Raw genomic sequence first — 72,089 nt, 5'->3', positions numbered from 1 at the left:
CTTCTCTGCACTCCTCACCATAACTATGTTTTTGTGACAGTTAATTCTTGATATGCACTTTACTGTTGAAATTGCACGCTATGCGGGGTATCCATCTCGCCACATCCATCAGATAGCATCAGCTATCACTGCTCGTGCCATCCGGACCTTCTCTGCTAGGGGCATAAACCCTCAAAGGTACTCTTCATTTTTTCCTTTACCTACCATTCCTTGTCCTCATCTGTATTGTGTTCTTGGATTTTAACACCGATCACTTTTCATGATAAATTATTAGTGCACTTCCTGAGGATGAATGGTTTGTGGAAACTGCAAAGTCAGCAATACACAAGTTCCTGCTTGGGGCATCAGGATCGGAAGCATCAGACACTGATGAAGATCATATCATTGTTCATGATGAACTTGTCTCCGACTCTGATACTGTTTCATCCCTATCTTCTAGGGATTCAACCGAGTCTTTTGCTTCTGCTAGCATGGCCGAACTTGACAGCCCCTCCAACTTGTCTGATCCAGATAATTGATTTTTTTTCTAAACTATTATTTAAAATAGAGTAGGTTTGTATTTTGAGAAAGGTGATGTCATATGAAGTTTTTAGCATCAAATGTGTTGTAGGACATGTTCATAAACCTTGCTTAGGGGATATAGCCAATGCCTTGGATTTAAGTTAAGACGAGTTGAGTTAGAGACTAATCGTGATTCATATCACTGTATATTTTAAAGCATGGGTTTCTATTCCCATTTTTTCTGTTAGTTGATAATTTTTAGTAAACCATATTTTGATGTCTCTTTCTTTTTGCATTTTCGTTTTTTCTTAACACCTATTTGTTTTTTTATATATTCTAAAAAATAGCTCTTCCCTCTATTATGTGAAAAAACAAATAAATCTAATTGTAGGAATATTATTGTATCCAAAGAAGTGAACAGAAACATTGAATAGAAACACGGAACCTAAGTTAAGAAAGGTCTCAATAATTGTATTGAATATTGATCAAGAATTACAAGGAATTAGGATTGTCAAAAGACTAACTCCCAGTGGCAATTTGATTGTCATTATATCCAACTTCTACTAACATAATTAACTAGTCAAATTATTTTATATCAATGCTCTGCTCTTGTCCAATTTATGAGCTACTTCTCCAATACGGTCAATGATCTTGTAAGGACTGAAAAATATGTCGGGCTCATCTTGGCAGAGCTTCATCAGGCTGCTGAAATTTGCCGATAAGGATGGAGCTTCACATATACAGGATCACCAATCCGCTACTTATCTGTTCTGTGTTCCAGTCAACCAATTGCTTCATTCTTTCTCGAGCTCTTAACTGGAATTTGATTAATTTCATCATCTCTTCTCTTTTACTCAAGCTTCTCAACCAAACTCCAGCTTAGACTACCCTATAGGTAAGGAAGGTTGATGAGAGATGGTTGGCCGTGCATGATTTCATGAAGGGTTGCATTGGTAGTTGTATGATATGTGGTGTAATGCCACCATTCCACCATTCCCGTCGCGAATCTACATACTTGCATCTAAGATAGGTTTTCTAGCACCTATTCACCACTTTTGACTGGCTGTTTTGTTTGAGGGTGATAACTAGTTGAAAGCTGGTTTTAAACTCCTTGGAAGCTCAAACTCCTGTCAAAACTGACTTACAAGAACTTTGTCACTGGTAATGGAATTATAAAATCCATGTAGCTTGATAATATTATCCATAAATGCTTGAGCCACTTCTCTCGAGCTGTATGGGTGTGCCAATGCTATGAAATGGGCAACTTTACTCAATCTATCCACCACCACCACAAAGATAACTAAGATAATTTGCTTGCCAAATGAATTAGGTGAGCTCTCTATAAAATTCATTGTAACGTGCTGCCAAATTTGTCCAGGTATTGCCAATGGTTGTGACACAATCTGAACAGCAAAAACATGATATTTGCATTGCTGACGCACAACACACGGTTGACTTGGGGTGAACAAATATATAAATTTTCAGATCCAATCTCATCCATTTAGATTTAGATGGGATAATTTTTTGGATTTTGAAAATCCAAATTTCAATCCATGTAATTGGATTTGGATTTTCAAAATCTAAATCTCAATCCATTTAATTGGATATAGATTAGATTTAGATTGAATCAATTTGTTGGATTTTAAAAATCCAAAATCAAGATATGTTTGAGGTTCCTACTTAGGGTCAAGTCGAATCGTCTCCATCTAAAGGTCGATCCTAGTCTTTCTTATCTAGAGGTTGGCCTAAGTCATCACTGACCAAAATTCGTCCAAGTAGGTCCTGAAAAAATTAGTTCAAGTTGGCTTTAACTGAAAGTCGACTGATTGAAATTCAATCAAGTTAGGCCCTACTAAAATTTAGCCAAGTTGGGCTCGACTAAAATTCGGCCAAGCTGGATCAGACTGAAATTTGATTGAGTTAAGCCTAGTCGAAATTCAGTAGAATTGGTTTCCTACTGAAATTCATTTGAGTCAAGCTTGACATAAATTTGGTTGAGTTGGCCCGACCAAAATTCGGCTTAGTTGACTCTGATTGAAATTCGATTGAGTTGGCCTTGACAAAAATTTGGTCGAGTCGGCCTCAGTCAAAATTCGACCAAGTTGGCCCCTACCAAAATTCAACTCACTTATGCCCAGCTAAAATTTGACTACATCGACCTAAAAATGAAATTTAGCCAAGTTGGATCTAGCCGAAACATGACCACATTAGCCCATATCAAAATTTGATCGAGTCAGCCTCGACTGATATTTGGTTGAGTTTGCCTTGGTCAAAATTTGGCCGAGTTGGCCTCAGTCGAAAATCGACTAGTTATCCCGATCGAAATTTTGTTGAACGAGTCAACCTTAGCCAAAGGTCGATCGAGTGTTTCCTATGCAAAATTCGACCAGTCGACCCCGATCGAAGGTCGAGCCGTGTCAACTAAGACCTAAGATTCTCCTGCCTAAGATTCACCAGGGCAAGAGTTATCAGATGATACGATTCGTCTCATTGTAAATTGAATGTCAAACAACGAGCGAGTTGAACCACGTCAAAACTTCTCCTTTGAGGGAGAGGGAAAAAGCTCTACACCACACTAGGTCGCTTGTGGTAAAAAGCCATTTGATTCACAAACTTCCTCATATGCTCGTCTGGATCAGTTGATTTATTGTACTTTTCAAAGGTCGGGGAGAATGAAGGCATGAAAGTCTCCATGATGGTCGATGTGAAAAGCAGTGGACCAGCCGTGTTGACCATATGCACGAATGAGTTTTCTTTGTTGGCTCTTGTTCTGCCCTCGTGGATTGTCCTACACGAGTCTTCTCTAGGCCTGGTTGGGGTAGGTTGGTTTTTTTGGGTTGTGTTGGTGCACGAGGCATCGATTGCGGAGCACTTTGCTTGTGGTGTTTGGCCACATTCTCAACCTTGAGGGCCATCAACTCCTCTTCATATCTTCATTGTATTTCCTCCATCTGCCTTTGCATGTTCCTAACCATTTGCAACTGGTTGGGTTGATTCTCTGATTTTTCTACCGCGATGTTGCTCGTCATGTTTCTTGCAGTCACTATAGGGTTTGTTGATTGTTGAATACTCAACGCCACAATAGACGCCCAAATGTTTCGAGGTGTAGGGTCGAGGTCAACACTCCAAAGTTTGGTGAGTCGTCTAAGGTCCAAAATTGTCCTGAAGTCTAAGTTCTCTCACAACCACTCATCCAAATCGTTTGGAGGATACTTGTATAAGTCACCCTGATGCCAAAGTCTGCTCAACGTTAGTGATTCAAATATTAATAGCATAATAAATACATATCACCAACCTCCTTACTTGTATTAATAGGTTTTGGAGTGAGTTTTTATTAACACTAGCCAAGAAATCCGATATTTCTTTTGTAGAATTGTAATCAGCAAATTGAACATCGATTGCAGGCACAAAAATATTGCAGAACAAAGGTCGACAAATATGGTTGTTGTTTCTTCTTGAGCTTTGATTGGCTTAATGAAATCTTCAGTAACAATAGGCCAAAGTTTGTGCCTTATAAGGAAGTTTTGGGTGTTTCATCCTGCACCTGTAAGGACTTCACCTTGTACCCCCAATTTCCACAAATGCCCTGTAATTAATGAGATAATTATGCATTAAAATTTTTTTGTTGAGGAATTTTGGGCATTGATTGAATGAAGCGTTAAATATGCGTTGAATATATATTATAAACCCTTGCACTCCTATTTCATCTATTCTTTTGTTTCGTTGAGTGTGGTCCTCTACACCCCATTTCATTTGAGAGGGATTTTTGTTTAGGTTGTTCATGTTGGAGGCAACTTGGAGATGTTCGAGCTTGGAGGTGGTGGTTCGAAGTAGCTGATGGTGGTGCTGTGTTGTTGGTGGCATTGCAGGAGTGATTTTTTTAAAGATTCTACTTGCTTCTAGTGCATGAATTTATATTATTAAATTTGGATATACAATATGTCCACATCCGAAGAAAAATAAATCTTCAAAAAATAGTCAAATATGAAAATTAAAAAATCACAACAATGGATATTGATAATATAGGAAGAATCGGATTTCTACATGGCATATTCTCATGTGTACATATCCTATTTATACGTTTTGTGTTTAGATTGAAATCCAATGCTCTTTGCTTTAACTTATAACTTCTTTGCTTTGCTTTAATTTTCATATTTGATGCATTGATTTCTCATCTTCTTAAAGACATATTTAAGAAAATTTAAAAGAGTTTGACAGAATTAAATAAAATCAGCATCTGAACTTAATTTTTGTAATTATATAATTTTGTTAATATAAAAAATGCCTTTTAAATGTTTAATTTTTATAATATAAAAAATGAATTTTTATAACTATATAAATTATTTTTTAGTTTATTAGATTATTTAGAAATGTTTTATTTATTTATTAGTTTATGATTTTATAATTTTAAATAAATATTAAATAATTACAAACTAATATTTTATTAAAAAATAACAAAATATCTTCAAATTATAAAAACTAAAAAATTATAAAACATAAAACATTAAATAATTCAAAACAAAAACATTTAATCAATTAGATTAATCCATTAATAAGTTATTATAAATAAAACACTATAAATTCTATAAAATTAAGAAAAGTATTAAATATTTATAAACTAAATTATTTCATTCAAAATAAATATAATTAATTTAAATATTTATATAAATAAATAATTAATTAAAACATAACAGTTTAATTAAAATAGAAATGAAAAAAATATAAAACAAAAAAATACGTAACAAAACTCAAAAGATCAAAACTTAATCAAAATATAAATAATGAAATTATTTAAATAATTAATTAATTATAATAAATATATGTGTCAAATATAAACAATAAAATTAATTATACTGATAAAAAATTAAAAAATGCGAAAAATTTAAATATAATATAACACTAAATCATTAAAAAAATAGCTGACTCGTTTTCCATATCGATATCAAAATTCGATGAATATTGAATCAATTTTTGATATCTGAGCTTGTTGCCTTTTTTTCTTGAAGAACTTCTTTTGGTCTCTTTCTTCATTCTTATTTGAGTTTGGACAATCTGTCTTCATGTGTCCATTTTTAAATCTTCTTTTGCCATTGAACTTCATAAACTTGTTAAATTTCTTAATGAAGAGATCCATATTTTCTTCATTTTCTTCAGAGTCTTCTTCTTCACTAAGATGTTTACTTTTACAATCTCAGATTTAAACGTCATAGTCTTTTTCTTTCCTTTCTCTTTCATCCTTGTTCAATCTCCCTGAGATCCAGTTCATATTCTCTCAACTTACCAAACAATGCAGCCATTGACATAATGTAGAGATTTTGTGACTTACTAATGGCAGTCACCTTTGGTTGTCAAGTCCTGTCCAAAGATTTAAGCATTTTTATATTTTATTCATCATTATCAAAGGACTTACCTAACCCAATGAGATGATTCACTATATGCGTGAAGGGCTTCTGAACATCTACAATTGTTTCCCCTTGCTTCATGCGGGACATCTTATACTCTTGGATGAAAGTATTTCTTCTAGCTCTTCTAACATCATCAATTTCTTCATTGGTGACTCTCAGCATCTTCCACATCTCTTGAGTAGTCTTACAGGTTGAGATCTTGTAAAATTCATCAACAGTTAAAGCAAATGATATTATGTTACGAGCCTTTACGTCCTGTTGGGATCTTATTCTATCATCAGGATTCCATTGTTATCGCGGTTTAGATTCCTGCAAATTGTTAATAAACACAATAGGAACCAGAGGACCATTTGTGATAGTTTCCCAAATCTCACTATTAATAGATTCCATGAAAATTTGCATTCTCACTTTCCAAAAAGCATAATTTTCTCCAGTAAACAATGAAGGTCTATTGATAGAGGCACCCTCAAGCAAAGGTTTGATGTTGCCCCATCATTTTGAATTACTATCAAAGCAAGCTCTGATACAAATTGTCAGAGCGGTGCAACGGAATGGTTAAAGCATCCAACAAACCAAAAGGGGGGTGAATTGGTTTCTTATCGCAAATCGTTCTTTTAATAATTTTCGCACGTAAATATAAATTTCTTAAAACAATTTAAACAAATTAAAAGACTAAAGAAGAAAGAAAATTGCACAGGTAATTTTTATCCTGGTTCAGATCAAACAGATCCTACACCCAATTGTTAATCTCAACTGAGAATTAATTCTTCACTAGCACAAACCAACAAACTGTTACAATCACAAAAAAAAAAACAAGTTGAAGGTTAGAACACCTCTCTTGTTACCACAAGAGATGAAACTCACCTCCCCTATAACCCATAAGGGATGAGTACCTCCTATGAATCTTCACAAAGGATGAACACCTCTTCCGAATGCTTCACGAAGGATGACAAGCTTTAAACTCAACAACAACAACAACACTCAATCACACTCCTTGTGAAAGTTCTCGCTCTATGCCAACATGCCAAGTTCTCAAAGCCACAATACAAGGGTTCAGCAAACCCTAAAACACTTATCACCGCAACTTACAAATAAGAATTTCGAAAATACACTTTTTGTATGTTTCGTAGTTTTGTATTTTAGAATGAGAATTTCAATCTAATTTATAAAGATCTCACTGAAGGATACCTCCAAAAATCCGTCGTCAACTAATTAACGTGTGATAATCAATTATCCAATTATGGTAATTGATTATACATTTAATGAATGCACAATGGCAAAAAAATTTGCTTAAAAATTCTCATAATTGCTCGTGATAATCAATTATGATAATTTGATAATCGATTATATTGAGTATAAAATGAGGTTTTCTGATTCAAAACGAATTTTAATGCAATCTAAGGTAAACAATACATAGAATCAAAGATAAACCACATCCTATACATAAATCTATTAAATTACAAAAACTTTAACACAAGACAAGTATTCATGAAGATCTTCTTACAACAAGAGTATTTAAGACTTGACTTTGAGACATCGTCAAGCTTTATGCTAACACATAGTATCTCCATGGGTTCTAAACGCTATATTGTACATGTAAGAGGGTTCCATTCTCACTTCGTCGTATCTCGACCACTACTACATCTGCAGAAGATTGTAGAACCTTGTAATTCATCCGATAAATCATCTACAAAGAGAATCAAAATTTATTCTTCACCTACTCTTGTTTAATTCCCTATAATCTATACATTACTCAAACAATTTAACTTCAATTATCCTGATTACATGACATTATTTCATATCAATGTCTTCTTCTAACTCCTCTTCCCTCTCCTACATCCTTGCATGGTAACCCTGGGCGTGCAACTCTCAATAGGAAAGTGAAAAAGGTTCAAATGATAAAACATCAAACTATAATTATATACTAACTCAAATACTTTTGTGATAATTTAAATGAATTGGCTTCATATCCAAATCCACCTTTTATTTTAAATCATATATGGATATTTGTTTCGATTAAGAAAAACCAAAATTATTGTGCATTGTAAGATTTATAATTTGTCATATTGATCACAGTCATGGTGTTGTCAATTAGACTTCAAATAAAATTAAAGTTACAAAAGAATTTACACTCCTTTCTAAATTGAAAAAAAGAGCCTATGATTTACTTGAGATCTATTTAACTTTACTTTGTATTGTTGGAGGCTGGCAATGGTTTAAGGTATCTCTTTCGTCCTTTTATTTATAATTTCGTACCATTCCTTTCTGAAAACAATATCATTATATTGGAAGGTTCTTGGAAAAAAAATGAGATAAACCAAGAACAAAGTAAATCCCAATCTCGCTAGCTAATATTAATCTTATGGTACCCATCTCTTGCAAACTTATTTATAATTACGTATCTTTCCTTCGCTGACATGAGAAAAACATCATAAATGGAAGGTTCTTGGAAAAACATGAAGAAAAATACTGCAAATTAAGAACAATAAAATCCTAATCTAATCAAAGGAATAAGTATTATTATTAATCTTATGGCAGCTGTCACTATTTCTTTTTAATGTCTTCTTCTTGATGTTGACATTTTCTGTAACCTCATATGTATTGTATGAAATAAAATACCTTAATTTGATGCATTTGTCATTGTAATCTTGGCGTTTATAATCTTTGAAGGATCGATAATTCAGTTTGCTAAAAGCATCCACATCCTGGTGTTGTATATGCTTCGTATATTCCAAAGTATTAGATAATTCCTTTTTAAAAACTGGCTGTGACTTAGGTTATAATTTACTACTGGTTTGCCTTAATCGGCATTTTAAATCTTTTGAATTAATGTTTTAATAGTTATAACTTATTGAGTTAATTAACAATTTGATCTCCAGACTATGATTTACTTTGGTCTTTATGTTTTTTTTATTATTTATTTGAGTACATATATTTGTTAAATAGACTTAATTTAGTCTTTTCCATTAAATTTAAAATGCAGAAAACCATTAGAAATGGATTTAAATAATTTTTTTAATTTTTTCGTAAATCAACGCTTGATAACTATTGTAGGGATTAGACTGTCTATAATAATTGTTAGACGTGTGTATTCTTAATGAAGCTTTTAGGAAAACATTTTAAACAAGAAAAACAATAACATAAGTATTTTTATACTAGTTCACTCAATCTGAGCTACGTTAGATTGAGCTACGTTTAATCTTCCTTGAGACCTCTTAAGGGGTTTCACTAATATTTTACAAAAATTACAATGAGTACAAACCACTCATAATATACAAGTATTATCAATCACTTCTGGTTCTCCTAGTCAATTTGACGAGTCTGAGTTTAACTACTCTTGGTATCAACCCTAAATAACCTCTCTAGATCATTTAGACGATGTAAGCTTGGAAAGTAGTAGAGTAAGAATTCAATGATAGATCTCTTGTAATAAATATTCTCTCTTGTCTTCTCTTCTGCGAGTCTTCTTTATATAGCCTTCCAGAGAGATGATCGTTGGACATAGAGTTGACTTTCAGATAGACTTCATAGCTTTTTTAGGTAGGTAGTCAGACTTAGGTCTACGTTGTAGAGTGACAATACTTTCTCAACGCTTTCTTTAGCTTGTACGGTCCTTTAGAGCTAAAAATTTTGAGGAACCATTCTAGGAATATCTTCCTATCTTCCAACATCTTTCTGTTTTTTGTGCAGAGCTTCTAAATAAAGCTTGGTGTTGTCATTTCCTGAACAAGCAAAGAGAGCAAAACATACAAGCAAAGAAACATATTTTCTTACAACATTAAATGTTTTAAATGATTATGATCATTAAGCACGTTGTGTGTTAAAAACACTTTGGCACATGTTAGCATCGTTTGGTGTAAACATTGTTTGAAGCAAAATGTTTGATGTATTAGATTGAGAGAACGTAATATTTAAACACTTGTTTCATAAAGCTGTATAGGCTTTATTACATTGTTTAATAGAGCCATCTTTCAAATACTTTATCCTTTGTTCAAACGCTATAATGATTAGACACTCTATTAGGAGTTCTATAGTGTTTAACACTTTTTATGTTTATGTCTTATGCGCAACGAGATATATAAGATATTCATATATCATTTGATAGCGTTTAACGCATTACAAATGATTTATTCTGGCATATGTTTAGTGACTTAATTAATATGTTTGAATTAAATCATGAGTTTCAGCGTTTAACTCACCGTTCACTTGGATGTTTCCATTTCGTCAGATATTGTTTTTCGTTAGACAAATTTACTTCAAAATACTTCATTCATTATAAATGTTTGTCTGGTTCTATAGTTTGGATAGACAAATATATTTGATAAACACCTATTTCATTCAATGTTATTCTTTAGCAAATGCAACCATTAGATGCTTCATTCAATAAACAATATTTCGTTAAGTGTTGTATGTTAAAACTTAAAACATGATTTGCTAGATAATTTAGTCTCTTTAAACGATCTTGTCTTAAAAAAAATTACGTTAATAGTGTTTGAAATGTCACATATTAAAATTTAAGTCATTTTATAACTTCAAGTCCCTATTTTTTTTTCTCTCTACTTTCCTCCACCTTCTTCATCCTCTGTCACCTTCCACTATATTTAAGCTCCCACAAAACTAAAACTCTTGAATAACAAAACAAAGTTATCAAGACTTTATGCCATAATAACATTTTGATACTCCTTAAACTATGAGACCGAAGGAAATATTCCAAGTTATGCTAGGACATTTTGGAAATGTTAAGGTTTTGTGTTGTGTAAAGATGAAAAAAGAGTTTGAAATAGAGTTTATTTTGCAAGGTTCAAATTTGGGAGGTGGACGAAGGTGAAGGAAGAAAAAAGAAATCAAAAGGATTCTAAGATAGACAATGTTCCATACATTTTGACTTTTAAAACTTCCAAATGATATTAATATTTATTTAATAAAAAAACCAAATTCACTTTATTTAATGAATATTAAAACTTAGTTTTGGGTACAAATATTAAAACTTAATTAAATAAAAATAAAAGAATCAAAATGAATCATAAGTCTAAATGAATCAAAATGAATCATAATAGAAAGAAAGTGGTTAGGTCTTAAGGCTATAGTAAAATAAATCTGAGTATAGGTAATATGCTTGAATAATTAATCTCTATATTGTATAAAATGTTTTATGAAGTAGAGGATGAGGTAACAATTTCTTGTTAGTTTAGATTCTTTCTAAAGTTTTATAAGAATTTCTCTCTTTCTTTTCATATCCATGATAAATCAACTTATTTTTTAAATAATGTTTAAATTATAAAAAATTGTAATTTTATATAACACATATAAATACATATATATACATATAAATACATATATAATATAAATACATATATAATATAATATATATATATGTGTATGTATATATGATAAACTAAATTTCAAATTTGTTTATTCAAGATAATAACTAATATAATGCGTGTAACAAATGAAAAATATTAAACAAACTAGTAAAATAAATGTATTTATAAGAGATTATTAGACAAATAACGAATAATTTAGTTTGTAGATACTGCTTTAATACTAACACATAATAAGAGATAACATTTTTTCGATTGAAGGTTTTGAGATATCAATGCATATAATAAAGAGGAATAAAAAAATGAAATCAAGTAACTTTTACCATAACACGTGTTGCATGAGATGACGTTAGATTCACACCCTCCCTTTTTTATACTCTCATTTAGTAATGTTAAAAACTAAATTTAATAGATTTTAATATTGTTAAATAGGAATATTGAAAAATGGGAAAGATCAACCTAAGATGGTCATACATCTATTTTGCTTTTCTATTTTAGAGTTAAATATGTTTTTAGTCCCTAAACTATTGGCCATTTCTGGTTTTCGTCCATCTTTCAAAATAAGGTACAATTTGGTCCTCATTCTTTTCGAAACGTTCGTTTTAGTCCTCGAAATTTTGGTTTTAGTCCTCGTTTTGTTGACTAAATAAGGACCAAATTTTTAACGGTGTTAGTTTTTGAGGACTAAAACGAACATTTCGAAAAGAATGAGGACCAAATTGTACCTTATTTTGAAAGAGGGACGAAAACCATAAACGACCAATAATTTAGGGACTAAAAACATATTTAACCCTCTATTTTACTTACAAGAAAAGTTTTAAGATGTATTTACTAGATGTACCAAAACCTTGTAGTTATTGACATAAAAAAACTCATTAAGTCATAGCATTCAATATTTTTGTCTTGTCTACGTTTGGGTCAAGGATATATAAATTTGTATTTTGTTATTCTTAGCAAAATTATAATTAAAAACAAATTGAGTCTATGCTTTCTAATTTTCTTCTAATTATTAATTTATTATTGTAATAATTACTATGTTGATTTAGTTATTTTAAAAGTAATAATTTAAACACCAATGGAAAAAACGTATTATGAAGAACAAATAAGTAATTATCACGATTGTTATTGTATGAAAATTTGTATAACATAGATAAATTGTAACATCCCAAAAATACAGTATAAAACCATATCATAGAATACTCACATATTAACAATATTACAGTTCAGTTCAGAAAGGAAGGGTACGCTTATGGTCGAACGACCTTACAAAACACCACAGAAATTAAACTTTACAAAGCTAAATACTTGACCGAACGGTTCCAAAAAAACAATCTTAAACCGAACGGATATACAAAATGAAGTAACTATAACTACCGAACGATTCTATGGTTCGACCTTAACCTCCACTTCTTCCAAAGCCTCTTCCAACAACTCCTCTCCTTCTGCTCACATCCACAGGATGATCATTGCAACAGAAAATGACAACAGGAAGGACAAAACAAACAAGACAGGAAATAGGGTAAGCTTATGTAATTTAATTAATTTAATACACATATAATTCATATCAATCTAATATAATTCCATAATTCAATCAATCCACCAATCATACATTAATGTATGCAATGACCAACCATTTGACTTTGACTATCCAGATTGTATGAATTATGTGTAGCTACGACGTTTTTGCACACGGGTGATGTAGTAGCTGGGATGTCTCAACAGCTGCCACCCGAGGTTAGTCCGTTCTTACATCACCCATCTTAACCTTATGGACTAGGACCTCCTGCCATTCTCACACATGATTTACTCCTCTCTACTTGAGAATGAGTAATCATAGAATATCAGGATAAACGCCACCTTAGCATGACCACATTCATACTTTACCAATCCATAACAAATCTTGAGATATTCCTTCCTGGAATACTCTTTCATATCCATACCATTCAAATCACATCATACTTTAAAGTCATCATACTTCATTATCAATACAGTCAAACCAGACCAATAAAACCAGATCCCATCTTAAAACATAGCTTAAAGAGATAACCTAAATCTTAGAAGTAAGACTCGACACAAGAGAATATTGTTTAGATTATCATAACCAAAGACTTAGTGTAAGACCGAGCAACCTTTCACTTATCCACAGAACAAGACCGAATGGTCCATATGAGACAAGACTCATCAGAAGCCTAACACTTATAATAATAAGAAAAGTTTCCTAGATACTCAACCATTTTGACCGAAAGGTCTTTACTAACAAAACTCAAGGAATGTATGGAATACTATAGAATACATACAATTAAACCTGACTGAAGGTAAGTAAAGTTTTTATCAAAGACCTAAGAGTTTAAACCGAACACTATAAACTAAGGCCGAACACTTTGGAGTTTGGCCGAACACTCTTAATACCCAAAGAAGATATATTACGGAATATATTGTATAACCGAGCACTTATTTCGAAGCCGAATACTACTGAGACAGAGCGATTGGTTTGTGACCGAGCACTACCGAGACCAAGAGCTAGGTTTATGACCAAGCACTACTGAGATTATACATGAAGGAATATATTATAATTACAATTGTCAACACCCAATTTCGTCCGAGTAAGTAAATATTTAAAATAATAAAGAATAAGAGAATAATAATTAATGGTGGGTAAAAAGGGATAAAATAATGACTTTAATACAATATTTTTGAAATGTTAGTTTAATATAGTAATAATTTGAATTAATATTATGCTAATAATTATAAACAGTAATTAAAATAGTATATTAATATAATTTGTTGCCTCAGTTGCTTTTAAAGGAGAAAATATGATTTGTTTTCTGGCAACCATGGCTATTTCTTTCCCTATTTTGTTTTATTGTCATTTAATTCACAACTAAAGCAATTCTTTCCCTATTTTGTTTTATTGTCATTTAATTCACAATTAAAGCAATTCTTTCCCTATTTTGTTTTATTATCATTTAATTCACAATTAAGGCACGATTTCCACAATATTATAATGTGTGTATATAAATACGCACTCTGTCATAGAGGAAAAGAGGAAAAGGGAGAGAGGGAGGGAGAAATATTTTGAAATAATAGAGATGGCAAGAGTACTGAAGAATATAGAGAAAAGTAAGCTCTCAGGTTGGAGGAACTCTGCCCAAAAGGGATCACCAAGGGAGAACTAGGGGAATAGTGAAAGCTAAAAAGGTATGTCGCCTCTGCACCATTCTTTTTTTCTCTTTTTATTGTAATCTGAAGTATTTTTTATCTATAGGTATGTTTTTTTCCTATACACAAATAATATTTTTTTTAAATCATAATTTTTTTTATAAGTATGTGTCGGCCTATGGCCGGTTTCTTTCTTTTTTTCCCACCATTTTTAAATAAATCTAAAAAATACAAAAAATCTTCAAAACCAGAAAAAAGATGTCAATCTTGATAAACCAAATCTTTTTTGGATTCACTTGTCAAAAATCTAAATTAATCAATAATAATTTTCAAACAAGCTCACAAACCTTTTTCTAGATAAAGAACTACGTGATCCCTGATTGTCCATTATAAATGGATGTACGTAGAACCAAGGTCAATTCTTGTCGGGTTCATAAAACAAAAAATATTTTTTTTTGTCTCTTAATAGTTTCTTTATATTATTTTTTTTAGGGAAAATTAAACATTTAAAAAAAAACCACGTCAACTTTTTTACATTTAATTAAAGGTACTGCCTTTGGGCAGGCGCGATAGGGTGCTAACACCTTCCTTACGCGTAACCGATTCCCGAACCTAAAAATCTACTTTTCGCAGACCATGTCTTATTTTTTGGTTTTCCATAGTTTTTCCATAATAAATTATGGTGGCGACTCCCAAAACCTTTTTCTCAAACCCGTTTGTTTTTCGGCTCGCCGTCCCGTCGCGATCCCGGTTGCGACAACAATTACATATGACTTATTTTCAACAAAGGATAAATATAATATTTAAGAATTTAGGTATTTTTGAATATCTTAACTAAGCTGATTTAAGAAGTACAAAGGAAAAACTATACGTAGACCGAACGCTCATTTACATATATAATAATATAAAACTGATCGATCATTAACTAAATTCTCTACAGAAGAAGAATTCAGTTTAGATCGAACGCTAAAAGGAAAACCGAACGGTCAATAATGACTCTCGGTGTCAAACACAGGATTATACAGAAAGCTGCAGATTGAAGATCAAACTCTATCTCAACCCAGTCTACCTCAGTTATAAATCATCCACTCATATAATCAACATACAGTAGCACCAATACTTCATATTATCCAAATAATCAAACCAACATACAACCATTCAGAACAAGTATCATAATCAAATTATATAAGCTTCCCTTACCTCGAAACCCAAAGAATGCTAAGCTTTCACAGTATTGACTATACCCCAACTAACTGCTACACTTCCTACAAGATTTTGATCGGTGCAGAAGAACCAACCATGGAATCAAAGATAGAAAAAAGTTTCAGAGATGAGCTTGATGAACGCATGCAAGACCAAAAAGTACTTTGCATGTGACAGGAATGCATGGACCATAAAAGACGACGAGATTGGACTTACAACTTCAAAACCGCAACTTGATCGGTCTAAATGAAAGTCCTTGACACCAGGAAAGCTCAGACGTTGCCTGAATGGTGATCTGAAGAAGAAAAGATGAGAATTCTTAGAGAAAAGATGGAGGAGAAAAGGTAGAAGCTTGTGTTTTAGAGAGATGCAAATTTTGAGAATTGAAGAGATGGGCTGGGTTTTGGAAAATTTCTATAAAAATGCTAAATCCTTTTTTATTGAAACATCTGTCTTCCTTATTTTGAGACATCTGTCCACCCCTTTACACATGTTATTTTCGAGGTTTGACACAAATCTTTCATGTTCTTTAAACTAAAGTACACCCACCTCTTCAAAGAAAGAATTTACTAGTAATTTATAAAATATCATAAATTTGATAAATTGTATTTGAATAATATAAAAATTAACTACTTACAGTTAGTGCAATGAACTACAATTATTTTAGAGGTGACCTTTGTTCCCTTCAACTTCGAATAAGCCTCAACTATTATGTAAAAGTTAATTTACATTGAAATTATGCATAGCATAGAGAGTAAAATTAAATTATATAACATAAGCAAATAAACATAATAAAAAACTTAGGCTTGTAATGCATTTTTAATATCCAAAGTTTTAGGTAACTTGTGTAATGAACATAAGAGAACCACAACATCCTAGCAATTGTCAACGACCCTACAGGTTCAAATAATATTAAATTCAATTATGTTTTACATAAATATAATTTAATTTATTAAAGACATATTTACTATTGAAAATAATGTACTACTTATTCTTCTTTTTTCATTTTCAAAGGTATTTAATAAGTATTGATGCACCTCTTCACTTTTTTCTAGCAAATTGAATGGCAACAGGGTCAATAAATTCATATATGTGTGTATTATCCCTCTTAGTGCATCTATGATGTAGATACCTTAAACATTGAAAATATATAATGTTAGGATAACATTGAATATATTCAAACTTGTTAAAACTAATAGAAGTTTACTTACAACAACCTAAATTGTATTACCGATATACATAACATATAAGTGCCAACAAGAACTTCAAAAATATCCGTCTGACATATAAAAAAAGGAGAGGCTAGAGATTTTGTTTGTGACTTGAGCAAACATTTCTAATATATAAGTGTTAGGGAGATAGTCGTTGTCGTTACACTAAGTAGTTCTTGAATTGTCGGCTATAACAGTGATTCATTCACATCTTCCTGCCCTTTGTGCTCCAACTTGTTATTCATATTTAAAGACTTAAATAACATTAGTATACACCAATAAGAAATAGAATCTGCATAATTAAGACAACTAAGGACAATTATCTCCTTTACAATTTCTTTTGCAAACCTAATTGCCCTCCTACGTGGGCGCAAGGACTAACATCTCGAACGTCTGTAACCACCACCCTCATCATATCAGTTGTAATGGTTTCATGGCATATATGGTTGACCCCAATGTATACATTTTACCTAAGATAACCAAATAATATTTATAAAATAAATTAAACAATATAATTCATCATACAAGATATGACAAACAATATAATTAGACAAATTACCAAAAGTCATAAGCACTTAAGAGGATCATTGATAACACTCTCATTGATGCGATCAAATTAATACTACTAAATTATAACAACTTCAGTATTGTTAAGATTATAGCCAACAAAATAGAAAGGTTAAAGTCCACTTTAAAGTCATCTCCCAATGACAAAATTGATTTCTAACAAATTAGTTTTTATAAAATCTATACAAAAAGTTTAGTAAAATAAAATAAAAATAATAATAAAAAATAAAGATAAATAAAAATTTCTAGCACCATGAACATGTTCAGGATGCTCTGGATGACCAATGACAACCACCAATATGTTCTCATACCCCTAGGGATTGAATGATTCTTGTGTGCTTTGCTCGACCAACTCATCTATAATCCAAAAGTTTGAAGTTATTAGAATGAAGAACATGTTACTAAATTATTCAAATTTGCAATTGGTTTGAGTTACTTACAATGACATCAAAGCATTAGAATGAAGTATGTTAGAAATATGTTTACTTAAATAGTTTAACCTACGTATATGAATTTACTTGAAAAACAGGATCTAATCGTTTCTCCTTCATTGGTGATCATACACTAGTGTAGTCAAGGGAAATGACAACGATTATTTTCGTCTATCCGTAACGGTTTCGCAACCGAGGTATATACCGACGAGGCAAAAAGTGGTAGACTTTTTGCCTTGGTTCTGAACCGAGGCAAAAAGGTGTATGCTTTTGCCTCGGTTCAAATGCAACCGAGACAGTAGAGGGTGTTCCTTTTTTACTCTTTTTTTTCGCCAGACTTTTGGCTTCGGTTACCGGTGAACCGAGGCAGTAGAAGTTTTTTTTTTTTATATTTTACGAAAGAATATATTGTGTAGTGAGATATTAGTCTGTATTAATAGATGCATTTGGTGGTGAAGGGTGTCAGTACAAAATTTCCCGGTGCAAATTCTAGGCTACTGGCCACCATTGTAGCCAGTTCAGTCCTAGCGGGGGAGCTAGCACTCATGTTGGCAATTGCAGCTGGACAACATGTTAAGAGCCATATGATGGTTGGCATCTTCCAACAGCGAATCCAGCTCCCCAAAACCATTTGCCTCAATGGTGCTCCTTGACCAAACCCTACTCAAGTGCTTTTCCAGCTAGGCATCCAAACTCTTGAGATCAATCTTATAAGCTCTGATTATCATATCCTTATTGCTTATGTTTTCAGAACCCTTCATCTTTGAATTCGGAGTTCCTTCTGCATCCAATTCCCTTTTTGGTGTCTTTACAACCTTGCTTTCTAGGGAAGGGGCAAAGAGTGAGAATAGTAGCTTACAGGTTTTTGGGTAACTTTTCCTTCACAATTATTCTTTTTTCTGGGTTCAAAACCTCTTCTTTGTAACTGAAATTGACATGATTTCAAGCAATAAAACTAAGTCTGATGAAGGAACCAACACCCAAGGAAGAGAAAGAAAAATTCACCTTTTTATTGTTTTAGAAGTGACAATCTTCTTCTTAACAATAAACTTTGGGCCCTTTTTAGCTTTACCCATTATCAGAGAAAGGGATAGATTATTCAAAACCCTGGCCAGAAACATAAATCAATTTTGATATTAGTCAAACTCTCAAATATCAACCTCCAAACCCCAATTTCCCATTTTATTAAATTCTAAAAAAATTGAATTTAAATATCACAAGCAAATATAGGGAATACAATACAATAAAGATAGTTTCAAATTATTTCAACAAGTTGAATGATTCCACTTCAGAAAATATAAAACGATGTTCACAATGAGAATTTTGATGAAACAGGTGCAGTACTGAAATCGAAAAGGAAAGAATCTAACTACAAGCAAGAATGACCTCCAGAGTTAGGCGAGAAAGCGAAATTTCTAGGGCATGGGTCTCGCAGGTTCGCCGTCAAGGTTTCGAATAGAATGGCGGCACAAGGTTGTGGAAGATGGAAAATTGTTCCTGGGAGTAGTATTCGTAGATGAATAAATTAACTAGAAGGGTTTTTACATAAGACACGATTGGGGTCGTTGTCGCCCCGAATCGTTGGCGAAGGTACGCCCCTTAAAGGTCTCATCGATGGAGTGGGACTTGAGGATGAGGTCGCACTCAGAGCAGACGATGTCGCCAGTGGAGTGGTCGGGGACGAGGCCAAACTCGGAGCAGACGACGCGAAAAGAAGGCACATGGGAGATCGAAGAGGAAACAGTATGGCGTGAGAAGAAGAAGAATAGTGCACTAGGGTAAAGTGAAAATATAAGGGATACTGACTTGGTTATCTGCTTAACCGATGACTAAAGTGTTAAAAAAAATTCAAAATGGGATTTTGCAGGCTTTTATGTTTCAATTTTGAAGCAATCGAGGTAATAGACGCTTTTCTGTCTCGATTCTCCTTGAACCGAGACCTATAAGTGCATTGAAATTACGAAAATGCCACCGCATTTTTTTATGCTTCGATTTTCTAGAAACCGAAACATATTACCTGCGTTCGAATCCTCATTTTGCACTAGTGATACATTCAAACATTCATTCAAGATCAAATGGACTTTGTTATTGTTGATAAATTTGCACTTGAAGAGTGTGTTCTGATTAATGTATCATTGTTTCTACATTGTGTAGCACTTGTGCGAGTAGGTCAGGTTAGAGATTTAAGGTGTTAATCTCTTGTATTGGGTGAGAGTGATTGTTTTCCTCTCTTAATTGTGTTGAGAGTGGTGAGGATAGCAATCGAGAGTTTCATTGTATTCTCAACTCAAATTTGATTTTGTAGAACGCCTCTCAACTGAAGTTGTTGGGAGAAGACTGTATGTAGGCTTTTGATAAGTTAGACCAATATAAATCTTGGTGTTCTTTGATCTTGCTTTTATATTTTCTTTACTTAGTTGATTCATCAAATTTTTGGATATTGATTTCAAGTTTTAAGAACTATTTGGGTATTGTATGTAATGCTAAATAAATTATTTACAAAATTATTCGTAGGTAAGCTACATACAAAATAATTTGTAAATAATGTTGAATGAATATATATGTGTAAATTACATACGGGTTAATCCATAGGTATGTTAGATGAATTACATACAAATGATTTCTTATGTAAATGTATATAACAACTATGAAAATCAAGTCCAATAGTTAATGACAATGGAGGAAAACAAACACAAACACGAAGGAATGCAAACTTAGTGAGAGTGTGAGAAAGAACGTGAGCACGAGAACTAAGTGCAAGAAAGAACTCAGAGGGGACATTAGAAGAATATGAAAATTTAACATATTATACGAGATGTAGTGAATAATCTATATAGTATGTAAGTTTTGAAATTAAAATAATTGAATATTCAAATTTCTGTACTCGTTTTACATCTAACCGATACAGTAAAACTTTTTAATATATTATAAATTTGTTATCATTCCACTTTTTATATCAATTATTAGTCTAACAGATATGAAAAATCTTATTATTTATAAAATTGTTACTACATCACTTTTATATTTGGAGAATTAGAAACGACATTCGCTGTAAAAAAATCTATTTCCAATAGTAAGATTTGATGCATACATCTTCCGTGTACTATCCACTAAATCAAGGATTTGTATTAATAATCACCAAATAGTCTTCCATAATGGCTGCTGGATATAACTTCAAAATGTTACATTATAATATCCTTTACCTATCAACAGAAAGTGTACAGAATAAGACAAAACTTATGAACAAAAAATGACGATTCACCACAATGCACGTACAACCTTAAACGCACGCACCCAGCCAGCAAGGAATCAAAGATTATTATGTTCTTCAACTTCATTGGTCTGACTATCAACCTCATTCTCTTCCAAGGACCTTCCCATGGTTTCCCTAGTGAAAAAGTACGTGATCACCATTCCCAATAAGCACACTCCTCCAAGTATGATAAGGGTAACCTGCATCCCAATTCCCTTACTGTATCCATACTCCCTCTTTTTATGAGAAGCCCAGAGAAAGCCCACAGAGCCAATGATCGCCCCAACCTTCCCGGCTGCCCCAGAAATGCCATGACAAGTTGACCTAAACCTGGCTGGAAAAAGCTCAGCCGGGACTATGAAAGTGGTAGTGTTAGGGCCAAAGTTGGCAAAGAAAAAAGCAAGGCCATACAAAACCATGAACCATTTGTTCTCTTCATGGTCCGGAGTAGTCCAAAAAGTGTAATAGGGAATTCCAATGATGAAAAAGATGACTGCCATGAAGAAAAAACCCATCATTTGGATTTTGACCCTTCCCCATCTGTCAATGAAGTAGACAGAGAAGAAGTAACCGGGGATGGTGGAACAGACTGTGATAACGGCTTGGATCCAAGAGACGTGAATAGCCTCCTTATAGATGTCTACTTTTCCCTTTTCGTCGAGGTAGCGTTTGTATATTTCACTTTGGAACAAAACTTGGCTGTAGAAGACAATGTCGACGAGGAACCATGTTGAAGAACATGCAAAGAGGTCACGACCATGGCGGCGGAAGAACTCCCTTGAAAAGAGAGGGTAGGGATGTGAGATTGGTGGCAAAGGGTATTCCTCTGCGATCATGCTCAGTCTTACATCAAGAACTTTCTCCATGTCCTTTGCCGCTTGCATCACATTGTGCTCCACTAACGCTGTGTATCTGATTGCATTTTACTTTAAAACATTATTACAAATTAACTTCATATCTTCTCACATTATCTTTTTAAGTTACCCTGTCACATTCCGTTTACTTTTTCTCTCAAAGACAAAATAAAATAAAATATTACTCTAACTTTTTTAAGAAATTGATACTACATTCAAATCAAATATTAAGAAACTAACTTTATAGATTTTTATTTTTTATACATTGCTCAATTTTCTTATTATAATCGATAGATATCTTATATATTTTATACGAATTTTTTCAGTTTTAAATATTCAATAAATATCTTATATATCTTTTATGAATTTTTCAGATTATATTAGCCACTTTTTTTGGTTTTGTACTTAGTTGGTTTTTCTTATCCTTTAAATAAATTTATATCTAGAAGTGTAAAGATGACCAAATTATAAAGCATAGATCTTTTAAATTTGGATGTAAAATTGAAATTCATTTGTGTCCTTTAAGTTAACATTTAAACTAAAAAAATGCAAAATATGATAATAAAAACTTCAATGTCTTCATAAGTAAAAAATACAACACAATTAAATAAAAAAAAACTATATTTATTTAGTTTTAAATTATATCAAAATTTAAAGATTAAAACATATTTAACTTTTAATAAAATATTTGTTTTAATTCTTCTATTTCTTTCTTCCTGTAAAAAAATGAAGTTTATAAATTGATATCATCAATACAAAACTTAAAACTTAGACTTATACTTAAGTTATTCCACATTTACCTCTCCTTTCGCTTTCAAACAATAATTATTATAATGGTCCATAATCTTAATACATATGATATATTCTTTTCATTACACCTTCTCCCACCTAACACTAGTGAGCATAGATTTATAATATATTTTGATAGCGTCTAAGATTAAGTTTAAATCTAATTCAATTTATAAATGAGTTTAATCTTACTTTATAAGAAGATGATGGAGTAACGTTGTAAACGATTTTGTAATGGATATTTAATTCCTTATTTTAAACCTAGTATTACGATGTTTGTGTTTGTTATCATATCCTATCCCCTGCCCACAGCCCAACTGTTACCTGGTGGGTTATCGTCATAGGAAGTAAAAATCATGCCAATTTTTTTTATGAATATTTCCGAAATGTTTGACTTCGATAAAGAAAACAAAAAAAGTACTGTACTTAGATGATTTGGTACGGAGTTACAAGAATTACCACTATTATTCTAAAAAAAACTAGCTTGCTTATTATAAATACTAGAAAATGTTTATTTAATATTATTTCTCACTTTTATTGGATGCAATTAGGAATTTCTTGTAACTGGCATTCTTTTATAGTGTAATCTCCTTGATTAGTGAATGCTTAATTTTCAACATGCACACCTGAATAATAATACTCCATTTTTTTTTCTCTTGAAAGAAAGAAAAGAAATAGAGGGAAACAAAGAAGAGAAAAACAATTTTATTTGTCATGTAGCCAATCATGTGCACTCTCATTCAATCAACTAGAATTTACATATTCATATTTTATAATTTATTGTATTTTCTCTCTCTTCATTCCACACCACTTATCTTATTTTTTTGTCTTTCTTCTTATTTACACATTTATTGTGAAAGAAACTCAACTAGAATCATCACCGGTTTGTCTTTGTCAAATTTTGGTTGTATGCTTCCTCACTCACCAAAATAGGCAATTGATTAAATACACAGGACACAGCTTATATTTATCTCATTTTCGTTGGACGCAAGAAAAATTATATCATCATCATCATCATCATCATTATTATTATTATTATTATTATTATTACTAAAATTAAAAAGTGTGAATTTGTGAAAAGTGAAAATAGTCAATGGAGACAGGTAACTACCTGGCAGTTTCGGGCATCATCATGCGCCAGTAGTAAGTCATGGCTGCCGGAACGGAACCCAGCATCAGTATCAACCTCCATGCAACGTCAGCCTCCGACGACTTCGACACCGCACGAAAAATGGAACACACCACCACCGTCACGGTTGAGCTCGCCAATATGCCGAACCCTTGCATCGAAAACACCGCCGCTATGAACGACCCTCGTGTCTTCTTGTTCGCAAACTCCGACATTATCGTTGAAGACAGAGGGTAGTCCCCACCAATCCCCAGCCCCAACATAAACCTAAAACATATAACCCATTCTCATCATAAACTCAAACCAAACATTTCTCTAATCACTACTATTTATCAATAAAAACATGCTAAAAACATCTTCAACCAGATTGAATTACAATAATTGAAACAATTAATGAAAGTCGACTTTCTGAACGAAGGCAATCACTTACTATACCCGTTATAAGTTTGATGTGAGAAAGTCTACCTTTTGATATATGAATTGTATCGTTTATTGTAGAAAGACCAACATAAATGTTGGGAGGGAGACCAAGATTATGAATGTAAAGAGGTTTTGTATGGGTTTGAGGAAGTTAAGATTTTGAAACCTGAAGAAGCCAAGAGTGACGAAAACGCAGGTTTTTCTTATGCAAATGGAGAAGGCGGAGGCCAAGGAGCTGAAGACCATCAACAGCAAGGCGAATCCGTAGACTCGGCGGCGCCCCTTGAGGTCGCCGAGCCTTCCGAAGAGGAGCTGACCGACGGCGGTGCCCAGAAGCGCGGTAGCAACGAGGGCGGAGGTGACCAGCGGCGGGGTCTGAAAGCGGTCGTCGCCCTTGCGGTGGTCGTAATATATCCTTCCCATCATCTTGATGATGAGAGTGATTGAGAAAAGGTCATAGGCATCGGTGAAGAGCCCCATCCCTGCAATGATGATGGCTTTGAAGTGATAGTACTGCGTTCTTGCTGTGTCAAGCTCAGACAACACCCTCAACCTCGCCATTTTCTTCTGCAATTCCCTTCAAGCTAGATCCTTAATTCACCTTACAAGATATATGAGACTTTTCAACCATGCCGACATGGTCTCTTAGGTCACGACTTTGGTTGCTCTGAACATAAATGTGTAGGCATTTATGGCTAGATTATGAAGAGATAAGGGCCACACTTTTTGTGCTTTAGCGTATTCCGGCTTCTTGTGTGCTACGTAGGAACTAAAACAATTAGTTTTTGTTGTATGTAGCGAGGAAATTGATGTGGGGCAGATTAAGTGAGTTGTTCTAGAGAAATGAGGACTATGAAGTAGGAAGCTGGGTGGAAAACGAATTAGACAAGTTATTTCAAGAACCAATTAGGTTATAAGTCAAACCTATGACTGCATCCTTTTACAGAAGATGCGAATCAAATTCAAGGTTCAATCATGCTAAATTCGTATTATATTTCACATATATGCCGGCGTTATTCTTGTCGCCATTTTTTTATTGCCTGTGAAGCCCTACACTTTGCTTTTCTATAACTAACTGAACATGTTTTACCCAAAATCCGACCAAGTTAGGAAATTCAAACATACATTTTATCTTTTTTATTTTTACAAAATCTAGTCTAGACTCCTTGCAAGATATATTATTATTATTATTATTATTATTATTGTATTTGAGTTTTACTGCTATGCAAAGTCTATCTATTTTTTTTATCTTAGGTAAATAAGTCATTGTCACAGTAATTAATGATGACAGATTTATAGGAATTATATACTAATTGTCATATCATATCATATACTCTTTCTTTATACGATCATTGCGACACACAAAAAGAAATTTGTACGAAATAAACTACATATAAAACAATCATAACAACCAGATACATACATATTGATTATATCAACCATAATCAAACACACAATAAGATACATATTTTTTTATTATATCAACCTAATCAAACACACAACAAAATTCATACCTTCTGTATATATCAACCATAATCAAACACCGCGTATATAATAGTAATAACAATAGGATTCTTAATCCTCTAACATAAACAATTCAATCATAATGAATTACTCGATCCTCGATCCCCAATCCTCGAATTTGGATCATCGATCATTGATCTCTAACCATTGATGTCATTACTAACATCTCACATATAGATCCTTGGTCTATCCACTCATTAGCACCCATGCTAATTACTTACTATAACCATTATAGTAGCACCACTATCAACATAACATAACTTGGAGCATCTCAAGTACCATGATCATCATCATAGATACACCATCATCATGACTATCCAGTCATGAACAACACCATGACCATCATCGTACCATAATATTATAGTGGAAAGAGTTCATCTCACTCCTATACCCTACCTCACCGACTGTAGCCGCTCCTACAACCCACCTATAGCCTTCCCTACATATCATCTCCTTCCAATGCACACAAGGCAAAAGAAAGCACCTATTCGCAGATAGAACTAGGATTTACTACGTACAACAAGTACACTTATCCTCCACTCTCATGTTCATCAACCACATACTTAGGTACATCCCAACACTCACTTATACTTCACTCTCAACCACAAGTCAAACTGACCTTAATCATAACCGCTAACATCAATCTCTTATTATCATCATGTTCCACAACTCCTCAAGCTTGGTTCACGTCCATTTTTCATCAAATTCGTCATTTTTCACTAAAATGAACTGTCATAATCGACTATCACTTAAGTTAATCGATTATCCCAGTAAAATTTGCCTAGAAATACCATGTAGGAAAGGATAATCGATTATCATCCTAGATAATAGATTATTCTCGAAACCACACTCAAAACCAACGCGCAGATAATCAATTATAACTAATGATAATCGATTATTGTCGAATCGAAACATATCTTGGACATGATTCAAGCATTCAAACATACATACATCAACCCTAAATCATGTGGAAACATAATTAACACATCATACATGCATTCAAGCATCATACACCCACGTAAACATACTCAAACACATATAATACATCACATGGATCATCCAAATCCAATCATTGACATGTTATACCCCTAATGATAGGATGAAAAAGAGTCTCCAATAAAAACACCAAGTAGAGTTTTCAATCAGCCAAACGAACTAAACATATTAATGCTTATAAATGAGAACCAAGAAGATGAAAATTCTTCAAAATAGAACTGATGATGCGAGATTATTTTCTCCCAAACTAAATCTCTAATTGACGATTCAAGCGCTTAGAATGAAGAACCATATGTCTATAACCCACTATCCAAAACTCAGTCTGATCCAATAGTGAACGACTAAACAACAACGAAAACACAATTGCAAATTTTATGAAATTCTCCAAAACAGAGCTGTTGATGTGAAGTTGTTTTCTTCCAAACTAGTGTTGATGTGAGGTTGTTTTCTCCCAAACTAGACCTCATGATTGACGATCCAAATGGTTAGAATGAAGAACTATACGTCTGGAACCCACTGTCCAAAACTCAGCCCGTTCCAATAGTGAACGATTTCACAACGACGAAAACAATAGTGCAAGTTTTATGTTATGCGGGAATGACTTCTTTTCTTTCTTTGTCTCTCACTTGCTTTTCTCTCTCTTCAAATGACTCTAATGTGTCCTACTAATCTAACTCATCTCCATAAAACAAAGTGAGACATAATGATCCACATTATTTGGCCTATTATCAACATAAGAAGGGAGCCCAATAACCCAACACTTACAACATATATTTGCATGGAAACTCCCAAGCATCATAACTTTGTTCTCCTTTAGCATCAAACTCTTTGTTAGGATAACTCAACAAAACATACATAATGCATTCATAGGGAAAACTCATAACAAATACGTAAACCCTATGCTCATTCATGAACAAACTCTTACCCAACAATAACCACAAATAATCATAATTACCACAAACTTCCTTTACACTAAGAGTTTCATGTCGCTATTTCTCTTCTTCTTCCAAAATTTTAATCTCCTCTCTTCCTCTGTTTTCTCTCTTTGATTTAGAGTTTATAGGGTTTATAAACACCAAACCACCCCTTAATTAATTTCTACAAAAGACCCTTTTGTCCCTAGGCAAAAATATAAAAACAAAGAAATAACATAATAATTATGTTCTAATAAAAGTATATACTCAGAATTTCTAAACAAAAACCCAAAGCCTCAAAACTACTTTATTTTTAAAACCCTTATTTTCTTGAATCTTACCGTAACAGGTATCAAATAAAACAAATCTAAAACGATCATAAAAGATTACTTTTTTAAAATTTAAAAAATGTAAAATTGTTTTTAATTTTTGTAATAAATAGATATTTGTGTTAGTATCATATTAACATTGATTAATTAAGTTTGCATAATGATAGAATTGACTTAACCAACTATCAAAGGTTAATTTTAAAAGAAAATTAAAAAGAAATTTTTTGAAATTATTTTTAATATTTATGTTAATGTCTGATTAGAATAATTTGATACACACAAATTAAAATAAATATATAAATACGGTTTTGAATGACAGCGTTAAGTAACTTACATTTTATTCAATTAAAACATTTAATCTTAACTCTTTTTTTTAGTATATTTAATACAAAAGTTATTGTGTTAACTTATATTTATCCAATTGGTATTATCTAAACTTCAATTAAAAATCAATTATAGAACTCAGTTTTTAAGGTTTGCTAGAAGGTAATGAGTTTTATCAACGAGTTTAATCAATGAGTCAAATATATTGAAATTTAGTAAATACTCTGATGAATTCACACGTTATTATATGTGTTGTGACTTTTATGGATCATATATATATATATATATATATATATATATATATATATATATATATATATATCGGAAAATTACTTTTTATTATTTACAAATAGAGTGTTATTCCCTCTACCACCACCACTACTGTATTTTTTCTTCACCTTCTTACGTTATTTTAATTTTAATTATATCCTTAGATAAAAAGTTTTTTACTTTTACCCTATTTTAAATATTTTGAAACCCTAATCCTTATTTACTTTCTGCCCAGCACCCACAAAAATCTCTTCCCCTTTTTCCATTTCCGTTTCACCTCCCCTCTTTCTTTCCTTTCTCAGCACCCACGAAACTCTCTTTCTCTTTCCCCATTTCCGTTTCACCTCCCCTCTTCCTGTCCTTTCTTTTACGTTTTGTTTTTTCCCCGTTTTTCTTTTATTTGAAAGCTTCCATTGCCATCGTGGTGTGGAGGAGCGTCGAGGAGCGTCTAGAGCGTCGATTGTCGTAACCGCTGCCTCCCCCTGAAGCGTCGTTGACCTGTCGAGCCAAGTCAGTCAACTCTGTTCCGTACATCCTCCCCTCTCTGCTTCCTTAGAACATCCTAATTTTTCTTCTTTCGGGCAAACTTTGTTTCATTGTTCAAAATGCTTTGTACTCTAATTCAATTTACAAAATTGAAAACAAGCATGCAAGTACAGTAGCGACTTTGAATTCAAAAGCTTGCAACAGTAAATTCAGAAGGCACGGTCCCTAAGGAGCTCTTCGACAAGGACCTCGACGCCATTTTCATCAACGACAACAGCTTCGTGTTCGACCTGCCGGATAAGTTTGGCAACTCGCCGGTGTCCCTGATCGTGTTGGCCAACAATCGCTTCCATGGCTGCATGCCGACTGGAATCGACAACATGAAGGGGTTGAACGAGATTATTCTGATGAACAACGCTTTCAGGTCGTGCTTCCCCGAGGAGATAGGGTTGCTGAAGAACTTGACGGTGTTGATGTGAGCTTCAACCAATTGTACTCGCCGTTGTACTTCCCCCGTTCCCCTCCGCGCCCACTGCCGGTGTACTCGCCTCCACCACAAGTGTACTCGCTGCGACCACCACCTCCTGTGTATTCGCTTTTTCCACACCAGGAATCAACAACAATGGAAGCAATTGGGAAGAGAAGAATAAACGAAAAGAAAGAGAAAGAAGAAGAAAAACTCAAACGAAAATGGAAAGAGAAGAAAAAATCCGCGAAAGATGTGGTAGTGGGGTGCAGGTGTGTAAAATTAGAGTTTTCAAATATATTATAAAATCCTAAATGGTAAAAGTAACAAAATTTTAACATAAGGATAATTTTGAAAATAAAAAAAGTTGAGGAGGTGGAGGGATCATCATCCTTACGAATAAATCCATTATATAAGAACGTGGAACACTTGAAAATGCATGTTGGACGTGTCCCTCCGAAAAAAAAGAAGCAAATCTTCAAATGAGCTTTTTTTTCTTTCAAAAAAAGTAAGTGCAAAGATACTGTTAGTTTTAACTATATATAGGTTTTCTATTTTGTAATTTAAGGGTGACAAAAATCATTGTACTAAACCCTATAATGCGAAAACTGAAAATAGCAAAAATATAAATTATACTCATATTCTTGATCATGCTTTCTTACTAATTTATCTTAATTTATTTAAATTTCTAACATTATTCTTGATTTCTTTTATTCCTTTGTAGGTTGAATTTCTTGTTTATGATTATCACGTTTTAGATTTCCATGTTTCTTTAATAATTTCATAACATTCACTAGTAAAAAAAACTTTAATGTCATTGTTTTACGATTTTTAATGTCAAAAAAACACTAACATTATATCGAGAATCTTAAATTAACTTTGAAAAAAAAACCTTAATTAACGTCAAAAATTATTATTTTTCAAAGTTAATTAACATTGAAAATAAAAAAATTATTATATTTTTGACGTCAATCAACATCATCTTTTTTCATATTAATCAATTTCTTTATTTTTTTAATAAATAGTGATTATTTTTATAATTTTACGAGATCTTAAAAGCATAAAATCAACAAATGTTCAATTTTGAAATTTTATATATCCAAAATTGAAGTATGAAAATACCAACTATAAACAAAAGCTATCACAAGTGAATCATGTTAGTAGTATTAACTTGTGATTTTTGGTTTTGATAGCTATGCTTATTATTTTTTGTTGGATATTTTTTACCTTTCCTTAAAACTCCTATTTCAAGGAAAAAATCCCCTTAGTTTGGGTATCTATGAAATATAAAATTTATTTAAAAAGTCAATTGTGACATATCTTTTGAGCAACCATAACATTTTCTCTGGTTGGTTGATTAGTAGTATTAAAAAATTTTCAATCATGTAGCCGAATGTTTCTTCTATATTTTTTAAAAAAGGTTGTTTTCTATTTTTCGTCAATTTTTTTTTTGTTTTATCCAAACTTTGTAAAAGTATTTCACATACTTAGATTTTGAAGTTCGAGATCTATAATTTTTTGTGTGGGTTTCTCATGATATTTTGGTGTTTTGAACTAATTTTCAAGTAATTTGAAGTTGTTTTGAATATACTCTAAATTTTACCATAAGTTTGGATGTATAACGTGTATGAACCAAGTTCAATAATATCAATATTAACAATACAACAAATAAGTTTAACAATATCAATATCAACAAGTTCAACCTTCTTCAAAACAAAAATTAACCTTCTTGAAGGGGGGTTTGTGAAAATAAATTGTTGTCGTCAGTGAGGGAGAAAAGAAAATGCGCTTATGATCCAAAGAGTACCTATGCACGAAACCAATAGGTCAATACGAACGAAAATAATATCTAAGATAGTTAATCAATGTGCATTTGTATAAAATGAAAGAAAGATTACATGTGTTGGTGCCAAAAGCTTCGTCTAAGGAAGGTTTGAGTAGAGAAGAGAGTCGCACGCAAAGATAAAGTGAATGAACTTTCAACCTCTCGCCTAAATTATTTTAATGAATTCACTAATATATAACATCTGAAAAGTGGTATTTCGACGTCTTATAGCCTTTTGACGTCTGAAACTAGGACATTCAACATCATACCTGAGTCATTTCACCTTCGTGCCAAATATTTAAGTGAAATTTACTCAATATGACTTCAAAACTTGAAAATTGCAACATCCAATAACCAATTGACCTCAAAAAAGTCTAAATTTCAACGTTTTAATTAAATTTTTATTTACAAAAATAACATCAATCATTTTTTAACGTCATTTTTTTTTGTTTTTTTGACATTGAACGCGATGTTGAAGCTTTATTTTATATTAATGATTTCAAAGTTAAGTTGTTCGTTTATAATTGTAGTTCATCATATACTTTTTTTAGTTATTCTTCCATTTCGACTCTATCACTCTATCTATATGAACAAATTGAACTTTATTGTGTTTTAAAAAAATGTTATATAAAAATATTTTTAAGAATGATTTTACCCTAATCAATTTGTATTCTTTGTAACATCCCAATTTAGTAATATAAAATTTACTAAAATGAAATATTACATTGATAAGGAAAGAACAGAACTATACTTTTATGAAGAACTAAATTCTTCACTTGAAGATCGAAATACTCTTATACCGCTGCTATACCAACAACCTTCAGATGAGTCAACTAAAAAAGTTGTATCCCTAAGCTCACATCATTCAAGTGATCATCGCAAAAGAGAAACAAACACAAAGACAAGCCATAGAAAAGAAAGGGTAAGCTAGAGTAATTTAATTTATACTAGCGAATTAAACAAATACATAAGCATGTGTCAACCAAACATTTCAAGCATAAAATGACCGACCATACGTTACAGGCAATGACCGAACACTTGACTTGACCATCCGGATTGTATGAATATGTAGCTTGAGGTTGTTCCTGCGTCCGGGGGTGTAGTAACTCGAACACCCTCAGCTGCCACCCAGGGTTAATTCGTTATAACTCACCTAAGATACTCTATAGGCTAGGACCTCTTGCTATTCTCATGACATGACTTACCCATTTCTACTTGAGACTTGGTAATCATTAGAATGTCAGGATGAACGTCGTGGATTTCTCTGTCCATATTCATACTTTACCACCAAATTGATAACAAATCACTGAGACATTCCTCCTTGGAATTCTCCTTCCACTAGTGCAAAATGCGGGAAAGAACACGGGTAATATATCTCGGTTTCCAGAAAATCGAAGCATATGTAAAGACGATGGCATTTTTACAATTTAAACGAATTTATAGGCCTCGGTTCCTCTTGAACCGAGGCATAAAGGTCAAATTACCTCGGTTAATGGCCAAACCAAGGCGTAATGCTCTGTTGTTTTCCACCTAACTTTGAGTCTTCCACTGACAACTTTTTGAAATTGACCTACAATATCAGTTCCAATTAGACCCGAGGCAGTAGAGCGAAGTACGAGAGCCTTTTAGGCCTCGGTTTCCCCCAGACCCAAGGCGTATAGGGCTTTTTATCGATTTTTTATCTTCACTCCACGAAGGAAATTACCCTACTTTGCAGTCTTCTCAATTCGTCTTCGTCTCGTCTTCTTCACCGAATCATCATCGTCTTGTCTTCTTCACCAAATCATCATCGTCTTCATTATCTTGCGCATCTCCTCCAACACCAAACCTCATACTCTGTTAGGGTTTCTCTTTCATTTCGCTTTTCCCTTTGTTTTCACCGATTAAAATCCATTTTTCACCTTTTCCACCGATTAAACACCATTCTACCGATTGATTCTTCGATTAGCGCCATTCTCACTGTTCAATCTCCATTTCACACCGAATAATCGATTCATTTTATGTTTTCCCCCTTTCCTAGGGTTCCAACTATCCATTTTAGGGTTCTTCGTGTTTCTAGGGGTCTGAAGCAAGGAAGGAAGTTGAGGAATGAGTGAAGAGAAAGAGTGAATAGTGGGATCCTTGCGGTGTTCCCAAATCACAAAAATGGCGATGCTTTGGAAGGTATCATCCTCACTCTTCCTTTCACTCTCCCTCAAACCTAAACTCATCTACCCCACCAATGCCTTTCTGATTTCTCGTTCAACCTCCACCACCTCAAAGCACAAGACGCAGAACGCAAAAGCAGGGTTGGCCAAAGAAAACTACAGACCGCACTAATAGACCACACACCACACTAAGACCGATCGCTACTAAGAGACCACACACCCCACTAAGACCGATCGCTACTAAGAGACCACACACCCCACTAAGACTGATCACTACTAAGAGACCACACACCCCACTAAGATCGATCGCTACTAAAAGACCAAACACCCCACTAAGACCGATTACTATGACTAAACAGAATATTAGTACGACCGATCGGTCATTAACTGAAAAGCTCTATAGAAGTAGAACTCAGTTAGGACCGAACACAAGAAGAAAGCCGAAAGGTCAATGAATGACACTCGGCGATCTGCATAATTCTGTAGAATATCTGCAGAATTATGATCAACAACTATCTTCACTAATTTACTACAACTTTCCAACTTCTAATCCTCCAAACATGATTCATATACCCATTTACGCCTATCCGAAGGTACCTAAAATCGTTCTAACATCATCCCAAAGAGTCTCATACCAGATTTCACTCCCAACCCCAAACTCTCATTTTCGTATACCCACTTCCTTAAGATCAGAACAGACCAGACACTTATGCAGAGAAACTCCAACCAGTTCACAGGTTCCAACATTCACAAATTCAACACAATTCAATCAAACATTCAAGTCACACACATGCAACCATCCAAACAGTAATTTCATACATAGAATGACAATTAAATTAACTAGCTTCCCTTACCTCTTAATCGAACGGAATCTTCTACCCTTCCAGAAATTTGCTCACACTTCCAGAAAATCCCAAGAACACCTATAGCTCCCTGATTGATGAGGATAGACCACCAAAAGACCAGAAATGTGATCAGAAATGGGAAGAAGAAGTTGATGAACACATGCAACCAGAAACTTAGCTTGCATGTGTCAAAAAGTTTCGAAATCTCACAAGAGCTCAAGAAATCGAGACTTACTAGCTCTAAACAAGACTTTGATCGGTGGAAAATGATGTTTTTGACTCCAAGATTACTTAAGTTCGGTCTGATTGAAATCAGATGAAGTAAGATGAGAAATTTTTAGAGAGAATGAGGAGAAAAGAAAAGAGAAGATTTGGAAAGAAATGGTTGTATCAGAAAATGGGACGAACATTTGAAATTTTTCTTTATATAGTAATATTATTTTAATATAAATCATTCAGACTCATTATTCCCACACATCTATCCACTCCAAAGTCTTTAAAATTCTCGGTTCTTACATTCTTAATGTATTTATTTGTAATATTTAAATTAAAAATCATGATTGATAACTTAAATAAAAGGAACTTTTCTAAAATTATTTTATTTAAGATTATAACTTTTCAAAAAACCCAAGTAAATCAATTTCAGCAACAGTGTGTTTATCCTTTAACGGAGAAATGTGAAGCTATCGTCTTTAACATTCTTTCGACGAAGGAATATAACACATTAATTGAACTTCTTGCTTAAAGACATTCCAGACAGCTTTATAAAATATTCTTATGCTTTCCGGATAAAGCTTTCAAGATAAATTCAATACAAATCTTATTAAAAATGTTTAAAAACTTTATGTTTCCAAAATAGATATTTTCAAAATGGTCTAAAGCCAAATAACGAAAACATACTTAATTATCTTGTTATTTTTTTATTTATTTAAAAAGATTACACTATCATCATAAATATTTACTCTAGACTCAAATATATAAAAAAAAGGTAATTAATTTCACACAAATTATTCTTAATCTAATATCTTTTTCGTTTTTCTCGATATATACCCTTCAAGTTTACGAGGATTTCAAGTTTTAATAACAAAATTATTGTTTTCGGACCTAAACAAGGAGAGATGAGAAAAAGAGAGAAAGAAAAATAAATGTGATAATAAATAATAGATAAGAATATTGTCATATTTCTACAACCATATGTCAGCCTTTAATAATTATTAATTAAAGCTTTAAGTGGTTATAAGTTGTATATATCTCTCCTTTATCATAGAGCATATGGAATAAAAAAAGAAGAAGCAATAAGAATGGCTGAGAGGTAACATAGAATAAGTTCTAAACCTTATATAATCAGAAGATTAGGAAGGAAAGTAGAAGAAGAAAAAATGGGTGCTTCTCACTCTCAGGAAGAACAACAATCACAAACACAGTTTCAGCTACAATCACAACACCACCAACAGCAACAGCAACAACCACAACCACAACCACAACCACATGAACCTGCGAGAAGGGAATCGTGGTCGTTGTCGCCTGAAGGCAACACAAAATCCTCCAAGAATACCACAAAGATGGTAAATAATGCCAAAACTGAATCTTCGATGCCAGTTAAACCATGGAATTTTCAAGGACCGATCCCACACAACTATGAACATATACTCAAGGATGCAGACTCTCCTGTTGCTAATTCTTCCAACTGGGGAAACCTGTTGGATCAGCTATATGCTGGGGTGTTCTTAGCTCACAAAACAAAGGCAAGTTCAATGTCATCTAGTTTCAAAGTATCTACTTTATAAACTGATTTTTTTATAATTGAATTACACTTAATTCTATTTTTTTAATATGGTATTACAATCATCCAAAACATATTTTAAAAAATTTGTTGTTTGATAATTGAGTTTAATATTTCCCCTACACTCAAAATATATATATATTGTGATATAAAAAAATTGTATTGAAAATTTTACATAAAAAAAAATATTAAATATAAGAAAATATAAATCTATTACTTTTATAAAATCAAATTAAACTTCTCTTCATGTTACTTGTTCATGTTAGCTCTTTGTATAAATGGACATGTCTATAAGAAGTGTCTTTAAGAAGAGAAGTTTAATTTAAATTGGTTTTTAGCTCTTACACTTTAATAACCAAATTCAAAAAGATATGTTTTCATATTGGTTAAATCAGTCATAAAAGTTTTATGATTATTTGAACTATCCTTTATGTTGGTGCTGTTAATTAGAGTTTGAGATAATAACTCGATTTAAGATTATGATTTACTGACTGAACAATCTTTGGTGTGATTAACATTATTTGTGCACAGAAATATTGGGTAGAGAAGAAGTCCAACAGCAACTGTTTCGTGTTGTATGCAAGAGCACTCTCAATCACCTGGGCAGAAAATCAAAACTATTGGACATGGGAACAAAAGAAAGAAGAAAGGTAAGCATTCATTACTAGAAAAAAAGTTATTTTCTAGTATATATAAAAAGTTTTTGTGTAATAATGTTGTTAAATTATAAATAAGACGAATTTATAAATATAAATATATGCATAATTGAGAGAAACTTGGTAGATAAACTTGTTACGTGTGTTGCAGTGGTAGCATGATAGAGTTGGCTACACTGAAAAAGGTATGCTGGGTAGAAGTGCATGGGAAATTTGATATTGGAATGGTTTCACCAGGAGTTTTGTATCAAGTCTCATTTATTGTGATGTTGAAAGATTCAGCTAAAGGGTGGGAAATTCCTATAAATGTTAGACTTGTTCTTCCTGGAGGGAGGAAACAAGAGCAAAGGGAAAATTTAATGGACAAGTCAAGGGAAAGATGGATAGAGATTCGAGTAGGTGAGTTTGTGGCCTCTGAAAAAGATGCTGGCCAGATGGAGATCTCCATGTATGAATATGAAGGTGGCATGTGGAAAACTGGACTTCTCATTCAAGGTCTTTCCATCAAACCAAAGAATTAACATACACTTTCTACTTAACTTGTTTTTCTCATGGTTCTCTTTCTTTTTCTTCTATTCACAACTGTTTAATAAATTCTAAGTTACTGTTAAGATGGAATCGTCAAAGTAATCTCAAAATTTTACTAGTCAAATTTGGGCGCCTAAAATAGGGTGCGTCAGTATGTAATATCCGTATTTGATTTTTTTAAGGTAAAAAGAATAATTAAACTCGTCAATGTTAAATAAATCAAATTATTCATATTTATTATTAATATTTATGGACTAATTCTTGTGTATTTGTATTTTATTATTTTAAATATATATTTTTTTAATTCAAGACATCAAGGTTAAATAAATAACTTTATCCATATTTATTATTAATATATATGGGACCAACTGTTCATATCTATTTAGTCTTTTAGTTTCTTAATTATGATAATTATATTTTATCTTAACTCATTAGATGTTTTCATTGTTGTTTTCTGTGTGTATTTGTTTGAGAAATAAGTTGTAGGTATATAATGATTTATGTTATTTTTATTCATATAAATATATATATATATATATATATATATATATATTAATTTTTTCAATCCTAGTTTTTAATTAATTATATTTGCATTAATGTTCGTCAACTATTGGGAATGTATATTTTACATTTCCAAATAAATGAAAGATTACCACCAAGAAATACCATGGTTGCAGGAAATGGGCTCAAAAAATTCCTTGCCTCCATTCTTGTTTTCCTCTTTACTGAAAATAAACTTTCCTTTGAACAAAAATAAAATACAAACATACTGGAGAAAAACGTACAAAAATGCAAAAAGTATATACAAAAACGAACTTTATACATAGCATGCCGCCATTGACATAGGAAGTTAAGAATGTCACAAATACGGTATTCATACGATTCACATTATATACAAGAGTGTCAGGAAGATGGTATTCATTTTCACAACAGATACAGAAGGTTCACAAATATCATACATGAAACAGTGGAATATGGCACAGCAAATCAAAAGAATATCACTATATACACACAAGAGATGCCAACCATAATGAATTATAAAGAAATTATTCCCTCCACTCCAAGTTAGTCGTACTTCAACAGAATGTGATTCACAAGGCATCAACTGAAACAGCCAGAGCATTCAGTTGAACATGTTTACTGTCAGTGCCTGGGTGAATAACCAGGGTAGCATGAGCCTCAGAGTAAGATTGATTGGCTCCTTCATGTGAAACTGATATGGAGCAAATTTTATCCGATGTATTACTCAGGTCATCTTGGTCCTTGGAAATAATTTCCCATTCCTCTTTTAGGGATGCTACTTCAACACCCTTCTCTTTATACCTCTCCATTTCAAAAGCAGTAGGTAGAATCACAAAGTCATTGAGGGGATTGTAAAAGGGATCAGGAACTCCAGCCTTCAGCCAGTGCTTGATAAGCCGGAATACATGTGGCTCCCGAAGGATACCCCGATGTTCACCTGGCACTCCAACCCTAGCCTCAGCATTAAGACCATCAGCCTGCATTTAGGTTTAATCAAAATATACTTTGGGCTTTAGCTCAATTACTCCTAACAGTAATGCCACATAATATCAAGAAAACTAACATGTAATTAGATCAGACATATCAATTGTACAAGGATTGCGTATATAGGAAAATAAGCAAACCTTGGCTGATTCTATAGGAACTGTTCCATCTCCATCCACAAATACATATTTGGCCTGGGTTTTAAGAAAGATAAAAGTAAGCATGGTCTACCAAAGCAAAGAAAAGTATACATATGATGTGGAGAAATAATTTACAAAGATTTAGCATAAAAGATTATCGAATAAAAATACTTGAACTATATCACACCAGAAAGATAAGTGAGATAACGTTATGAAGTCAAGAGGTTGTCATGTTCCAAAGTCAGGCATACCACAAGGGCTTTAAAAACAAATTATTTAAATTTAACAATTCTCTTAGCCTACAGTTTATTGACTAATCAAATACAGACGGAGAAAATGCAGATGGATCCGGACTTTCCTTCAGAAATAAAAATAATAATGCATAACCTGGGCAATGGATATTGTGTGCACCATACCATACAACTCTCCGTCTCATTCAAGACAAAGCATGAATCATGAAACAAGTATTTAACACAATCACAAATGTACTGACCTGGAAATAACGTAGCTTCTGCAGATCTGTGACAGGCTTGTCCCCACTCCCAAAACTGTAGAATGATAGTTGTGTCAAGTGACGACTCACATGTTTCCAAAAGAATTATAAATATTGGCATGTTCAAGGGTAACCATGATAATATACAAAGAATTGATAGAGGCATTACCAAACACTATGAGGTGTCTCAAGATTGGTCCCATAAATATTGTAAAATTTAACTTGTGAGGGAAGTTTGGCAGAAGATAGAATCTCCCATGTTTTGTTTGCCCAATTAAGGATATCCAAGTTGAAGGGCAGGGATATATCCTCACCATCATAATTAACCTGGATCACAGTTAGAGATATATATAAATAAACATCCTAGATGACTAGATCTTGAATAGCAACAACACCAGCATTCCTTAAATGCATTAATGTATTCTACAGAAATCCACCACTCCACTTTCCCCGACCCTGGCATAAATAAAGATGAGTAAATTAAATTGACACTCCCAGCAGTTTTGTTAAGTTTCTCCCAATATCATCATTTCTTCTACCCGTTCACTGCCTAATTAATTGTTTTGAAAACATTACACTGATATCCTTTATGCATTACACTAACACCCTTTATACATTAAGCTAACCCTTTAATTGCTTGAAAATCATTAAGAGAAGTTGTTGTGAATAATAGAAAAGTACAGCGGTTGTGTGCAATGTCAAGAAATCACAAGGGGTGTGTAACTGTAAATTATTCTAAATATTTCCTTAAACTAGGAGAGGGTAGAGACCAAGTTAAAGTTCCAAGTTCATCTCTAGATATGAAAAAGGCAAAGCATCTTTAAATTATGTTTTCTTCCATCCCAAGTTATCCATTAATCATTATTTGTAGATTTTACTAGTCAACAGCAAAAAGTGTCCAATGCTCCAAAAATAAAATTTAAACTATAATGCATTCAGTTTCATCGAAATTTCATACTCAAATTTAATGAAGTTCCATTATTGTCCATGCTGTGCAAGTTAACACAGTTAACTTACAGTGTTATTTACAAGAGCTTGCTTCAAAATCTCAATGCTGTCACATGGTGGATATGACTCCAGAACAACATGTGATTTCCCTTCAGAATCATGTCTCTCACGCCACAATTCCAGAACAGGAACATGTTCCCAATGAAAATTAGGACAACCTCTCAGTTCATACACCGATGGACATTCAATAAGCTGTGATTGGAACAAACTAAAATAAATAATTTACAATATTGAAGTATCTAAATACAAAAATTAGAAAGAGAGAACACGATTAATCAAAATGCATACAAAAACAATGCAAGACTATGCTTTAGATAATCTTTTTTCAAAAGGGAGCAGCACAAACAACAGAAAGAGAGAAGACCATCCAACAACACATACACTGGAAAATCAGAACATGCAGACTATATCAGAAGATCATACAAAAGATGAAAAGCAATCCATTAATAAAATAACTTTTACAAAACCATAAATAATAACAGAGAAAACTATCATTATATTTCTTTTCTACCAAATTAGGTCACTAAATTATTTTTCCTTCTAATGTAATCATAGTTTTAGAAAACATAATTGTGAAGTGTGGTTAGTAATTAAGCAATTCCGTTATTTGACTTTGATTCAGGAAGAGGTCATCATCACTGCTTTTCAATATTTTCAGACTGGTTAATAAACACTTAATCCACACTTTGGCCAGTAGCCATTGCTGAATGGTAAGGATAAATTGCCGACACAGTGGATAAACAAATTCAAAGAACAAATCCAGAAAACAAATAACTGATATATACCAACTGGTGCATGCTCCATTTGGAAATAAAAAGGTTCTGTTCCCATCCTTCCACAAATGACATTCCATTTAAAAAGGTAGCATTGGTGCTTCCAGGTGCACCTGCATGAATGTGATTGTATAACTACACCATCATGCACTTTCCATTGCAAAAACAAATAAATAGAAAACCCTTAACCAGATGAAACAGAACACATGAAAGCAATAAAAGAAAATTATTAAATTATACAATTCAAATCATATCTAGGTTAAATCAAGTGAAAAGACAGTAGTGATCTGTTATGCACTATGTTTTTCCATTAACTATTTAAGCATATGAAGAAAATATGGCATTGCCTTCAAATATACTAAACAAGGGAAACAAATTTCTAATAGACCTATCATTACAAATTGCATTGAAATGCTAAAAGAATCATTCATCAAATATCCTTAATTATAAGTCCATACTTTTGATAAATACAAAATAGAATTACTAACCCTGGAATGGTGCAGTAATCGCAACCCAGTTCTTAACATATTTCTCAAAAATCTGAGGAAGGTAACAAAAAAATATGGTCATGTATCAGCAGTAGATAAAATAAAACCAAAATAAGAAGCTTATCAGAGATGTTTTACATCACTTTGCAGGCACATGAAGCATTTGACCAAAAGACCACCCATAGAATGACTAATGATGTTTATCTTCTTCCCCCCTGCAGCATTATAAATTGACTCTAATTTTGCACCCAACCGATCCATTGTTTCCTGCAACCTAGATGATATAAACAGAGAAGTTGTAAGAAAAATTGCCTTCACTTTGTTTGAGTAAATACTTGTTAGAGATCTTATCCTTGGGTGAGAAATCAAACCACCAGTAAACCAATAATCAAAAGAAACACTTGAGAGACATCAATCAGATTAAATTCCATTTGGACAATTATAATTCACTTTAGGCTGATCAAAATTTCACTTCTTCAGACAAATGTTCCTTTAATAAAAATAAAACAAATTATAAAACTAGTGAATTCTTTACAAAGAATCAATTCCATAAAAAACATGAGATAGTTTTTACATGCAGAAAGATGTAGTTAAATAATCTCATAAATTGTACATATGTGCCGAGTAGGATGTTTGAATTTCTTTAATTAGCTACCTGTTGCTTTGGCGAAAATCATATCCAAAGCCAAAAAGTGTCTTCCCCTCTTCAAATCCCCACTTACGCATTTCAACAATCATGTCATGGAAATAATACACACCCTCACTTCCAATCATCTGCTCAAAAGAATTATATACGATTCATGAATAAATTGGTTATCTGCGTTGCAAATATAAGCAACTCAGTATAAAACAGGCATACCAAATCAGGGTCCAAAATATCAATTGCATAGAGTCCATGCCTATCTTCAGGAATCATAATTGTTGAATTTGGATCCATGGACTCAGTTTTTCCTGGTTTCAAAGAAGATTATTGTGTATGTTCAGATCACCAATTTCAATTTTTTTCATAGCACACTCTTCAGCACAAAACACATGATTTCAGTAAAGAAATAAATAAACTGGGCAGGCACAGAAGCTTGGGTACGCGCAGGGCCATTTGGAAGAGCTTCTGCAGAGCTTGTTTGGAGTTATCATACAGAACTCAAGCTTAAAATTGAAGGCTGACTAAGAAGTAGCTAAAAATGTAATTAAGCTTTTGAAAGTGGCTCCTAAGCTTTTTATTTAGCTTTTGTTTGCACATCAAATTCGTGAGTCAGGTGACATTTTCATGTCAATAACATAAAAAGTATAACTCAGAAGCTACTATTTATAGCTTTTGCTTGATGAGAATCAAATAGTGCTACATGTTAAACCAAAAATATGGTCAACGAGTTTCATGGGGAAGCTTCAAAAGAGATAAGCTCTCACTGGAATAACTCTTATCAAACAAAAACTTAATTAAGCCGTTTATCCACATACGTCATTTTTCAATCATACAATACCTTGTTTCCCTGACTAACTATGGCCATTAATTAATTATAGGTAAGGGAGAAAAAAAACACAGCACAATTCCGTATTTTACCACATAAAGCTGAAATTTTAAATTTTTTAAAAGAAAAAAATAACACATACGCTGATCAAATTTAACCTTTTTACTTTTCTTTAATCAGAAAAAATCTTCAGATAAATAAGCAACCGATGAAACAAACCAGCATCAGTTCAACTTCCAACGTGCTTAATTTATGTAAAATGAAAAATTAGGTCTACCAGTGGAAGGATCATAACGCGACCAAAGCTTGGTCTTCAACTTGTACTCGGCACTGAGGAAACGAACCCAAACGCGCTCCTGGCTCCCATCGGGGTCGCTAACGGCGTGTAAAATGGAGCCGCCGACACCGGGAACCAGTAAAACTGGGTCGAGATTAGGGTTGACGTAGGCCTCCGGCTGCGGCTTTTTCATCAATTTGAGCCACAGCTCCATGGTTTGGAGAATTTCGCCCAACAAGATCGCCATCAAGAATCAAGAGTTAGGGTTTGGAATTTTTGGATGATTTGGGGAAGGTGCTGTTATGTTCCGTTAAATGGTTATTTCTTCACGATAAGTGTTCCAGCACAACTCTGCGTTGCACGGAAGGTTCAGAGTTTGAAGAAGAGAAACTATAGCGTGGAATTCAAGAAAATAATTAATTGCCACTTGTCATGTTTATTATGGTTACCATTAATCGTCCTTTGAAACAAAAACAACAAACTCAAGGGTATCTTAGTAAATATATTTATTAACAATCTAATCAAACTTTTAATTTTCTAGCTTCAATCATTTATTTAAAGAGAAATTACTATTTCCACCCCACCTTTCTTAAGTTTAACCTCAATGTTTTCTTTTAAAAAAACTGGTTTTAGAAAACATACCTGGAAGATTTTGTTTTAGTTTCCACAAATTATAATAATAAAAAGCATAACATAAGCTTGACAATGCATAACACAACCCATATTTGTGCCTAAAAACCGAATGAAACAAATTTTAATGCTATTTATATGACAAATACGTTGAGTCAGTTGCAAGAAAAAAAAACGTTACATAAAAAATCATTAATTTTAATCTTATTCATGAAATTCACTTCATAAATATATTTTTATTTTATCAAACATTACAACAACAAAAAATCATTAAATTTTTGTTGTGTTGAAATAATAAAATTACACAAGGTAACAAACCCTCAAACAATTTTGAATTTCAAGAAATTGTAAAATCAAGTAACAAACGGGAAAATTTTAGAGTTTTTCACAAAATAAATTTTAATTTAAAACGTTTGAATAATGAGGAGTAAAATCGTCATTATTGTTAGACCAATGCTGCTTATGAACCATATGTTGTCTACATTCGTATGTTTATATTCATTTTAATGATTTATATCATCTACCTCTTTCATTTAAATTAATTATATTTTTCAAAGACAAAATTTTCACAAGAAAACCAACAAGACAACATCATGGTACAACGGATTATTAAAAGACACTCATTACATGAAAGAATAGAAAAAATAAAACTAATTTAGTTTGCGACATGTCAAATCCATTGTATAAAGTCAAAAATAGCCTATCAACTTAAATAGCATAACTTGACTAAGTTAATTATATTATATAGTTGATAAAAATATATTTAACGTTTAATGATTTTTCTTCTAATCTAAGTCTAATGTCTTCTAGCAGCTACATTTTAAACTTCATATATATATATATATGTTTGCTAACGCGCGTACGACTATTTTTCAGTTGGTACATTTTAGCAATGTGTACCGAGTTTTAATAGACAAAAATACCCTTATATCATGGATTCTAAGTTTTACGGTTAAGGGTATTTTAATAAATTTCATTCTCAAAACTAAAAAAAACCCAAATTCTTACCGACCTCTCTCATTCCTCCCAACCCTTTCTCTTTCATCTTTCTCACTTCAACCTTTTCTCTGACATTCCACTATAGCCCCAATTAAAAATCCACCTTCCTCACTTATCCAATTTGTGTGTGCGTGAAAAAGAGTATGGAGATGCGAGAGAAACAAATTGGATAAGTAAGGAATGTGGATTAGGGTTAGGCAAGTGTTTCTGATTTTTTCAATTTGGGCAATGGTAAGGATGATAGAATGAGAGAGAAAGGCTTGAGAAGAATGAGAGACGTGAGTAAGGATTTGGGGGGTTTCTTTTTCTTTTTTAGTTTTGAGAATGAAAATTATTAAAATATTCATAACCTAAAAAGTTAGAATTCATAATATAATATATAAGGGTATTTTTGTCTACTAAAACCCGACACACATGGTTAAAATGTACTAATTGAAAAGCATGCATACGCGCATTAACAAACTTTATATATATATATATATATATATATATATATATATATATATATATATATACCAAAAAAGAAAATAAAATAATAGACAAAAATTTCTACACTTAGTTATACTTTTCTTTACGACAGTGGTACAAGAGATAATATTTAAAAGAAACAATTTAAAAAAAAAAGTGATTTTGGTTTTTTAGACAATGGAAACGCAGCTCAATACATTCTTTTAAAAATAACTGAGTGATAAATTGATTTTAAGATTAATATATTAAATTTGTTATAAATTTGTATTACCTATGACCATGACTATTAGTACGACTCCTTCTTGACTTTCGATCTACTAAATCGTATGTACTTGGTCAATTTCTATTCGACTAATACAACATCACATAAAATACTTAAGTACCATGATTTATGGTTAATTACGATAATTCAAAAGCTAACAATCATTTAGGTCAATGGGTTGAGGTTTATTCAAGTAAAAATTCATAAACAATAAGTATAAATAATATTTACGAGATATGTTAATGACGTTTCCTTAATTATCACATTTGTAGTTTGCTGACACGATAGGTTAACTTGAGCGTCAAAGTATCTTTTGCAGACACAACTCGATTCTGTCTTAGGGAGAACAAGCATTCAAGAAGAGAACGAGTATTATGGAAATTGAAGGTTGGAAGCACTTGAAGAGTATTTGGAAGTCTTTGCAGGGTACACACTCGATTTTGTATGAACAATTGATAATGGAAGCAGCTCCACAGTTCAAGTGAGAGCTCCTCCAAACTCAGAATCGTGGCAGCGGAATGAGTTGAAGAATGAAGACGCGAATGCACATCAGGTGTTCGATGAATGGTTCAGTGGAGGTTTGGTGAGTGTGTGAGGTTTCTCAAGCTTAGAAAGCCTTCAAAAAGGGAAGGAAGCTAGAGGAGAGAGTGCATAATAAGAACAAAGAAGTGAACTCTCAAAGAATAAACCTCGAGTAAACTCAACAACATTTCTTTATCATTTCAAAGTTCATTTTACAAAGGAGTTGCATCTCTCTTTTATAGTGAAGAGAGAGCTCTAAATCTTGCTTTGCAAGCTTCTACAATATACAAAGGAAGTGTGCTTGAGACGCTTCAGAGCTTCTTGGGCCACAAGTCTCACAGAAAACACATTAAAAACGTGTTTAAAATGTTGAATTCTGGTGCGTTTTAGCTAGGCACGAGCAGTAGATGGTTGGGCGCGATTACCAATTCGGAAGCTAAATTTACATGCATTTCCAATCCGGAAGCTATTAGCTTCAATCCGGAAAACACCCTTTTTCATCCCTTCTTTGATTCCTTTGATTCCTTTGGCTCTCCAAGCTTCTTTGGTTGATTCTCCATGGTCTTCAACCTTTATTCAAGGCCTGTAAAACAATGCAAATATTATTTAGCAAAGTAAATTCATCTAAGACATAGATAAGGAAAGAACTTTAGAAATCCTTATTCTACTTCCCTTTCTTTAGTCTTAGTTTAAGTTGTTTCTTCTTTATATGGAAAGTCCTAAAGGAGTTGTCATCAATTGACACCACCATGGGGCTTACTTGTATTTTGTGAAGAAAGCATTTATGGTGTCCACAAGAAGCAAGATGGTTAGAGAAAAAGAAGTAGGACCCTCATTGGCTGATATAGCCTCTATCCTAGACGCCCAAGTGAAAATGTAGTAGGAGTTCACCAAATTTAAGAAAAAAAGTGTTGAAGAGATTAACGCTCTAAGGTAGGAGAATGACGGGCTGAAAAGGAGGATTAAGATTGAAGGAATGACTATTAAGGGAAAGGAGAAAAAAACCCTTGATAACACATTATCAATGAAAAACCTCAGCCTCACACCGGTCTTGTCCGTGGGAATGAAGAAGAAAACAAGTATAATCTTATCCCAAAGACACACAACTCCTCGATAGTAGGAGGAAACTGCTAACATACTTTCATAGAGGGTATCACTAATACCCTCTTCCTAAGAAATGGAAGGATATTACATTGGACCGATATGATGGTAGCACCAACCTAAATGAGCATGTTGTCGTCTATACTACTCAAGTCAGTTTGTACATGATTGGTGATGCCATCATGTGCAAGGCTTTTGCCACCACTCTAAAAGGGGAAACCCTAGAGTGGTTCACTCACCTTCCCCATATTCCCTCAACCCTAGAGTGTGTATGTTTAGTTGAGCTATTTGTGATAATTGTTGAGCCATAGGTGTTGTTGGCCGTGTTATTATGTTTTTTTTGCTGATTTGTGTGGTTAGTTGTGTGATGTTTGAACATGATTGTATTGTGTGTCATTGATTGTATGTGTGTGAGGTTAAGACAAGTCATTTTGTTGTACCTAGTAAATCCAATGATGATTCTTTTGGTCGTGCGATGCGGGAAATGGGTCCTCTTCGGTTGTGCAATGCGGGAAGAGGATGAGTTTAAGTGTTGTCGGTTATATTGAACAGGTGGTATGGTATGGTATTGGGGATAGACCACAAGTGTTTGTGGTAATGTGTTTATTGTGTGATGTAAATGTGTTTGCCTTTATGGATTGGGGAAGGATACCTGAATAGGGTGGATGAGTGTACTTATTGTGTATTATCTTGTATTTTTTATTGTTAGCTAACCATTGTATGTTGTGGTTGTGATTTTCACCTGCGATGATCATTTTTATACGAAAACAATGATGTTGGTGCTTAGTGGAGTGAGAATACACATGGGAAAATAATGAGAGAATTTTTATAATATTTTGAGAAAGTAATAAAGTTTATGTTTAAATTTTTTTAACATTATAGGTTGTAATTGAATTAATTGTTTCTTTCAAATGATTTTAATTATTTTCACTGAAAATAATGAAATAAAGTTTTAAATTTTGCACTATTTTGTTATGATATTAATTATGCGTGCCATCCTAAGATGGGGTGTTACAAATGGACACAAACTCAAGTAAAAATCCATAAACAGTAAATCTAAATAATACATCTTAAGATATATGTTAATGATGTTTCATTGATTACTATATATATTGTTTGATGATGTAATATGCTAACTTGAGCTATATTTTTTTTTTTGCATACATAACCACTTTCCATTTTGAGGAGAATTGACAAGGATGAGTAGATTAGAGATAGAAGGTTGGAAGTGCTTTAAAAATCTTTGAAAATCTTTTTAGAGTACACATTTGATTAATTTGACTATGTAAGAACAAAATTGATTTTAATAGAAATATGAAATGTTTAGTAAAAATGTGATTTCTTTTAACATGTGATTTATATAAAAAATAAATTTAATCTCAATTTAAAGTCAAATTATTAAATTAAACAAAATTTAAAAAAAATTACATTGAATTGAACAAAATAAAGTAAAATTGAAACTAAATCGAAAATAAAATAATAATTAATATTGATTTCACGTCTACAAATGACACTTGACAATAAACATGACACTGACACTACTGACATTTGACACTAATTTAACTAATAATATAATATTAACTTATGTAAACAACTTCTTTTTAAATTAAAAAAGATTAAAAAAATTAAAAAAAGTAGAAACCGACACCTTTCATTAATTATTAAAACATTGTTAAGAAAATGATCAAATTAATGAAAATACAATTAGAAAAAAATGGTGAAATTAATCAAAATGGATGAAAATTAAAACTTGGGAAAAAAAAACCAAAGTTGATCTCACCAATACAGAGATCATTTAAGGCAACAATCAATTAATGTTTTCATAAGTATAAAAGATTAAAAGATTGTAGATGAGCCTTAAAAAATAAATACATTTGTCAGGCTCTCCTTTGCAGACACACTATCCAGTTTCAGTCGCGCGTTGAGCCCTTCTTATGCATCGAAACAAACGAAATGAAAGTTGCTTCGTTGATTTCTGGTTCCACTGATTACACTCGCCTCTTCTCCATTAAGGTAGAACACTCTTATCTTGCTCACTTTCATTGTGTGATTTTGAAAGGTGTTATGTGTTAACCCAGAAAAAGAAACTGACAAGTAGAACACTGGCTATTGAACTGTTGATTAAAAGGACAATGCGATGAGGGAAAAGAAGCCAATTCTTGCATGGGAAGAACTGAAGTTCTTCAAGAGTTTGGCTCCTCCTCTTGTGGCTGCTTTTCTTGTCTTATCTCCAATTTGCACCACTCCACGTGAGTTCTCTCATCACTCCTTTCCTCTTTAATGCTTCTGCTTTTGATTCAAACTGCATCACTGTCAACATGCAATTACCCACTCTTTGTTTTATACATCAACTTTTAAAAATCAATCCTTTTTTTTTTCTCATGGGCATTGCTGCCGAAATAGTACCGAAAATAATTTAGATTTCATAATATTTGAGTATCTTAGTACAATTGTACCGTAGAGAGATTCGATTGTTTTCAGGATTGAGTATTGTTGAAAGGACTGATTTCTTGAATCCCAATTGAATGAGATGTACAAATATGGGAGATTCATATCAATCTAGAAACTCATCTTCGATGCATGATTCTTCTTCAAGGATACATACATCTAACTGAACAATGAATAAGTAATATAACTGACCTCTTATATTGTTATCCTATTACTGTGTAGGATAACTGTGTTGATTTTTATAATGATTAACTTTGAAAGTTATATTGAAGATAATTTATAGTTTCTGATTAATTGATAGAAAAAAAAAATACTCTTTTACTAAATATTTTTACCTTTTAAACTTTAGAGCATCTGTAATTCAAATTACAGAGTTTGTTAGACAGTTCAAAGGGTGTTAGTGTCTTCGTCAATACCATGTAAAAGACACCTCTTTGAATAGAATAGGGAGGGTGTAAGTGTAAGGATGTACATTTGAAAATAATACAAAAAATTATCGTTCCGTGATTTCCTTCGTCTTCCTATGTGTGTGTGTGATTTCTTCCCAAACAAATTGGTATCAAGGGCTAGGCTGATTCGTTAGTTGTGGGGTGCGTTCATGTACTGAAGAACCTGAATTTTGAAAAGGAAGAAATGGCGAGTTTGGACAATGTTGTTTCTAGTAGTTTATCATTGTTTGAAGGAAAGAACTTTGATGATTAGAGGGTGAGGGTAATTGTTATATTCTGTTTCCAAGACGTAGGAGAAGTGGTGAAGGTGGGATTTCATGAATTAGGAATAGATGCTACTGCCAATTATAAGGAAATTTATAAATAATTCAAGAAACTTGATTGCAAGGCCCGATTCTTGATTAAGAACTATGGTGGTGCTGACAAGACAAAGAAAATCAAGTTTATGACTTTTAGAATCTGCTGCAGATTATTTCAATAGAATTCAAATACTGGTGAATGGAATGAGTCTTGCAAGGAGGAGCTCTCAGATCAGCAGCAGGTTGTTGACAAGATCTTGAGAACTTTAACTTGGCATTTGATCATGTTGTGGCAAATGAAGAATCAAAGGCCTTGATTCAATGAGTATTGAAGAATTACATAATTCACCCCATGCACAAAGAATTAATGAGAGGAGGAATGCTGATAAGAGAAGGCTCCCGAGCAAACATTACAAGTCTAAAACAGTTTAAAAAATAAAGGGAGTTCGAACCAGAAAGGGAATGGGAAAGGAAAAGGGAAAGGAGGAAGATTGAATGAATCAACTAGTGGCCAAGACCAAACTGTTCAAGATCAGAGTGATTTGACCACCAAAAGATGATTTTTTTAAGAACTCATTTAAATGAAAATTTTAGTCAGGGATTTATCAACCAACACACTCATATTTCAGGGACTAATTTGAATTTGTACTCAGAGAAAATGTATTGAACTAGTTTGAGATAAACAAAAATTGGTTGACTTGACACACTACTTAATTGGTTAACAGGTTTCCTTCTCGCATATATGCCACACTGTGACCATCAACTTCACATCGTCGATCCTCAATTTCTCTCTTTTTACGAAATGTTGCAAAATTGCATAGTTGCTTAAGGATCAAAGAACATCACTCAAGGATTGAATGATTTACCGCACCTCTACATCCAGAATTCTGATCCATTGCTAATTGTCAGTTATAACAAAAACGGCATAGGGTTTCAGACTGAAAATTCATCATCTCATCCCATGCTTGCTTTTTTCTTTTTTTGATCGGCCTCATCTCTTGCTTGCGAAGTATTTGTGTGCCCAATAGGCTGAAATCCGTTTCTTGTTTTGGATCAACTTTGTTATTGTCTGAAATCAAGTATCTCTTGAGAACTAGTACTTCTGGACTTGTTAGCTATTTTATAAGGAAATATTTACATGTAAGAAACATGTAATTCATGTTTATTTTCTTGTGCTCTGCAGTTTCAAGTGCTCAAGCCGTAGATTTTCAGAGAGGAGCCACATTGTTTCGTCAAGCTTGTATTGGATGTCACGATGCAGGTGGAAACATAATACAACCGGTGAGCATCCCCTTATGCATGCATGACATCTCCTTATATCCTTGCAGACTCAAATTTTTTTGTTCATTATTGTTTTCCACTATTTTAACTTACAGGGGTCAACTCTATTTACAAAGGATTTACAGAGGTAATTGGAGAGAAACTAAGCACCCTCGTGATGAATTGAAAATATGATGGAGAAAGAAAGCTTTGAAATTTTTAAGGATACACTTTTGAGTACCAACTATTTCATGAGTTCGTTCTTTGGAACATCAGCAAATGTGAATTTAAAATTGACAATTTGTTGGCCTCTAGCGAAAGGTGCAGTAAACTTCTGACTATTTTTTGATATATCTTTGAACTTATCCAAATGTTACTCAACAGAAATGGAGTTGATACAGAAGAAGCGATTTATCGTGTCACTTACTATGGCAAAGGACGAATGCCAGTAAGTTATCTTGTGTAGATTTAAAGAATGAAATCATTATACATTTTAGTGTATGCATGCATTCTCTTGTCTTGGAGGAGTTAATTTAAATCATAGAAATGAAATCATATTCTTATGAAACATTACAATTTTTATGAGTTGGGGTATGTGCATTTAAACGGTTTAGTTTAGATTTGGGGTATGTTTCATTTGTTAAAGAAAGCCAAAGAAAAGTGAAACAAGCTAACTCACCCTATCACACGTATATACACAGTTAATATATTTCACTTGATGCCTTAATATTTTGTTTTTCATTGTTCATATTTTATGTCTTGCACTTCCATGCAGGGCTTTGGTAAAGAGTGCATGCCACGGGGTCAGTGCACATTCGGAGCTCGTTTGGAAGATGAAGATATCAAGATATTGGCTGAGTTTGTCAAGTTGCAGGCTGATCAAGGGTGGCCAAGTATAGACACTCAAGAAAAGTGATTTAATTCATGTTTGGTTCCACTTATTTGTAAAATATAACTGTTTATTTCTTTTAACTTTTTTTTTTTTGAAAACTTTTGAAAATAAATTATTATTTATGCAGTATTAAGCTGAACAAAACATGTTGACATTCCCGTTAAACAACAATGTTGCAAAAAACTCTACTCTATGTCAATATTTTAATATAATAAATTTAAGTTTAATTGAATCTTATAAAACTGATTTAATAAGATAAAATTTATTTATTTTATATATAATAATTTACTTTTATCTGTGAAATCTTCTATTGGTAAAACTTTACACATAACTTTCAATACTATATTGCTTGCCAACAGTAATATTGTCACGTAATTAGTTCCCATGTGTGTCAACACCTGTCACCACATGTCATATTCTGCTTCTCTTGGTTATACGTGTTTAAAATTGTATATATGTCTTTTCCTTGTATCTCTTAATCAAGATAATTGAAATCATATTCTTTTTTTTTTTTTCTGTTTACCTTCATTATTTCCTTTTATTTTTTTCTTAACCCTTACATGGTATTCAGAGCATCTTTTCCTCATTATGGCTTCTTCTACATCTGCCGTTACCTTGTCCAATTCCTCTTCTCCTTCTAATTCCTCTTTTCTTTCACAAACTTTCAACACACCAATCTCCCTCAAGCTGGATGAGATTAATTTTCTGATCTGGGAACAACAGGTTATGGCTACTATTCGTGGTCTCAAGTTGCTACACTTCTTGGACAAAACTGCTACTTCCCAAAATTTTCTCAATGTTGGTGATCAAATGGCCAACATGATAAATCCAAAATTTCTTGAGCATGAATAATAAGATCAACTTGTTGCATGGCTTCTAGCGTCTATGACATCAACAATCTTGACCAAGATGGTGGGTCTTCATTTTGCTGCTTAAATCTGGTTCAAGCTTCAAATGTACTGTGTCTCACACTCGGACAAAGATCAAGAAGCTCAAACTTCAATTAAAAACACCAAATAATGATCGCTCGGTGTTTACCTATCTCAATGACATAAAGAAAATTATTGATACGTTGGTAGTTATGGTAGCTCATCTTTACTCTGAAGATTATATTGAGGCAATCCTTGATGGCTTATAGGATGAGAATGATCAGTTATATTGAAGCTCTTCTTATGGCACAAGAAGAACATTTTGAACGACACAGCAATTTTTATCAAACTATTATTCAAGCAAATACAACTTATACCAAATCTCGTTTCTAGAATAAAGCCAATCGTGGTGGTTCTTCCCATACCAATTCTCGCAGGTACGTGGCAAAACAAAACTCTGTTAAATATGTAGAAAACTTGGCCACATTGCCACAGATTGTTGGCACATATATGATCAAGATAAGGATTCAAATATTCAACCTAAGACATCTCAATTTCCTTCTACAACAAGTTTAAGACAGAAACATCTAGTCTTGGAGTACATTCCATTATTCTTGATCCACTATGGTACCAAGAAAGTGGAGCATCCCATCATGTTACAAATGATATTAATTCCTTCATAAAATAGGTTGTTTGCACAGAAAATTAAATTGTGAAATATTTAGAACGAGAAGGTTGACCGGGAGAAACAACACTAATGTAAAAAAAGAATATACATTTTTGATTGAATAGTTAGAAAAATGGAAAAGTGGTAACTGGTTTAGGTTGGTGACCAACTGAAGAAAAAAATTGACTTGGTTTGAAAGATAAAAGATGAATGAAGAAAATGTCAGGAGTCAAAATGAGGCAAGCGTGGGGTTAATATTTAAAAGGATGATTCTCACTAAAGCGAGGTTAGATTATGAAATTGAATCTACTACGTGAACAGAGATCCCAAAACATTAAACAAAGTTCTATAATGCTCACAAATCACGCCATGGCTACATATAGCTCCACCTTTTGTGCTCTTCTCTAGCCCTTAATAACCATAAAAATATTGTTAGAGATTCTCGCAGCAAGAGTAATGGTTCTCCCAACCCTATAATCAACACGGGACAAACTAGATCTCTATTCATTTCTCCCATGCGTAAGTATAGAGAAAAGTCAAAAACTAGACTAATCAACACCTATTGCTGCTGCTACAACTTGTCACTTTATACTTTGTTTCCATGTGCCACTTTGTGCTTCGCATCATGGAAAATTCCCTCATGGCAAGGCTTCTTCATCTTGGGATATCATCCATTTTATTAATTGCTTTTGAAAATGGCAGATTCTTCTCAAAACAACTTGTGTTTTCTTTACGTTTCTTTTTGTTGAACTGGAAAAATGTCGCAAGTTAATAGGTTTTTATTGGTTTTCTCGAGTGGACAGACTGAGTAGAGTTGGTATCAATCATAAGAGATATATGAATTTTAAGTCTTAGAATCATGAACCATTAGGTCATTCTATGTAGATACTACTCATTTCACTCATCTTCGTTTAATGTGGGGCTCTAGAATTTAGACTTGAATTGCTCATAATTTTAATATAGAATTAATAGGCTTTTTTTTGGTTCCAATTTGTGGGATTTATTCAATGTGACTCCTCAAATATTTAAAATGAACTAATATAGTAATTTTCGTTAAGTTTATGTTGTCTAAAAGTTAATCACATGTAAATTTCAGTCAATCACTAATATGTGGTCAATTTATAACTTATCTCAATGTCAAATTAGCATAACAAACCACATTGACCCATTTTAAATAAAATTAGGACGGGATTGTGTCACACCCTATTCACGATTACGATTAAAAATTAAAAATTAAAAATTTTAAAACCATAATATTATTAAAATTTTTAAAATCATAATATTATTGTAGAAATCTAAATTCAATAAGTTTTTACTATTAACAAAAAATAAACCATAAGTCTTCCCAAAAACAAAACTCCAAATAAAATAGTTTATTCCAAACAAAATCATAAATTTTTCTTCTCTCTCAATCAACTCGTCGCACTATACATCATTTGAATTATCTGCATTATCATATGCTTTTATATAGTGACATGAGTTATACGATCATTGCACACACAACAAACACATGGATGAGCTAATTAAGAGTCAAATATAAGCAAAAATAAAGAACTCACAAGTTCTAAATATTCATCATAATATTAAACACACAAATTACTCCAACACTATTATCATTACCACAAACTAGTGGTCTATCCCCTATACTCTACTATATCACCTGTTCATTAGAACTTATCAGTTTGAGTCGTCTTGCTATCATAGCAAGACCTGTTTTCCTATTCTTCAATAATTTACGAGTAATAACTTCGGTGAATTTCACATCGAGCATTATACTCAGAACGAGTCAAAGCAACGACAAAACATCTTTCCACTCTCTATTGTATCGTAAAGGTGAGAAGGTACGATACTCGAACAATCGTCTTCTACCGCCTCCTATGTCTTTCCATATTTTTATATAACACCTTATTCCTTTGCCATGTGCTTGCTTGACGCATTTAGTGGAACATAATATATATGAGAAAGAAAGAAATTGAATAAATCTAAATAAGAAAGAAATTATAACAAGAATTTCAGCTAGCAAATTAATGAGGCATACAAATTTGTATCAAGAAATTTAATATTTATTTTCTAAAGACTAACAAAAAATATATATATTTTATGTTATAAAAAATTTAATAAAAAGTTTAATTTATGGTTAAATTTAATATTTTTCTATTTTTCATCCAAATAAATAAAGAAAATTTCGTCATGCCGTTCTCTTTTATTTTTATACTTATAAAAGTACATCTTTCTATTTTACTTTTCTTCTTTGATTAAATCCTAACTAGGGATGACAACGGGTCGGGTCGGACACGGATAGTGCCTACCCGCAACTCGATCTGACAAAAAAAAATCCATCTGCTATCCGACCCGCTACCCGCACGAATACCCGCTTAAAAAATATCCACGGATATTTTAAAACCCGCGGATACTCGTGAATATTTTAATAAATTATTAAAATATTTTAATAAATTATTAAAATAAAATTTAAATAAAATTACAAAAAAAATATAAAATATAATATAAATTAAATTAAATATAAATTTAAATTCAATTTTAATTAAATTTAATTTTGTAAAATATAAATTAATGTTAATTTTAATTAAATTTAACTTAATAAAATATAAATTAAATATTTAAAAAAAAGAAATACTGTAATCAAAACACTGTAATCAAACAAGAAATAATTTTTAAAAAAAAGTTGTCCCCACTTTTCGATAATAACTAATGTTTCTTCAGGAGCACGGTTCTCATTGCACGCTCTTTACCTACCAAAATCCCATCTTAAATACTTTTCGTCATCTCATTTGTTTTTTTAAGGCTTTAAATGCTTACTTCGTTCCCATGTTAAGACCTGAATTCTGTTTGGTACCCAATTTTAAAAATGTAGACATTTCGTACCTATTTTTTCAAATTTGTATCAATTCAGTCATATCCGTTAAGTTGGTAAAAACGACCTTAACTTCACGCTTACTTGGTTGCACTTTTTTTCTCTCCCCTATTTGATCTTCCTGTCACATTTTTCTCTCTCTTTTCTATTCCTCTCACCATTAACTACCTGCCACCTTTTTCTCTCTCTTCCACCATTAACTTTTGCTCTAAATGTCACTTCACCTCTTAACATAATTACAAGGTCGTATTGGTGGACTCTTTCAATAAATATTTTAAATAAACCTTTTTATCTCACATTTTTAAATAAAATAAATATTGTAAATTAAATAATTTGAATATATATTTTCCTTTTATAGTTTTTTAAAAATATTTTAAGTTTTATCAACCAGGCTTAGTTAATATTTACAAATTTAATAAATATTTTTATTTTGATAAAATGTTAATTGATATTTTAATTTGAAATGTATATATTTGTAATTGTTTTCTAAATATTTAATATTGAAATAACAAAAATATCTTTATTTTGATATTGAATATTTAACATTATTACGTTTTATTTGTCATAATTTTTTATTATTTTATAAAATATCGATATATATCCATTATTCAATAAAGATGGAGATAAAATACAAATTTAATACTTATTTAGTTGAGTTTAGATATGAAGATGATTTTTTTTAGTAAGAATAGATATGAAATAGTGAAACCGGTTCTATACGTTGGTGGCAGTAAGAATATATATGAAATAGTGACATTCCCATATTTAATCTGAGTCTATATAATTTTATGGTACTTAATGGTGACAGGAAGAGAAGAAGTTAATGGTGGAAGAGAGAGAAAAAAATGGCAGGTAATTAATGGTGAGAAAAATAGAAAATAGAGAAAAAAAGATGACAGAAACAACAGAGAGGAGAGAGAAAAAAAGTGCAGCCACGCCTGAAATTAATGTCGTTTCTACCAACTTAACGGATAAGAGTGAATTGATACAAATTTGAAAACATAGGAACAAAATGTCTACATTTTAAAAACTCAATACTAAACAAAAATTCACCTCTTAACATGGAGACGAAGTAAGCATTTAAGCCTTTTTTTAAAAACAATTTGTATTATACTCTTTTTTTTGTCTGTTTGTTTATACCGAAAAATAGAACTCACGAAAGGAAAAACCTTTCTCCTGAATTTGGAAATAGGAATTAATAAAGGGGAAATATTTCTCTTTTTATTTAAATTTTTAAAAATTATTATTTTTTTCATAAAAAGAGTAAACATTTTTACTTGACATGCAAGTACTTTTTTTTATTTATTTGATTCTAAATTCTTCTCTAATGATCAAAGAAGTGGATTTATATATTTTTTTAAGTACTTTTAAGGTTTAATACCTCTTTTGGTCCCTCGAAAGGGGGCAAATGTTCAATTCGGTCCTACCTTTTTTTAGAAGTTCAATGTGGTCCCAACTTTTGTAAAAAGTGTGCAATCAAGTCCTTTTTGGAAACGGCGTTGAGTTTTTAACGGAGGAGCTGACAGGGTGGACTGAAGTTAGCTACGTGGCTGTGTGTGGGTAATACGTGGCTGTGAGAGGGTCATACGTGGCTGTGAGAGGGTAAATGTGATAATATTACTGAGGTTAAGAAATCAGAAGTTAGGGTTTGAGTTGCAGAGAAATTGGTAATTTGGGATTTATCATCGTGGAGGAAGTGTGTTGACCAAATTACCAATTTCTCAAATTACATAGTACATGTGGGAGGAAAAACAATGGCCATACCCATGGTAGTGGCCGATGTATTTTGGTACTTCTTGTGCCTGTTTAATGTTATTTTCTTTCTTAGTTGATAAAAAAGGCATAACACATTAGGGTAAATTCCCTGTTTTCTTGAGGGAGGAAAAGTAGTGATAGGAATTAGGAAGGTTACTTGCGTTCTGCAAACATCCTAAACAAAACATGTAGAAATGAACATGGCCAGCAGCAGAAGTCACTGCATTTATATATTCACAATTCAGCAAGAATTTTCCAGAGATAAAAGGTCATACTTCTTCCATAAATATGTGATCTGCTTATGAATCATTCTTAAACACTGAGACTTTGAACAAGACGAGTTTCGGAAAACTAATTCTAGTGGACTTGGCTGGGTCAGAGAAAGTGGAGAAAATAGGAGCAGAGGGAAGAGTTCTAGACGAAGCCAAAACCATAAACAAATCCTTGTCTACTCTGGGAAATGTAATAAATTCTCTTACACGTGGTCTGCAAGGAAAAACAAGCCATATCCCGTATCGTGATTCCAAGCTCCCTCGAATTCTTCAGGATGCTCTTGTTAGTCCACCCTCCCTTTTTTATAATCTATCAAAACATACCCATTTTTCACGAAATCAGTTTCCCAAACATTGTATCTCCTATTCGCAGGGAGGAAATGCTAGAACTGCATTGCTTTGTTGTTGCTCACCCAGGGCTTTTAATGCATCCGAGAGTCTGTCCACTCTTCGTTTCGGTGCATTCGTATCTCAACTTACCAATTTCTCTGCAACTCAAACCCTAACTTCTGATTTCTTAACCTCAGTAATATTATCACATTTACCCTCTCACAGCCACGTATGACCCTCTCACAGCCACGTATTACCCACACACAGCCACGTAGCTAACTTCAGTCCACCCTGTCAGCTGCTCCGTTAAAAACTCAACACCGTTTCTGATAGGCTGTCGTTGAAGCTATCAAATTAATACTACTTTTCAAGGCAACTTCAGTATTGCCAAGTAGTATTCAAGAAGGTAGATAGGGCTAAAGTAACCCTGAGTCGTCTCCCAACGAACACGGAATTGCTTTTGAATATCTGACTCTTATGCTATGCAATGCTTATGAATAAAAATGATGTTTGGAGAATGTTTAAAGAACAAATAATAAACTTAAAAACAGTTATGATTAAATAGGCTAATTCCACTGCTTTTCCAAGATAGATTCATCATCGGTTATTCACGGATAATTGTTCAATTGATTATTGTTTAAGTTTCAAATTAATTAAAGTACATTCTTAATTAATTTGAGGGCGATCATGCATTTAACCAAAGTAAATTCTCAATCAAATGCAAAACCTTTCTAGATTATTCACAATAAATTCAACCAAAGTACATTCTCAATCAAATTCTATTGTGTTTAATCATGTCTATTCTTAAATCTCCTAACCAAGTTAAAAGTTAATCAATCAAAGTAAATTCTCAATTGATTATAGTTGAAATTATTACTACCAACCAAAGTACATTCTCAATTGATAGTAAAAACCATTTAATCATATGAAAGTTCCTAAATTAAATCAAAGTAGATTCTCAATTTAAACCTAGAAACCCTAAAACTCATATAATCAATATGCATGTAGATTCAAACATATTATGATGCAAAAATCTTTGCTTTTAACAAGATAGAGAGATGAAAGACATAGAGAGAACAACTTAAATCAATAACCAAAGTAAACAATTGCATTAACTGAACGTAACCTCAGAATCCGTCATGAAATTACAGCAGAATAGCCCTAGATGCTTAGCTCTCCATGAATGGAGTTGAATACAAGATGAAAGAAAAGTGAGAGGAGTATGAGAGAATGAATGTCCCAAGTGAAGTCCTCTGGGTCTCTTTAAATAGGGCTTGATTGGGCTTGGACTCTGAATAGTTTGTTGATAAGATATTTTCTGTTGATATATTATATCTTTCAAATATTCATTAGATTAAATCAGTTTTAAAGAATATTTGATAGATATTAACTTAATTATCTTATATCCTATATCTTCCAAATAACTAAAATATTTAGATAATGATAAAATTATTTGGAAGATATTTTCTGTTGATATTCCCAAATTAAATTCAACAACTGAATTTTATCTTTTAGATTTTCTGACTTTCCAAAATTGCACAAATGCCCTGAAATTTCTTCTATCTGCACTTTAGCCCGTTCTGAATTTTCCAAATAAAATCTGATTTTGGGCCTTGAATTGCCATTTGGACCAATAAAACTTATATTCTCAGCTGCACAAATAAACATTAGAACATCCAAGAATAATTTATGCGCTAAAACTCACTTTTTACGTCTCTTTATTTCCCAAACCCAACAATTCCAATCATCACAAATTCACTTAAAATCAACCATTTAAGCACAATTATCCCATCAAAAATTTGAATTTTAAAGCATAAATGTGGGCATAAATGTGCACTCATCACACCCCCACACTTATCCTTTTGCACTCCTGGGCAAAATTGATTAATTCCAAGACTTTGTTCTGAGTCATTTTATTCCATATTTGCATTTGGATCAAAAGAATGAGTAGCACTAGACATAGATCAATCATCTAGACATTACTTTGTCATGGACATGCAAATGAAATCACTCTATTCTTCACACATAAGTGGACCTTTTTGAATTCCCAAGAAAATGAAATATGAAAGATAACACTCAAGTCAATATGTATTTATTCCTCTCCAACTCTCTCAAGTGTTTTTGGCTTGTGTTTACACTCAAAATACCCATGTAAGTAGACACCCTTGATATTAACAAGACTCTATCATTCACATACTTCAGAAAACATGCAATTATTGATCATGAGGGCTTTTTAAAGGTTGTATTGAGGCCAAGGTAAAGGTAGGAAATTTTCTTGGAATTTCTGAGCTTTTGAAATTGATATAGAAAGAGTAATGACACTTGATTTCAAAAACAACTCTATTTCTTGCTCTTTTAAGGAAGATTTTTTTATCTTTTTTTTTTTTTTTTTTTTTTGAAAACTCTAACTTTTCATCTTCCTTTTTGCTTTTTTTAATAGTTATTTTGTGGGTGAGGTACTCACCCACACACTTATTCATCACTTTACTTCTAACAGAATTCATTACTCCTTCTTCTTTCCTAAGGTAAGGAACATAAGATTCTTCTTTTCTCATTTGACAATGACTGGAAACAAGAAAAATAAGCTTAAGGCTCAAAGAGGGTACCAATGGATTAATGTTAGGACAAGTTTATTTGGCCAAGTAGCTAAAACAAGAAATGCCTCAATCATATCAAATCATGCATATTCACCTCTGTTGCACAACATAGAATCAAGCTAACTATTAGAGTATCAACAAAACATGGGCAAATCACACAAAAAAAAAATAGGTATGGCACATGGTGGTCCATCCTTAACATTAAGCCCAAAACTCACATGGTTTCAAATTTCTTTCACAAAAGATTTAATCAGGAAATTCTCAAGTCAACTCAATTAGCAAATCATAGAAGCAATCCACTCATATCAACATGACTCATTTTTTTTTTCTCTTGAATTCATGATCATTCCAGTTACTGATTCAAACTCTCAAATCCAATGCAAATATTTATTTAAAACAAACAAAATAGACAAACAAAATAGGGAACAAAATTAATTGTTTCCCCACACCCCCACACTTAAACTATGCATTGTCCTCAATGTATGCCTTATAAAATGCAAAGAAAAAGTGTGGGGGAACTTACCTCCTTCATGGTGGAAGGAATGCTAGTAGGACTTCATTGGAAAAGTCATCCTGGATAGGAATGTTATCTTTTCCTTTTTCAATCCTACTAAGATGGTCAACTACTACATTATGTGACCCACCTCTGTCTTGAATAAGAGTCAACTTGTCCTTCTGGTTCTTGACCATTGTGATTCCATATTTCTTGGGAACCACATGTATAAGGTCCACCCAAGTGCTGTCAGAATTTGAATATTTAAGACCTGTTTGTAGCAACTTGGTGTCCTTTTTCTTTACAACCCCCATCAGTTGAGGATTTAGTCTTCCTTGAGGTTGTCTCACTGGTTTAGCATCCTTCTCCAAAACGGGTGGCTGTACCACAGATGGCAACATCTTACTGCCTAAGGTATTCTCGGCCACCTTAACATCACACTCGGACGCCACAAAGGTATCATCTATTAATACCGCGTCCTCAATATCACCTGCTTTACAGTTTCCTTTTTCGTCCAAAATTAGGGACGACATATTTGAAAAAGAAAAATTGTTTACAACATCACTTGATAAATCAATACAAAACAAAGAATGATCTTTAATCTGGTGCTTCCCAGCTTCCAACACGTTGAACCGCACCTTCTCGTCTCCTATCTCCATTGTCAGTGATCCTGCATGCACATCTATCTTGGTTCGTGCTGTCATCATGAAAGGTCTTCCCAAGATAATAGTTGTTGGACTGATTCCCTCATCATCCTTCATGTCCAAGATATAGAAATCTGCAGGAAAAATTAACTTGTCTACTCGGACAAGAACGTCCTCAAGCACACCTGCAGGGTTAACTGTGCTACGGTTGGCCAGTTGAATGACCACACCAGTAGTCTTAAGAGGTCCCAAAGATAGAGAAGTAAACACTGATAAAGGCATTACATTTATGGAAGCCCCTAAATCTAGCATGGCATTGTCAAACTTTGAATTTCCAATAACACATGGAACAGAAAACATACCTGGATCCTTGCATTTTCGCGGTATTTCAATATGCTTCTTAATCAAACTTGACACATTTCTTCCCAAATTCACAACCTCATTATCCCTAAAACGCCTTCTATTTGTGCAAATTTCTTTCAAAAACTTGGCATATTTAGGAATTTGCTTAACAGCATCTAGCAAAGGAATATTGATCTCCACCTTTTTGAAAATATTTAAAATCTCTTGGTCTAATTCCTCCATTTTTTTGTTTCTCGGCTTCAACCGATTTGGATATGGAGGAGGTGGAGAATAAGAAGAAGAAGTTTTAGAAGAAGAGTTAGAAGATACTAACCTGGATTTATCAGTGGTAGTCTCAGGTGATGGTTCACTCGGTCCTCCATTGTCATCAATTTGCGCTCCTTCTTTCTCCTTATCTTCATCCTCTTGGGCTCCTTCAGGGCTTTCTACTTGCTTACCCGTTCTCAAAGTAATAGCACTTACATTTTGCGGGTTGATCACTGTTTGTGCAGGCAGTTTGTTTGATTCCTTAGCCTCTAATTTTTCCACCCTCTGAGTCAACTCTACAATTGATTTCTTGATTTCTGAATTTTGCTCAAGTATTGTTTTCATGAAATCTTGTAGTGACATTTCAGGTTGAGGTTGCTGCCTTTGTTGAGGTGGAACATAAGGTTGTTTATTCTGTTGATACCTATTGGAGGATGAGTCATGATAATTCTGGTATGGTCTATTTCCTCCAATCATGTTTGCAGCAAAAGCTTGAAATGAGTTTTCCACAGTGGTTTCCACCAAGCTAGGACATTCATCAGTATAATGGTTAGTTGAAATGCAAATTCCACACTTCTTAGCAATTTGTGGAGTTGAGGTTTTAAACAAATTTGCAATCTCGTCAAGTTTGCTTTCTAGCTTATTTAATCTTTCATCTATCTTCTTCCCATCAACTGCACCATTTTCAATTTCATGCACTCCCTTCAGCAAAGTCACTGAATTTTCTCTTGTGCCATATTGTTGATTGTCTACTGCCTTTCGTTCTATTAGATCTATACCATCTTCTGGTGACCTGTCTAAGAAAGATCCTCCACTTGCAGCATCTGCCCATGACCTATCAGTAGGACTTAAGCCTTCATAAAAGCTTAGAATAAAATCTTCCATTTGGAGTTGAGGGCATGAAGAACATAATTTCTTGAATCTTTCCCAATATTCACTAAGATTCTCTCTATCTCTCTGTCTCATATCTTGAATTTCTCTGCGGATAGCTGATAATCTGGATGCAGGAAAATACTTCTCAAGAAAGAGTCTTTCAATAGTTTCCCAATTTGTAATCCGTGCAGAGAGATAATACCACCAATCTTGAGCTGCGCCTTGAAGAGTAAAAGGAAAAGCTCTCATTTTAAGGCTCTCTATTGTGATCCTGGGAGATCTAAAGTTTTCACACAACATGTGAAATTGTCTCAAGTGCTTGTGTGGATTCTCCCTTGATAACCCATTGAACTTTGGTAAGGCATTTAACAGGTCAGGTCTCAACTCCCACTCCTCATTAGGGTATTCAATGTTACTTCGGATAGCTGTATTGTGGGAGGTGGCTAACTGTCTGATGGTTCTTTGTGCCATATTATTTGGGTTAGGATCAGGTAAAGGATTGGATGGTATGTTTGTGATTGGAGATAATGAAGGTGGAATGACTTCAGATGTAGGAAGTGTTCCCTCAGTAGAACACCCAAATTTCAATCTTCTCCGCAGCTTACGCAAATTCCTTTCGACTTCCGGGTTAATTTGATAAAATTCTCCCGGGTTAGCTCTGGTCATGCACTACGCAATCTGCTGGAAGTTGTTTCTCTGTTACTTCTCTTTTTTTTTTTTTTTTTTTTTACCTTTGTTTTTTCTTTATAGAAAGATTTCAAATAAGAGATAAAAGAGACTTGTTGGGTCCACTCCCAGGAAAGAGAGGTGCGTCACAATGGACAACTTAAGTACCAAGTCTTTCCTAGCCAGAGTGTATTCAAACTAGCCTCAAGTATTTCTCAAGAGAAATTCTTAATAAAAACAAGAACAAAGATTTTTGATAAAACAAGAATGACTAAAGGCTACAAAATAACTCAAATTAAATTAAATGTATGTGCGTAAAAAAATAAAAATAAAATAAAAATAAAATAAAAATAAAGAAAAAATAAAAATAAAAATAAAAATAAAAATAAAAATAAAAAATAAAAATAAAAATAAGAATTAAATATTCAAAATACTAACCGTATTCCCCGGCAACGGCGCCAAATTTGATAGGCTGTCGTTGAAGCTATCAAATTAATACTACTTTTCAAGGCAACTTCAGTATTGCCAAGTAGTATTCAAGAAGGTAGATAGGGCTAAAGTAACCCTGAGTCGTCTCCCAACGAACACGGAATTGCTTTTGAATATCTGACTCTTATGCTATGCAATGCTTATGAATAAAAATGATGTTTGGAGAATGTTTAAAGAACAAATAATAAACTTAAAAACAGTTATGATTAAATAGGCTAATTCCACTGCTTTTCCAAGATAGATTCATCATCGGTTATTCACGGATAATTGTTCAATTGATTATTGTTTAAGTTTCAAATTAATTAAAGTACATTCTTAATTAATTTGAGGGCGATCATGCATTTAACCAAAGTAAATTCTCAATCAAATGCAAAACCTTTCTAGATTATTCACAATAAATTCAACCAAAGTACATTCTCAATCAAATTCTATTGTGTTTAATCATGTCTATTCTTAAATCTCCTAACCAAGTTAAAAGTTAATCAATCAAAGTAAATTCTCAATTGATTATAGTTGAAATTATTACTACCAACCAAAGTACATTCTCAATTGATAGTAAAAACCATTTAATCATATGAAAGTTCCTAAATTAAATCAAAGTAGATTCTCAATTTAAACCTAGAAACCCTAAAACTCATATAATCAATATGCATGTAGATTCAAACATATTATGATGCAAAAATCTTTGCTTTTAACAAGATAGAGAGATGAAAGACATAGAGAGAACAACTTAAATCAATAACCAAAGTAAACAATTGCATTAACTGAACGTAACCTCAGAATCCGTCATGAAATTACAGCAGAATAGCCCTAGATGCTTAGCTCTCCATGAATGGAGTTGAATACAAGATGAAAGAAAAGTGAGAGGAGTATGAGAGAATGAATGTCCCAAGTGAAGTCCTCTGGGTCTCTTTAAATAGGGCTTGATTGGGCTTGGACTCTGAATAGTTTGTTGATAAGATATTTTCTGTTGATATATTATATCTTTCAAATATTCATTAGATTAAATCAGTTTTAAAGAATATTTGATAGATATTAACTTAATTATCTTATATCCTATATCTTCCAAATAACTAAAATATTTAGATAATGATAAAATTATTTGGAAGATATTTTCTGTTGATATTCCCAAATTAAATTCAACAACTGAATTTTATCTTTTAGATTTTCTGACTTTCCAAAATTGCACAAATGCCCTGAAATTTCTTCTATCTGCACTTTAGCCCGTTCTGAATTTTCCAAATAAAATCTGATTTTGGGCCTTGAATTGCCATTTGGACCAATAAAACTTATATTCTCAGCTGCACAAATAAACATTAGAACATCCAAGAATAATTTATGCGCTAAAACTCACTTTTTACGTCTCTTTATTTCCCAAACCCAACAATTCCAATCATCACAAATTCACTTAAAATCAACCATTTAAGCACAATTATCCCATCAAAAATTTGAATTTTAAAGCATAAATGTGGGCATAAATGTGCACTCATCAGTTTCCAAAAAGGACTTGATTGCACACTTTTTACAAAAGTTGGGACCACATTGAACTTCTAAAAAAAGGTAGGACCGAATTGAACATTTGCCCCCTTTCGAGGGACCAAAAGAGGTATTAAACCTACTTTTAATGTGTTTTATTTATTTTGTTTTAAATTCTTCTTTAATTATCAAAAAAGTGGATTTACATATTTTTTTTTAACCTTGAGTGTATGTTTTTATCATGATCTAGTGTATGGGTTTGTAAGACAGGTGGCAGGATCCAATTGATGATTCTAATGATCTTGATGGTTTTGATGGAGAATATCCATTTGCAAAATATTATTTGACGCTTTGTATGTGCTGCTATCATAGGAAGACTTTGCATATATTGTCGTCATAGGCAATATTTGTATGTGTTGTTGTCTTAGGTAAACTTTGTATGTGTTTCCATCTTAGACATGCTTTCTAATAGTAAATGTTTGTCCTTGTGCTTCCTATATGATTTTTTTTGCAAAGTTATGTGACAAGTGATCATAATTGTAGCATTGCTAGTTACAACCATCGTTAGCATAAAGAAGTAGAAATGAATAACAAAACAAAAAAAGGAAGATAAAAGATCCCACATAAACAAAGTTTTTGGGAATATAATGTTTCCTTTGTATCTTGGAAGAAAGAGGAGAAGTGATTTTAGAGAGTAGGGTGTGGTTATCAGTGTCATTGCCCTTCCTATTCTACTTTAACTTGGTGGGCATTGTCAAGATTTTGCCATAGGCAAATGAGGTCTTAGGCATTTCATTAGTGGATATCTATCTTTGTTCTATCTTAGGTATTATATCAGTGTATATTTGTCCTCGTACTTATTTCTTCTTAAGGCTTGTCTTAAGTTGAACTCAGTGATTAGCTTCCCATTAAGTTCTTGTAGCTTGTAGGCTTTGTTTTGGAGGAAGTCTTATAATGCAATAAGGTTTGTCCCAGTTCGGTGCAAGCTTTCCTTTTACTAAAAGTCTTGAGCGTCGTTGGAGTTTCTCAAAAGTAGGTCTATCTTTGTAATGTGATATGGTTCGTCCCAGTTCGGTGCAAGCTTTCCTTCTCCTTAGGTTCTAATACTACAGACATGAGATTAGAATTACAATTAAGAGTATTTCTAGGAACACTAAGGTAAAGAATAAAACTTATAGATAATTAAGGGTACTACAGTTTAGTGAAAAGAAGACAAGTTCAATCGCAACACCTTAGTCAATATCATTTATTTTTCATCTTTATTCAAACTTGTTTTCAAAATTGTCAAACATTTATCATTATGTTATTACAAACCTCAATAAATTATAGATTATTGTTTTATCACACTAATTCCTTGTGGATACAACCTTGTTGTGCTACAATTGAACCAATATGGATAATTTACATCCTTAAGTGGGGGTCAAAATTAATTATTCTAATTCTTAAAACTGAAAAAAATAGAATCGTTAACTAGAGTCTAACTAAACTAATCAACTACATAAGTGAAAATGAGGATTGGTAAGTTGTGATAACTTCATCTTTTTTCTAGGGCCAGTCCAACTTAGCATAAGTGTATTTTAGTTTCCACATTAGCCTCTCCCTTAGTTGGCATAACAATTGGAGCTGAAATGCAAAAGTTAAGTCAAAAGTCAACTCTACAGCTTTTTGCCAAAACTGGTTCAAATTTCTTCTTTGCTGGTTGGTTTCCTCTTGTTCTCTTGATCATCAATCTTGTATCATCTTTAAATCACTGACATCAATTTATTTTAGTTACATCAATGCACAAAACACAAGTTAGTAATTTTATCTATTCAAAACTATTGAAACTAACCTAGGTTAAGATATAAAAACACTACAACTATCCTAATAATGCAAAATTATAAACTAACTAAAAACAAAAAAGTAATTAAGATTAAACAAATACTTACAATGATTTTAAAACTAAGATGCTGGAGTTAGAAATTAACACGTGTTTTTTTATTCACTTTTGAATATACAAAACAACAAAGTATTTTTGAAATACAAGAACAAATAATTACTTACTTCGAGAGGATATAAATTCAATACAATGAAGCTGAAAACTTGTAATGAAACTTTTCCTTTTCAAAGAAAAAGTCTAGACGACGTAAGCTTAAGAGAAAAACAACAGCGTAAGAGTAAGCAATAACAAATCTTGTTGTTGTCTTCTTTTCATGCAGTCCTCTTTATATAGACTTCTTTGAAAAAGATTTTTTACTTAGAGCATTGACTTTCATGTAGGGATGTAGACTTTTGGTACGAGGTCAAATGTTATGTTGTTTCTTGTAGAGGGACCTATATTGCTTATATGGATGAGACAGATAGAAGGCATAAAGAAAACATTTCCATAATACCTTCATATCTCTTAATGTTCTTCTGATTCGAATGGAACTTTTGAATAAAGCTTTGTACTGTATTGATATGCACAAAAAACAGAGAGCATAACACAATAAATAATACAATGCTATTTCGTACATGCATTAAAAGCGTTAGACATTCTTAAGCGTTTAGGCATTGTCTGTTATAAACGTATAAGCATAGTCTATTTGAGTAATGTTTAACGTGTAGGATATCATTTATTCAATTGGCGTTTAACTTATTTATCCTAAACGGTTCCACTAGTGTAGAAAAGGCATTTAACGTCTGTTATTTTGGCCTTTTAACGTCTGCTCCATAACCGACGTGTTTGTGGGTGACATTAATCAAACGTCGGACTCAACAGGTCCGACGTCTTTATAGACGTCAGTTACTGCATGATCCGACGTCTAAATGACTCTATAGACGTCAGACATTGCATTAACCAACGTCTACTACAGCTCGTGTCTTTGGGTAGCGTAGTAACACCTTCTTCTTTTGCTAGTTTCGTCATAGAAAATGTTGCGTCTTTTGGATTTCTTATGGCATTTCAACCGAAAACCGAATCTGGGTCCTTGCCTAGTTCCATTAAAATCGCTAATGAAAACGAACGGTGACAATAGAACTAGGCAAGGATCGAAGTTCGGTTTTGGGTTGAAACGCTATAAGACATCAAAAAGACGCAAGATTTTCTTATGAGGAAACTAGCAAAGGGAGAATGCGGTACTACGCTACCAAAAGACACGAGAAAAACTACACCAAAACACAACAAAAATTCATTTTAATTGGTTCAAATGAAAGATAATCAACCAAAGACTAATATAATCGGAATAAAAGTACGTTTAAACGGTTCAAAAGAGACAAAAACGCTCCTGGAAAAGCAATACCACGGAGCGAAAAGGTGAGAAGGAAGACGATGAAGTGCTCGTAACTGCGGGTTTGATGTCTGATTTAACAGCAAACTAGACGTCGGCTCCCCAAGTGAACTGACGTCTATTGTGGCCTAGACGTTGGGGCCCTCACTAATATGACGTCCAAAATAACTTTTCACCTACCTTGTCAAGCCATTTAGACGTCAGATGGCGGGATCCGACGTCTGTACGGTGGAGAAAATAAATTTTCATTCACCTGTCAGACATATACACGTCCGTTAGGAGGGGCACCGACGTCTATAATCAAATATAGACGTCGGGGTGACGGGATCAGATGTCTCTAAGGCGGAAAAAAATGACTATTCACCTACTTGTCAAGCATATAGACGTCTGTTAGGAGGGGCCCCGACGTCTATAAGACGTCGGGACCCCTCCTAACAGACGTCTATATGCCCACTTATTTACGAAAATGTTACCGGTCAATAATTTACGTTGGTTATTTTGTGGTCCAACGTTTACGAGGTGACGTTAAAGCCCAATTCTGCACTAGTGTTCATTTGATAGATGTTACTTTGTTAGACAATTATGTTAAACTTAAAAATAAAGTTTGCTTAAGCCATCTTATCTTAACACTAAAAAAGAAGAGACCAATTCTCTATAAGATATTTCTTTCTTCAATATGTATTTAATTTTTAATTAACTGAAATTTTGATAATAATTAGAGGTATAAATAGTAAAAGAGTATTTTTTTTAAAGTTTTTAAAAAGATAGATGAAAAAAAATGCTTTCTAAATTTTGACATTTAAAAAATAAGGAATATATATTTATTATTTAAAATATATTAAAATATGTAAACTTGGAAGTGAAAAGATTCATTAAATAAAACAATATATAAAAAAAACTTATTTTTATAAAAATAAATTCAATGGGTTTAAAAGTATATTTAAGAAAAAAATATAATTTCTCTCAAGATAGCTATTGGCTATAATGAAATTATACTAATAGTATACAACTTTCATATTGTATAACTCAACTAAATAAAAGTGAGACCTAGTTAATTAACTTCCTCAATTTATGTTATTACAAGAAGTAGAGTGTTGATGATTGAATTATTAATGATGTGAAACTTTTTATATCTATATTGTATGATCGTCAAGCAGTAATTGATCGAATGGTCTACGACAGGAGCACACTAGAGCTCAAATTAACCAACCACTTTGTCAGACTACAGGAATGGTCGGACGGTCATAAACATTTTAACACTTTAAGTATCACCAATAATCAAGCTTATAGAAAATATGTGTTTATCAGGTATTGGGCCATGATTAATCCTATATTAATTATAAGTCTATCTCAAAACTTATAAATACAAGTCTAAGGTAAGGAGGTAGGTGATTTCATTTGTTGTAAAT

General features: G+C 32.8%; 5 protein-coding genes across 5 annotated transcripts in view; 3 read left to right on the top strand and 2 right to left on the bottom strand.

Moving 5' to 3' along the window:
• The window catches only part of LOC124822662 (LOW protein: exocyst complex component-like protein), a 10,104-nt gene extending 9,332 nt beyond the window's left edge, over positions 1-772 (top strand). The window contains exons 6-7 of the mRNA XM_088094805.1: positions 41-177; positions 275-772. Of these exons, the coding sequence (XP_087950931.1) occupies positions 41-177; positions 275-518 (381 nt within the window). The 3' untranslated portion in view covers positions 519-772. The remainder of the gene's footprint in view (positions 1-40; positions 178-274) is intronic.
• A 20,127-nt stretch (positions 773-20,899) lies between these two features.
• LOC124830117 (putative inorganic phosphate transporter 1-9) lies at positions 20,900-25,044 on the bottom strand. Its single transcript, XM_088094985.1, has 3 exons — positions 24,410-25,044; positions 23,806-24,090; positions 20,900-21,963 (listed from the first exon to the last, which is right to left on the bottom strand). The coding sequence occupies exons 1-3, from the start codon at positions 24,802-24,804 to the stop codon at positions 21,108-21,110; spliced, it is 1,536 nt and encodes a 511-aa protein (XP_087951111.1). The 5' UTR covers positions 24,805-25,044; the 3' UTR covers positions 20,900-21,107.
• Positions 25,045-35,724: 10,680 nt separating this feature from the next.
• LOC124848159 (protein PHLOEM PROTEIN 2-LIKE A1-like) lies at positions 35,725-37,419 on the top strand. The gene is made up of 3 exons (XM_047325807.2): positions 35,725-36,114; positions 36,684-36,802; positions 36,960-37,419. Exons 1-3 carry the CDS (start codon positions 35,749-35,751, stop codon positions 37,327-37,329), a joined length of 855 nt encoding a protein of 284 aa, XP_047181763.2. The 5' UTR covers positions 35,725-35,748; the 3' UTR covers positions 37,330-37,419.
• Positions 37,420-38,139: 720 nt separating this feature from the next.
• Positions 38,140-43,898, bottom strand: LOC124848158 (lecithin-cholesterol acyltransferase-like 4). The gene is made up of 11 exons (XM_047325806.2): positions 43,491-43,898; positions 42,604-42,695; positions 42,400-42,518; positions 41,883-42,018; positions 41,745-41,796; positions 41,269-41,369; positions 40,493-40,675; positions 39,645-39,802; positions 39,476-39,530; positions 38,983-39,036; positions 38,140-38,835 (listed from the first exon to the last, which is right to left on the bottom strand). Exons 1-11 carry the CDS (start codon positions 43,735-43,737, stop codon positions 38,428-38,430), a joined length of 1,605 nt encoding a protein of 534 aa, XP_047181762.1. The 5' UTR covers positions 43,738-43,898; the 3' UTR covers positions 38,140-38,427.
• A 5,427-nt stretch (positions 43,899-49,325) lies between these two features.
• Positions 49,326-53,013, top strand: LOC124848161 (cytochrome c6, chloroplastic). Its single transcript, XM_047325808.2, has 6 exons — positions 49,326-49,485; positions 49,601-49,721; positions 51,852-51,949; positions 52,045-52,076; positions 52,313-52,376; positions 52,704-53,013. The coding sequence occupies exons 1-6, from the start codon at positions 49,426-49,428 to the stop codon at positions 52,842-52,844; spliced, it is 516 nt and encodes a 171-aa protein (XP_047181764.1). The 5' UTR covers positions 49,326-49,425; the 3' UTR covers positions 52,845-53,013.
• Positions 53,014-72,089: the final 19,076 nt, after the last annotated feature.

Source organism: Vigna umbellata, chromosome 7 (assembly GCF_029865625.1).
Source record: "Vigna umbellata cultivar VRB3 chromosome 7, Vumbellata_1.0, whole genome shotgun sequence".
Classification (NCBI taxonomy): Eukaryota; Viridiplantae; Streptophyta; class Magnoliopsida; order Fabales; family Fabaceae; genus Vigna; species Vigna umbellata.
This window is presented reverse-complemented; position numbering and strand designations above follow the sequence as displayed.

Excerpts from the sequence above, each read along its gene's own strand:
- LOC124848159 (XM_047325807.2), top strand. The coding sequence starts at position 35,749 with ATGGGTGCTTCTCACTCTCAGGAAGAACAACAATCACAAACACAGTTT. Across the intron at positions 36,115-36,683 it reads TCTTAGCTCACAAAACAAAG|AAATATTGGGTAGAGAAGAA; the intron begins GCAAGTTCAATG and ends ATTTGTGCACAG. Across the intron at positions 36,803-36,959 it reads GAACAAAAGAAAGAAGAAAG|TGGTAGCATGATAGAGTTGG; the intron begins GTAAGCATTCAT and ends CGTGTGTTGCAG.
- LOC124848161 (XM_047325808.2), top strand. The coding sequence starts at position 49,426 with ATGAAAGTTGCTTCGTTGATTTCTGGTTCCACTGATTACACTCGCCTC. Across the intron at positions 49,486-49,600 it reads CTCGCCTCTTCTCCATTAAG|GACAATGCGATGAGGGAAAA; the intron begins GTAGAACACTCT and ends GTTGATTAAAAG. Across the intron at positions 49,722-51,851 it reads TCCAATTTGCACCACTCCAC|TTTCAAGTGCTCAAGCCGTA; the intron begins GTGAGTTCTCTC and ends TGTGCTCTGCAG.
- LOC124848158 (XM_047325806.2), bottom strand. The coding sequence starts at position 43,737 with ATGGCGATCTTGTTGGGCGAAATTCTCCAAACCATGGAGCTGTGGCTC. Across the intron at positions 42,019-42,399 it reads GATTTTCGCCAAAGCAACAG|GTTGCAGGAAACAATGGATC; the intron begins GTAGCTAATTAA and ends TATATCATCTAG. Across the intron at positions 38,836-38,982 it reads TTCCTATAGAATCAGCCAAG|GCTGATGGTCTTAATGCTGA; the intron begins GTTTGCTTATTT and ends ACCTAAATGCAG.
- LOC124830117 (XM_088094985.1), bottom strand. The coding sequence starts at position 24,804 with ATGGCGAGGTTGAGGGTGTTGTCTGAGCTTGACACAGCAAGAACGCAG. Across the intron at positions 24,091-24,409 it reads GTCACTCTTGGCTTCTTCAG|GTTTATGTTGGGGCTGGGGA; the intron begins GTTTCAAAATCT and ends TATATGTTTTAG. Across the intron at positions 21,964-23,805 it reads ATGATGCCCGAAACTGCCAG|ATACACAGCGTTAGTGGAGC; the intron begins GTAGTTACCTGT and ends AAATGCAATCAG.